The sequence below is a fragment of the Lactuca saligna genome, chromosome 3 (genome assembly GCF_052625555.1).
Source record: "Lactuca saligna cultivar CGN05327 chromosome 3, ASM5262555v1, whole genome shotgun sequence".
NCBI classification, from domain to species: Eukaryota; Viridiplantae; Streptophyta; class Magnoliopsida; order Asterales; family Asteraceae; genus Lactuca; species Lactuca saligna.
The window spans coordinates 120,672,430-120,744,518 of NC_136419.1; positions in this window are offsets into that span (position 1 = coordinate 120,672,430).

Below are 72,089 nucleotides of genomic sequence, written 5' to 3' on the forward strand. Positions count from 1 at the left end.
ATACTTTTCTGTTGTATCCTCGCTTCATCCAGCTATTTATCAACATTCAGTTTCCAGATGCGAGAAAAGAAGGAGAGACTCTCGATATGAAGTCCTTGGGTCCACACATTATGGGTCTAATAAAACAAAATCGTAAAGGCAAGGTTATTTTTCAAGGACTGTATCCTCTACAGAAGTTTGGAAAGTTTACAGAGTTGGATGAACCGACGGAGTCATATGATTCGTCCGAACAAACCTCATCAGAGCAAGCATCTGCAGAAAAATGGACTCCGAATAATGTTGTTAATGATATATCAGAGGATGAAGGAGCTGAAAAGGATAACTCACCAACTCCTGACGCTCAAATTGTCTCAAAACTTGAAAAGGAGTTGAGCCATCATCAAGATGGTGTAGAATTGCATGTCGGTGAAGAAAGAAACGATTCATTCAGTGATCTTGATTTAACAGGTGTTGATCGCGATGACATTGCGGCTTCCTTAGCCAGCAGTGAAAATGTTGTGTCGCATGAAAACCTTGACACGATTTTAAACAATGTCGATGATGTTGTTCTGCGAACAACCGAGACTAGGAAGTCAAGCGAAACGTTTGAAACTCAAACTCCAACATCAAAACAAATGGTGTCTGCTTCAATTCCTATGGAGGCAGTTATGGGATGTTCCCCTTCTATATCCGCTTCTCCTACAACAAAACCATTTATGAGTGTATTTACCCCAGATTCTGACCAACCTCAGTCTAAGAGACAAAGACTAGACATGAGGTAATCTGACCTAATTGCAAGCTTGATTAGCGGTCTTCCTACCCCTCCTGCCACTACTGCTACCACTACACTCACAACCACCAAGATGTTTCCAACAGGTCCGAGTTCAGCATTTACTGTTGGCGATCCCTCTACGCCGCCTGGTTTCTCAGTTCCAAGATACAATCGGGATGCTGCTTCTGAGACGTTGGTGTTGAACATGACTGAAGAACAACTTCTATCACCAGACCCTCGAGGAAAAGGTGTTGCCATTGAAGAAGGTGGTGTTAGGGATGATAATCTCACTCTCTCTGGTTTGCAAAAGGAGATTTCAGTTTTAAGCCAGAAGAATATCGAGTTATATATTCAGGTAGCGGAACTTCGTGATGAGAATGTCAAACTTAGGATTCAAGTCTCTAAGTTGCAATCAGATAAATCTAATCTTGGAGTACAAGTGGCCGAGCTCAAAAAGGATAAAAAGATGAAGACTAAGCAGATTTCCGACTTGCAAGATCATTTCAATATGCTAACTTCAAGCTACTTTGAACTGAAGAAGAAACTTGAAGTAAACCTTGGAGACAAATATCAAACGTCTGTTGAAGAACAGAGGATCAATCTTCACGTGTAATCTATCCCAGTTGACTTACCAGTCGGTCAGTCTTCTGGTACTGGTAATCGTAGAGTTGATGAACCTCATTTGGCTCCACATATTACAGAAATCATTCTTCGTGGTCAAGAAGAAGAAATGAAGAAAGGAGAGTTGTTGTTTAAGAGAAACACTAATCTGAATGCTTCTCGGGGCGAACCGTTAATCACTGTTACTGATCTTGAACTGGTTCGGTTCCGAGATACGTTTGGAGACAGATTGGGAGTTGCTTCTTGGGGACTCCATGAACCCCTTAAGATGTGGATAGTCATTCGCAAGAGCGGTAATTCTGAGTTGTATAAGAATAGCCATGATTTTAGCTCGTTCACGATGGTTGATTTGGCAAAGCTATCTCAAGCTCCCTTCATCAATTTAATGAATAATCCACAAGTTACTTAATTCAAGCACTTCCTTGATGATCAAGTTAAAAAGGGATTTCCTTCTATTCCCACTGTAGAATCTGTCATATTTGAACATTCAGGTCTTTTGGAACCATCCACTGACAAGTCGTTGCAGATAGTGATGTGGCCCGCAACGAAACAAGTCAAGCAGTTTCTGGTGCTTCAAGGCTTTTCAGATGGGTCTCTTAGTTCATTGGAATGTTGGGTTTTTGATGAAACTACTTCTGGTGCCATCATTAAGCCTAAAGATGGTTGCATCATGCTCTATGATCGCAGAGACTAGTTACAGTTCAGGAAATGGGATATTCACTATCTCAGCAACTTTCAGATTAAGGTTGTTAAAGATATATATGAAGAAGATGCTAAAGTGTACACGATAATGGTGGCTGAGATTTGGAGCAAGCGTATGTGGAATGGAGCCATGGGACAAATGGACGTTATGATTGTCAACAAGGGGTGACCTTGGGCTAGTCCAAACCAAGGGGGAGATTGAAGGGCCCTAGAATAATGGTTTGGTCTAGGTATAAGAGTCATTGATAGGGGTGTGTGTATAAAACATGTTTTTGTTCGTGTTTGCGGTTGTAATAGAGTTTACGGCTGTAAACTCCTTACGCCCGTAAACTGCTCAAGGTCATAAGGCCTATAAATAGGGTGTTGTGTCAGATGTTTAGGTTGTTGATGCCTTTCATATTTTCTAGTTCCACCAAGTTGTATCTGACGTTTTAAGGCTATAAAGCGTATGCAACCTTGGTTTGTTATTTCATTGCTTATTATTTCGTATTGTGTGGTTGTTATTTGCTTTTGATCATTGGTAGATCTGATTTTTGACTTTACATTTACACTTTTGTGATGGTAGTGAATTATAAACATCATTGTACTTGAATTACATAACTTTTGGGATTTTTAAACTTTTAAATGAATGTTTGGGACCAAACTCTACAATTTTTTTTTAAAAAAAAAAATTAAAATGATTCTAACAAAATTATCATCTCTTCTAGCTTGTATAGAGGGTGTTTTAGTTGGTTTTAAAGCTTGACTTCAAGTGAACTAAGTACTAGCATTAGCCCTTACACATAAACTATAGGTACCCTAGTGTACTTGGAAACTTTTAAGGTAGTTCACCTTGATTGGGAAAATGAGATGTAACGCCCGTAGATCAGGGCTAGTCAATTTACAAACAATAAGCATCAAAAATGACTTTTTGATAGAAGATTATTTAGGATGAATAATCCTAAATAAGTTGTAGTATATGTTACAAGGTTTCTGTGCATATAAAGAACGCCAAAATCCGAGTTATAATGAAGAAGTTATGACTTGTTAAAGTTTCGCGACAGAACCGGCACCACGCCGAATGACGTAAAAAGTGAATTTACGTTAGAGTGATATTTAGCCTTAGCGATCTAAACGAGAATCAAATATCTCGTTGTTAGTAGCGAAACGACGAAAAGTTAGGCAAGAACGGACGTCGGACGAAGAAGTTATGAATTTATAACGAAATTTTCTGTCCCGACCTATTAAAAATAAATAATAATAATAAAAGTCAAAATTAGCCGACGGAATCTAAACGAAAGTTGTAGAGCGTAGTCTCACCTTCGCGTGGATATAAAGAACTTCGAAAACGGAGTTCGTATGAAGGAGATATGAATTTCCGAAGTTTATTAGATAATTAATATTTTAAAATTAATTATTAAACCCCGGCATTATCCGAAGAGGAGTCAGCGGTCCGATCCGAAGTACGCCCCGCGTACAGCAAATATGTCGACACTTGCACTCGAGGACTTCGGATGATGAAAGAAGTGACGATTTTGGACCAGTACGCCCCGCGTACTGGCGTACGCCTCGCGTACTCCGAGGCTCCAACCTCCTATAAATAGGATGCGAGGGCAGCCGACTTCTTTGCTATTTTTCTCCATTCACTCTCCCGTTTTGCATGCCAGAAATACCCCAAAGCCCCGGTAATATTCCCAAGTCCCGAAGCAAGTTCCGAGATCCTGAAGATCCGAGAGGTGCGGTTTCTGAGCCGAAGCTCTGCCCGCGAGAAGTTCGATTTTTGTGGAGATCTTCCAGATCTACCGAAGAATACTACTTCTGCAAGTCGTAGTGTTGTCCGATCATCTTCTGATCAAGTGAGTGTATACTACCTTTCATAAACACGATAATAATACAAGTATGGTTTGAGTGTATTAAGTTTATTGTTGTTTATATGTGTGAGTGTTTAGTTACTTTCTTCTAACACATAAATATGACGTATTTGCTATGAGATACGTGCTATGTGTTTATATTTTATTCGTCTATTTGAGATGGGCATGGAAATTGGAGTTTTATACAGGTGTTAAATGATTTAAACTGTGTAAGTATTTATATCTACAAAATTGTTGGGTAGAACATAGGTAGATGGAATAGTTGGTGACTATGGAGTTAGCGCCTATTGTATAAACCTTGGCGACGATGTGACTTCGTGCCTATTTGAGTAAACCTTGGCGACTATGGAGTTAGCGCACGTTGAGTAAACCTTGGCGACTATGGAGTTAGCGCACGTTTAGTAAACTTTGGCAACTATGGAGTTAGCGCTTGTTGAGTAAACATTGGCGACTATGGAGTTAGCGCTTGTTAAGTGAACCTTGGTGACTATGGAGTTAGCGCCAGATAACTATGGATTTAGTACTTGATAAATAAATCTTTGGCAACAATGGAATTCGTGCCAAATTCCTTACGAATAAATGAATGAAGGATAGTTGGTTCTTAGGGTAAAACCTTAACAAGATAATGGGGATGGGTAATTGGGTTGATTGTTTGCTGATTACATATAATAATTATATTATTGTGGGTTGAAAACCCTATATGCTCACCAGGCTCCCAAGCCTGACCCACTCAGTTTTCTTTTCATTACAGGTAATGGCACAAGGGTATAAGTTTGTGGACTTGACGAGAGATTTTGGATTATAGATCAGTAGTTGAATAACTATTGTAAGGTCTATTTTATTATGTTTATGCTTTTGGTCTGTATCGAACATGACATCCCAAGGTTTTATTATTTAATGAAAATACATTCTTTTCGAGAAATGTTTTGATAAATGGTTATCATATTTTATTCTAGGAACAAATTCCGCAACTCTTTTAATCAAAAGATTACTCTGATTTTATAAAACAAAGCATAAACAAATCGGTCTTTTCTGGCCGTGAAATTGGGGATGTCACAGTTGGTATCAGAGCATTAGTTTAAGCGAACTAGGAATATGGATTTATTTCTAGACTTAAACTTAGAGTTCTAAGCAATGATTGTGAGTTGGGTGCGTCCATTATATTTTAGGTAGTACACCTAAATTGACACAGGCACTATTTTATTTTAGGAAAATTGCCTAAAATGCTATTATGTGATAATTGTTATATGTTTGCCATATATGATGTTAATTGTTCGGATCTATGGTCTGTTGCCGACCGGATCTGGAAACCTTATGTGTTTAGGATTCTAAGCGTGCATCTACGATATTAGAACTAACATGTAAACGTTTCGGAGTGATAAGGATGATTTGAATATCTATCAATACTAAGGATCTAATTTCACCTTATTCGGTGTATAGATCAAAAATGGTGAGAACGTGGAGTGGAGTTGGAAATGCTGATGAAAACAGGAATCAAATACCAGTAATTGAACAAATACCTGTTGTAGCAGCAGTGCCTGAACCAATGACAATGGTCGGAGATCAAGTAATGATCCAGGCAATTTTGAATAAACAGATGGAAGAAACCAGACGTCTGATCAGGCAGAATCACGAGGAATTGTCAATTCAAGTTGAAGAGCCCGAAGTAAATGGAGGGCAGTCTGAAGGAGGAAACTACAGTGGGACCGTTGGTCAAGCCAACCCACCAATAGTTCGCCAAAACAACTAGGATAGAGGAAATGATGGACGTGGATGAAAGTACAAGGATTTCATGCATCCAAACCACCATGTCTTTCTGGGAGCCCGGCACCGGTGCAAGTCATGGACTGGATCTCCGAAATGGAGACAATGTTTGAAAGTTGCGAGTGTAGAAACAGACAGAAGACCGCTCTTGCAATCCCTCTGTTAAAATCTGGAGTATTGAGCTGGTGGAAGTTACTGGCTGGTTCGATGCCCAAGGAGGAAGCTAGCAAGATGTCTTGGGAAGAATTTGTGGTGCAACTGAAATTGAAATACTGCTCTGAGTAAGATCTTCTGGAAACCAACAATGAGTTCCAGAATCTAAAGAAAGGAAAATTGAGCGTAACTGAATACGCTACGAGCTTTACGGAGAAGATGAAGTTTATTCCACACCTAATTCCAACTGAGCTTTCCAAGGTCAACAAGTTTGCCAATGGATTACTAGCGAACTTTGGTCCGATAGTCAATCAAGCAACCACTTTGAAGGCCGCCATCTGGGCAGCCAAGAATGTTGAGACCCAAATAAAAGAAAAGGGTCTGGAAAGAGCTGAAGTTCGAGAGAAAAGGAAGCATGAAGGATCTTCAATAATCGACAAAGAAAGTAAATTCTCGAAATCTGGGGGAAGAGATGAAGCAAAGTGGTGTGAGAAGTGTAAGAAGAAACACTTCGGGAAATGTAGCGAGGAGATGACTTGATACAAATGTGGGAAGACAGGGCACTACGCCAACAAGTGCACACCTATCAAGAAGGTGTGCTATAGGTGTAACGAAGAAGGTCATATTTCTAAAGACTGCCCACAGCAAAACACGCCTCCACAGCCAAGGGCATTCAACATGTTCCTCAACGAAGCAGAAAAGGATGGGAGTATTAAAAGATGAAGACTTCATATTAATATATAAGTCTGTATCAGGAAGCATATCCTATTAGAGGCATAGTATAGGGTGAACTTGAATTTTTGTGTAATAGTTTCAAGATTTAATATAAACCCTGGTTTTGTTGTCTGATGTGTTGAATGATTATATGATTTATGTATGGTGACTTGGTTAACTGCGAGACAATACTTGGGACGAGTATGAGTAGGTGTGAATGGTAGTAGAGATCTATACTACCGGAAGCACAGGACTCACGCTTGGATCAGGGGAAGTCACAAGGTTATCGAGAAGCTAGTAATTGATTTTGTTTTATTCAAGTTTGTCATTTCCCTTGTTTCGGTAATGACTAGTAGGATGATGGTTATTTCGACCCTAGTGGTCATATTAATTGAGTCCGAACGCGATGAGAGGTCATCGGGGCACGATCCATCGGTTAGTTACGATAGATATATGAATGTATTTATCCTTAGAAGAAGAAGGAGTCCACAATAAGGATTTATTTTGTAACTTAAAGATGTCGATCTAAAGTCCAACGTAGTACGAAGAGCAGATGCAGGGTTGAGCATCAAGGTTATTACTTAGAATGGAGAGATAACTTATGGAGTCAGTATACAAATCCTATTTCGTTGACGATTCCAGGACGTAATCATCCTAAGGGGGAGATAATTGTAACGCCCGTAGATCAGGGCTAGTCAATTTAGAAACAATAAGCGTCAAAAATTACTTTTTGATAGAAGATTATTTAGGATGAATAATCCTAACTAAGTTGTAGTATACGTTACAAGGTTTCTGTGCATATAAAGAATGCCAAAATCCGAGTTCTAACGAAGAAGTTATGACTTGTTAAAGTTTCGCGACAGAACCGGCACCACGCTGAATGACGTAAAAAGTGAATTTACGTTAGAGTGATATTTAGCCTTAGCGATCTAAACGAGAATCGAAGATCTCGTTGTTAGTAGCGAAACGACGAAAAGTTAGGCAAGAACGGACGTCGGAAGAAGAAGTTATGAATTTATAACGAAATTTTCTGTCCCGACCTATTAAAAATAAATAATAAAAATAAAATTCAAAATTAGCCGATGGAATCTAAACGAAAGTTGTAGAGCGTAGTCTCACCTTCGCGTGGATATAAAGAACTTCGAAAATGGAGTTCGTATGAAGGAGATATGAATTTCCGAAGTTTATTAGATAATTAATAATTTAAAATTAATTATTAAACCCCGGTATTATCCGAAGAGGAGTCAGCGGTCCGATCCGAAGTACGCCCCGCGTACAGCGAATATGTCGACACTCGCACTCGAGGACTTCGGATGACGAACGCAGTGACGATTTTGGACCAGTACGCCTCGCGTACTCCGAGGCTCCAGCCTCCTATAAATAGGATGCGAGGGCAGCCGACTTCTTTGCTATTTTTCTCCATTCTCTCTCCTGTTTTGCATCGTTTTGCGTGCCAGACTGATGTTAGACCACTACGAGTTTGTGGTGATGCCCTTCGGGCTCACCAATGCTCCTGCTACGTTCATAAACCTCATGAACCGCATGTGTAGACTGATGTTAGACCAGTTTGTGATAGTGTTTATTGATGATATATTGGTTTACTCCAAGATGCAAGAGGAGCACGAAGACCATCTGCGAGAGGTTCTGCAGACTTTGAGGAGGGAGAACTTGTATGCTAAGTTCTCCAAGTGTGAGTTCTGGTTGCGCGAGGTGCAGTTCCTTGGGCATCTCGTCAACCAGAACGGGATCTCAGTGGACCCGACCAAAGTGGTGGCCGTGATGAGATGGGAGGTTCCGAAGTCTCCATCCGAGATTCGGAGTTTCCTAGGATTAGCCGGCTACTATCGGAGATTCATCCAGGACTTCTCAAAGATAGTCGTACCCCTGACCAGGCTAACGAGGAAGGTAGTGGTCTTTCATTGGGGGCTTGAGCAGCAGGACGCGTTCGAGACACTGAGACAGAGATTGTGCGAGGCGCCAATCTTAGCTCTGCCAGAGGGCATGCAGGATTTTGCTGTGTACTGCGATGCGTCCATCTCAAGTTTGGGCGCAATATTGATGCACAGAGGGCATGTCATCGCCTACGCATCGAGGCAGCTAAAGACTCACGAGGCGAACTACCCGACGCATGATTTGGAGTTGGGGGCTGTTGTATTCGCCCTCAAGATTTCGCATCATTACCTCTATCGGGTTCATTGTACCAGCTACATGGACCATAAGAGTTTGAGGTACCTCATGGATCAGTCGAATCTAATCATGAGGCAGCATCGATGGATGGACGTGGTAAAGGATTACGATTTCGAGATCCTTTATCACCCGGGTAGGGCCAATATGTTGGCCGACGCACTTAGCCGCAAGGCAGCACCGATCAGGGATATCTGCCTGAGGATGACAGTGGTGACTCCGCTGTTGGAGCGGATTCGGGAGGCCCAGCAGGAGGCCATGAAAGAGGAACATTGGAAGAGCGAGCGGATTATGGGGTAGGTTTCCTCCTTCAAGTATGACAGCCGAGGATTAGTGACACTACACCGTAGGGTGTTGGTGCCATACCACGGGGGTGTGCACGAGGTTATGATGGAGGAGGCGCAAAAATCTCGGTTCTCCATTCACCCCGGGGTGACGAAGATGTATAGGGATCTTCGTCTGGACTATTGGTGGCCCTGCATGAAGCGGGATGTGGCATGGTTCATGGATGACCTGCAGAAAGGTCAAGGCTGAGCATCAGAGACCTCACGGCAAGATGCAACCGTTGGATATTCCGCTATGGAAATGGGAAGACATCACAATGGATTTTATCACTAAGCTTCCCAGAACCGTGCGGGGAGTGGATTCAATCTGGGTCATCGTCAATTGATTGACCAAGAGCGCCCATTTTATCTCGATTCAGTAGAGCATCTCGGTCGAGAAGTTGGCCGACATCTATATCTGGGAGGTGGTGGCGCGGCACGGTGTGCCAGTTTCTATGATTTCAGACAGGGATGTGCGGTTCACTTCTAGGTTTTGAAGGAAGTTTCATGATGAGTTGGGTACTCGTCTGCATTTTAGCACTACCTTTCACCCGCAGATGGATGGTCAGAGAGAGCGGACCATCCAGACCCTGGAGGATATGCTGCGAGCATGTGTATTAGACTTTGAAGGTAGTTGGGATACCTACCTTCCATTGGTAGAGTTCTCCTATAACAATAGTTATCATGCGAGCATTGATCATCCTCCCTTCGAGGTGCTATATGGATGGAAGTGAAGGACCCCAACATGTTGGGGCGAGGTTGGCCAGAGGGTATTGGGAGCACTGAGGTAGTACTCAAGACGATAGAGAAGATTCAGCAGGTCCGGAGCAGGCTTCGGACTGCTTAGAGTTGGCAGAAAAGCTATGCCAATAAGCACCGATCAGACCTGTAGTTCCAGGTCGGGGATATGGTTCTCCTGAAGGTGTCACCATGGAAAGGCGTTATCCAATTTAGGAAGCGGGGAAAGCTGGGCCCCAGGTACATTGGACCGTTTAGGGTTATAGCCCGGGTGAGCAAGGTGGCGTATAGGCTGGATTTGCCAGCCGAACTCAGTCAGATACACATCACTTTCCATGTTTCCCAGCTACAAAAGTGCCTAGTGAACGCCTTAGCAGTGGTACCCTTGGAGGACATTCAGGTTGATGACAACCTGAAATACTTTGAGCAACCGGTTGCAATCCTCGACCAGAAGTCGAAGGATTTGAGGAACAAAATAGTGGAACTCGTGAAGGTGCAATGGCAGCATCGGAAGGGGTCGGAGTGGACTTGGGATCCGGCAGACGAGATGATGGAACATTACCCCGAGCTGTTTCAGGATCGAGCAGCAAACTTCGAGGATGAAGTCTAAAATAAGTAGGGGAGATTTGTAGCACCTGGTTCTTGGTATGTATTCTTTTATTAATATTTTTTCATATTGGCCTTGGACTCGGCGAGTTGAAGGACCAACTCGCCGAGTAGAAGCAGGGTGAGATGCGGGGTTTAAGCAATGGACTCAATGAGTCGGGTCTCGGATTCCACAAGTAGGCCCTGTTTGGACAAAAACCCTAACCCGAGGTTTGCACCGTATTTAAACACCTTAACTCGGCCTCCTTCGTCCCATTTACTCCCAGAAGACCCCCATAGCAAACCCTAGCCGTTATTGAAGAAATATAAGGCAATTGGACTGATTTTGGAGCTTTTGTGACCCAAGGAAGGAAGGAAAAGCTTGAAGGATCAAGAGGAGGCTAGAAGGATCTGATTTTGAGCATCATTTGCAGTCTACAAAAGGTATAAAGTCTATACCTTTTTTGTTCTTTTGATAGATCCCATTTTGTGGAGTTTTAGGGATTTTCTAAGCCATTTTGGTCACCAACCATGATTCCAAGCATGGTTAGGGGTTGGTGTTTCAGATCTAGTCCCTTAGAGGGATTACAAGGCAGAAAGGAGTGGCTCTTGGACTCAAAGAAGGCCCCATGCACTGTAAGAGATTGTTTTTGGACCTTTTGAGCTCAAAGTCCCATGCAAGCACATAAAGGTTGTAACTTTACGTGCTAGATCGATTGTAGAAGCATAGATCTATCCTTTGATCAAGGGTTGTACATCAGAAATCGAAGATTTAGTGAAAGGATGTGACCAACTCGACGAGTCCATTCTTGGAATCGGCGAGTCCAAGGTTCCTGTCCCATATCAGTTGAGGGTCATAAGGACCCAGTGAGTGTGGAAAGCTTTTAAGGGGTCCTGAGGAGTGACCCAATGTTTTGGACTAAGCCATTGTTCTAGAAGTTCATGGGACTCGGTGAGTGCATCAGCAGACTCGGCGAGTCCAAGGCAAACTTCTTAAGGATGAAGATGAACTCGATGAGTTGTTCATACAACTCGGCGAGTCAAGGACATGACCTGTGTATCAGTCAAAGATGAACTCGACGAGTTGTTCATACAACTCGGCCAGTCGGGTGAGGATTCAGTCGATGTCCATTTAGAAGGAAAACTCGTCGAGTCATCACCTAACTCGAAGAGTAGAGACGGATATAAGGAAAAATCGAAGGATAGGGACTTGGGGCGTTGGCGAGCCAACTCGGCGAGTCAGGTCAACTAGAAGTTGACTTTGACTTTTATTTGGTCAGCGTTAAAATGGTCATTTTACCCTAAGAACAGTTAGCAGTGTATGACTAAGTGTTTTGTGGGAATTATAGCCGGAGGATTTCGGGAGCAACATCGGCAGCAATCAGAGGATTCCCGCATAGATCAGCAACTACTACGAGGTGAGTTACCTTCCAATAGCAGTGAGTCTACGGCCACAAGTAGGAGTTGTATGATTACATGCCGGCCCACCAGTAGGAGTTGTATGATTAGATGATTGTCTTTGTGATATCATCTAGGTTTGCTACTACATGATATTTTATACGCTGGCATGATATGTTATATGTGATAGTAGTAGAGTTCGGTTGTTAGGATCGAAGGGTAGGTCAGACACCCCGGATATGTCTGATAATATGTGATGATATGTTTACATGTTGGCATGATATGTTATATGTGACAGCGGTAGTAGCAGGGGAATAGTCCCCAAGTTCGGTTGTTAGGATTGAAGGGTAGGTCAGACACCCCAGACATGTCTGATAGTATGTTTATGTTATGATATATGTGATAGTAGCAGTAAGGGGTGGAATAGTCCCCGAGGGTCGGTTGTTAGGACCGACGGGTAGGTTAGCACCCCAGAATGGCTTGACATGGGTAGGACGGCACCCCAGAATGACTGCATGGGTGGGACGGCACCCCAGAATGGCCGCATGGGTAGGATGGCACCCCAGAATGGTTGCATGGGTAGGTCGGCACCCTAGAATGGCCGTACTGGGAAGGTCGGGCACCCCAAAATTGTCCGACAGTATGTATGCTATGTGATTGCATCGTATGTTGTACGATGGGGGAACTCACTAAGCTTCGTGCTTACGGTTTACATTTTTTGTTTCAGGTACCTCTTCAGCCAAGGGGAACGAGTTGGCTCGGTAGCGGCACATCATACACACGCTCTTTGTTTTCCGCATTATGAGTTATTCTAGGATTTGTACTCTGACATTATTATGTTTTTACGATTTGGTTTTTAGATACGAGACATGCTTTAATTAAATGATATGATCGGTTGATATTTTGATACAAATGTTGTGCAAATCTCTTAATCAAAAATGAAAGTTTTGGTCATGAAAATTGAGTCGTTACATCTAGTGAAACATCACCATATATACATTATATTTGATGTTTTTGACGCATTTCAGGTCTATATCTGGAGTGTGCGGTTCATTTTATGGCGGTCATTATTGGTTCCACCACCATATCAGATATGTTCCACCACCTGCTCCAACATGTGGCAATATCTACAATATCTGTCACCATTAATTTCCATATCTACAAGCACTAATCGATATCTACGTATTCTACTATCACCGACATCCAAATATGCTAGCTTTGGTCCATATCCATTTTTTTCCATCATATCCGTCCAAAACTATGAGCTCCGGTCTAGATCTATGTTTTCCTCTATTTTCGATCTCTAGATTTATGTTTTCTCCTACAAGGATCTTTAACCTAAATAATATGAACAACTATAAGAGGGATCAAGAAATACAAACCTTTAGCAAAACCAATTTTATTGAAGAACCTTTGATGATGATTTTGAAATCTCCAATCCAATGAAGAATAACTATAGTAGACTAGATTACCACTAATGGTTTACAAGCAATAATTCAAAACAATTAAATGTTAGAAGAGTAACCCTTAGAACAATAGAGTTCGACCAAGTAATTAATCAAGAGAGAAGAGAAAGTCTTAGTCTATCAAGTAGAGGAGAGTAACATGATTTCATGAGGAACCAGAGAGATGTATTTATAGTTTCTGGTTGTTTAAAAAGAAAGTTGATTTGAATTACCACAACTAGATAAAGATAATAATTAAATAATCCATTTTATCTAAAATTCAAATATTGTCTTAAGCTGATATTTGTCCACCCTCTCAGGGATCTAGAACCTTCTATTAATCTACTATTGAATATTTATCATTTAGTCCCTGTATTTTGAATTAATTCCAAAACTAGTTTCTTATTAATTTATCATCTCATGAGCATTTAATAAACTATTTATATATATCTCTCATAACATTCTAATACTATTTTCATCAACGAGGGAAACATAAAAAGGACCTTGGTACTAATAAAAATTCTTATCAATTAGTTATTACAATGGGCACTATTCTAACAGTCCCCCACTTTGACAAGTCATCAACTACTATTGGTCATAAGGTTCCCACTTAATCGACAAAGTGTGCTTCTTTGCAACCGGAAAACTTTGAATCATATTCTTATAGACAACCCTTAGATAAGTGATCAACTAATCCTTTGTTCTACAAGATATTATATGAACCTTGAAGTGGGTTAGATTTGATTACAAACACAATTATTTTACAAAAAACAGTTAAGAACATAAGATGTTAATCTGGTTGGCTTGTATTTTTTCTAAAAAGAGTAAAAATTATCGAGAGTGTTTTACAATCAGAAGTGCTCAAAAGTTACCCTCTACTCTAGTAGTTACCCAATTTATAGGGTACAATAGACTTGGGAAAAAAATACAAGGACTAAATGTTCTAGCTTTCAAACTAACAGTGACTTGTAAATACATAGAGAGTCGTAACCATTTGGATTTCGAATCCATACAGACTCTTGACCAATTCGACTCTTCACTAAACATTTCGACTCCTACTATGTCCCCTTTAGTGAGAGAATTCGAAATCACGTGAACAACTTTAAAGTTTGTAGAAGTTCTAGTCGAATCTCCATATACCATAAAATGGTGTTTCAAATATCTGCTTTGTCTTCAACGTTATTCTTTTTTAGATTATTGAGTCGAATAAGGATATTTTTATGTTGAGAGTTTGTGTACCTCTCAAGATCACTTACAGGAAACAAAAATTTCATAATATGCCTATTTCTATTCTTTCCTCGAAACCTAACTCCAAGGCGTTAATGAATTATTTCACCTTCTTCAAATTCATCAATGTTTATCTTTCCCCGTAACAATGACTGAGAAACTTTTGAAGGCTTATTTATGGCAGTTTCAAGGTTAATATCAGTTATTGCCAAGAAATTATACTAATTATCTAGGAAGAATTTGATATGAGCAAAACTAATGATAAAATCATCCTTGTTAGCCTCTGTTATCTTCACCACATCAACAACACTTAAAATCTTTGAAATCGTGATCAAGTCATTCAAGTTCATCAAAGGGATGTCTAATATCAAGAAATCAGAAACTACATTATTTTCCCTTAAGACAACATAACATAATTTTTGAAGAAAACATTTGAACATGTTGTCACGAGTAATGGTCAAAACTTTGACAATATTCACAAGAGACCATACCTCTTCCACATTATTTTGCAAGGACTACGTAAAAATGAATCTTCAATCTCTTGAATTCTGCCTTGTCTTTGAAGTTCTCCATACTCTTAAATTGAGAAGAAGTAAACAATATATATTGATCAGAAAGTCAAGTTGATTAAAATCAGTGTTTTCTATGTCGAAGCTTTTCTTTGACATCTTTCAAAAGTTATAATTCATTCTGATTGAAATAATGTCTTCAGTTGTCTCATAACACTATTGGTTGTTGGGATCACCCTTGTTCAAGCCAGGTGGTTCATTCACCCTTCGCCTTAAGATGTTGTTTATTTGCTTTTGTTTCTCGATTGTCGTAGCCAATTGCCTTTTCTTTTCATCTTCTGGTAATTCAACAGATATCATTTTCCCATTATCACTTAGATCATAATTAGAATTTTATTTGATAGGGATGGAACATGAAGCCCCAACACCCTCGTTTATTTAGATTCCTTTCGTTACCGCTCTTGTTGTTGTTGATGTCAAAGTTATTGGCTTCATTTAAATAGTTGTTGGCATTTGAGTACTTATGAACTTTCGCACAACAATTCCTAAGTTATCTCCTATCTCTTTCAATGAACCAACACCTCCTTCTCCCTTATCTCCCCCTTGCAACATATGCATAAAGTAAGGATCATTTGTTGGAAGTTGAACAACTAGCCGTCCGATTGGATCTATTTTAGCCTTAATATTGGTTTTGATGTTAGAGACCATTTGAGAGATTGGTTCTATATAGATTGATGAGTGAACATATAACATGGTCTTGATCTCAGATAATAACTCTTCGAATTTAGTAAAAACTTGAGCAACCTCTTTCACCTTGGCTTGAAGGCCAATGGTGCAATGTTTGTTAAATGAAGAAATGTCTTCAATCAAACGAGTTGATGCTTTAGTGGCTACATCAATCTTCTTATGTAGGGTCGACGTGCTTTCACTAAAACCTTAAACCCTAGATTCTAACAGCTTTCAAATGCCAGCAATCTGCGACGACAAACATTCTTTCATTTCTTCAATTTGTTTTGTGAAAATTTCATGTCATTCTGTCGAAACATCACGAAGTTGAGAAATTTCACCAAAAAGAATGTGTGAGTGATTGCGAATCCGGTCATCATGTCGCCTTTCAAATCCATCAATAAGTGATTGAAAGAGAAATTCTTAGCTTTGAGAAGAGAATCCACATAGACTTCATACGCATAATGTGTGTTTTCTGTATTAGCCAAAAATTGTAAAATAGAATTCATCTTGGAGTTTAAAATTTGAACTTGTTTCCTGACATTATCATTTCATCAAGGATATTCTCCTCTTCTTGATCAAACTGAAGTTCAACAAAGGACAATATGATATTCTCATCATCATCTTAATTGTGTCGTTGTGACCTCTCTATAGATTTTGATGAAAAGAGAGTTATAATTGGTTCTGGTATAATACCAAAAAAAATTGTGAAATTGTTGATGTTGGAACTGTAGAAGAAATGGTTGATGAAATTGGTAGTAAGGCTAATGAAGTTTTGATTGTGGATGATTCGAGTGTGGATGTAGTAATGGTATAAATGTTTATGGTAGAAGTTTCAATAGTAGATGTGACAAAGGATTCATTGTTATGTATCCCTTCATCCATGTTGACATGTGTGCCCTTATCAGATAAGTGCACAGGGATATCTGCAGTTCGAACCTCCTCCATATTGGACTCAGTAGTCGAAACCCCGGATGGTGTAAACAAAGGGTTCTCAGGGATGGATGTTAGAAATTGATCACTCGAATTGATGTTTGTATATTTATTAGATATGTTTACATTGATATCATGATTTCATGTTACCTCAAACTTCAACATGATAGGAGAATCCCTTCGAGGTGATCCATAAATAGAATATTCTATGTGAATGTTTGACCTTTCACTGTCATTGTCACAATCTGTTTCGATGGTCACATTCTCAACTTGAACTGGAACCTTGCCTTTCTTCTTTTGTAGCTTTTGGGACAAATCCATAGCTTAACGCTTCTTCAAAGCTGATGAAATGGGAACTGAAACTTCACGAAACAAAACTCCCTTTCTGTTAAATTGAGGCTTTCCTTTGAGAAGAAATAGGATTTGAAGATTCAACATATAATGCCTCAACTCTTTCAACTACTGGTTCTTGTACATGTTGCTTGATCAGTGAATCAGAGGGCTTCTTTGTTTGTTTGAGAAGCCCCGATTTGGACGAGATGATTTCTTTTGAAATTTCCTCCTCGACAGTTGATGGTTTTTTAGTTTACTTCTTCTTCTTTGGAGATTTATAAGATTTAGAAGGCTCTTCAGCCCCTTTTGTGGTAGAACTCCAGTCTGTGTAGAAGAGTCGCAGCCAAGTATAATACAAGAAATGGATTTTTGGGATCAACAAGCTTAAGCATTGCATTAGGAATGTGAGAATTAGTTTAAAACACGGTTGGATCAACTGAATCTTTAGGGCAACCATAGTCGGAAACTCAGTGGTTTCAACATCAGAAGGAACCAAAATATCCTCTTATCAGTAAACATCTTGAAAAATATGGCCCAAAAAATGTACAATCAAAACACCATTAGCAATATTGGTGTGTGTAATTATAGTTCTAATTCCTCCCAGAGATGTGTGGCATAATCCACATCGAGACCATAATACATTCCTACGATGACTGAATATATTTTAAGCTTGGCTTGGTCAGGCCTAGAGCCTCTTCCAGTTAAGCTACGTAACACAATTCCAAATAGAAAACGCCATAAGCAAGGAAGACTTGACCTCTTAAAGTGACTTATCCTAGTAAGAATTGGTTGATGCCCTATATCATTGAGGATATGAAGCACTTGATCAATCAAAACTTCATAAAAGGTACATGATGTTGGTAACTTCTGTATGTGGGCAAATTGCTTTCGAATAAGCTTCTTGGTCTTGAATTTGTCAGCTGAAATGTGACCAACTTAGTTGTTTTGTTGAAGACAGTAATGGAACCAACAACAGAAAGCCAATCCATCGGGATTGAGAATAAAGAACATAGTGCAGTTGTAACACCGAGTTGTTTAGGGTTTGAACAAGAATCTATAATGGCTCTAGATATTGATCAATCAATGGAACCAGACAAATATTGGTGGTTTGAATTTTCATCATTGGTTGTGAAAACTCCTCTTCGTTTGTTGTTGTAGTAAGAATTGGTTGATACCCTATTTCATTGAGCATATGAAGCACTTGATCAGTTGAAACTTCATAAAAGGTACATGATACTGGCAACTTCTCTATGTGGGAAAATTACTTCCGAATAAGCTTCTTGGTCTTTGAATTCGTCAATTGAAACATGACCACCTTAGTTGTTTTATTGAAGAGAACAGTGGAACCAACAAGAGAAAGCCATTCCATCGGGACTAAGAATAAAGAATATAATGCAGTTGATAACACCAAGTTGTTTAGGTTTGAACAAGCATTTGTAATGGCTCTGGATATTGACCAATCGATTGAACCAAACGAAGATTGGTGGCTTGAATTTTCATCATTGGTTGTGAAAATTCCTCTTCGTTTGTTGTTGTAGCATCAGTAGTGGGATGAGGAGCAGCCATTACAGAGTATGCAGTCGTAATTGAAAACGGTGAACAATTTGGGGGGCGGGGGGGGGGGGGGGGGTTTGGAAATTTGATCTAAGAGCCTAAAGTTTTATAATGAAATTATCAACTTCCTTTTATAATTGATCGTATTTTTGAATTTGAACCGATATCTAATAATACACTGCCACGTATTATGTTAGTTACTTAACCGACACCATAAAAACCTCCATTTAAAAAGAGTAATCATCACATTTTCCTTGAATCCCATGAAAATCCTAAACCGTCATGTCCATCAGATCTTTCGTTGTTCCCCAACTGTATAAGAACCGTTACATTTTTCGAACTGCAACCAGGTACACCTTGTAATTTCGACACCAAGATACGATCATTCCTTTAACATGGAGGCAAGGCTCATTAGCTTTTGGGATATGGAAGAGAAACCTTATGTCAGTCTTTGCAAAATCTAAGTTTTGAGTTGGTAGTACCCAAAACCTCATGGATTTTAGTGCATATGTGCTCCGAAGAATAAGAGAGAAGCAATTAAAACAATGTGGAGATAGTGATATGACATTTATTTTGATATGAAAGAAGAATGATCCCATGCAAAGATCTCTTCATTCGACATCAAGAGAGATGAGAATTGCTTGTGTGGTATCCCGTGAATTACAATCGAATACTTATTGATGAGCATCGAAGGGAATTTTTTTCATTGGTTTTGAAGGTAGCTTGAATTTTGCATAACATCACATCTTAACATAAGTGTAATCCAGTTATGCAAAATTACTTGGATGAACAGTGTAGTCAAGAACAAGTATTGTTGGATATGATTTTAAGTGACGAAAGTTCAAAAAGATATTCAGACCAAAATCTCATTCGAAAGAATTAAGTACTAGATCCTTTTGGGAAAAATGTCGTGGTGTTATAACATTTTATTAAGATTACACAACACGAATGAGATGAGATTTGGAATATCAAAATGGTACTAAAAAAAGTGTTTTGTTTAAATCTTGAACAGAAAAGTTCACTATCAATTCATTGATAGCTGTGTTTTTTGGGTTTCGTCATCATCACGGAAGAATGACCTAAGATCATAAACACATACTTTTGTCCTATCTACATTCTGGTTGGTTTCGACCATATATATTTAGGATATGCAGTGTAGAGTGTGATCGTGCAAGAAATTTTGGTGAAAAAGATTGGGTATAAGAACTCATTGTACCTTTGTGAAGAATGTAGACATTGCATAAATCTCTTTACTCAATATGAGAAAAGATAGGTAGCTATTCGGCTAATGTGAGCCTAGCCTGTTTGGGAATAAATTTTCGTAGTGACAGTCTCATTAAGGCTTTGAACACATAGAGTCTCTGAGGCTTGAGGAAAACATGCGACAATATGCTTCTAGGGACACTTCACAAGTACATCCGTTTGAATTAATATATATCCCCTTAATGGATATGTTAGTTTAGCATGCTTCATAGCATAGAATTGTTATAATGAGACTTCACATGTTAGCCAATAATATGAAAGAAAAAACACAACTAAGAAAATATTTTTGGATTTTTGTTTTTAGAAATCAAGTACAAAAATAAGAATATCTTTTTGGATTTTGGTTTTTAGAAATCAAACACAAAAATAAGAAAATCTTTTTGGATTTTTGTTTTTAGAAATCAAACACCAAAATAAGAAAATCTTTATGGATTTTTGTTTTTAGAAATCAAACAAACAAAAATAAATGAACTATTAAATATTATCAAGATACATTCAACCCATTGTCTAGCAATCATCAATCATGGGTTGTACATTGAACAACTTCAATCAAAATTGAATTACGTTCAAAATGGTTCAGGTACAAGTTGAATGCGAATGCTGTCGAACATTGAAACTGAACAGTAACCTATGAATAGAACACTAACAGTCGAAATCTAGTTAAAACGCACAAATAAAATACCTACTAATCGAAAGCAATGAAAATAATCAAAATTAAGGTAAAAACAAAACTTTATGTCAAATTCACGAAGAACATGCAACACAGCTTGCTTCCATCATTCTCAATCTAGTCAAAATCCTTAAGAATGATTTTTCATCTAAAGGTTTTATGACGATATCTGCAAGTTGATCTGTAGTTTTGACAAAGTGAAATTCAATGTTTGCATCTTCAACATGGTTTTTTATGAAAGGATATTGAAGAGTAATATCTTTGGTTTGCGAGTGTTGGACTGGATTATGACAAACGCAAATGGTACTTTGTGGATCATAATACAAATATATTTTATTCATAATTATAGCATAGTCTTGCAATTGGATTTGGATCCAAATCACTTATGATATGCACGCAACAACATCGACATACTCAGCTTCAACAGTCGAAATTGAAAGACAAGTTTTATTTTTCGATTGCCTGCTCACAAGCTTCCCATCCAATTATTGACATCCTCTCGTTATGCTCTTTCAATCAAGTTGACATCCACCCAGATCTGCATCATAGAATGCCTAAATAAAAAATCATGTCTTCGAAGGATACCATAGCCCAGTGAAATTGTTCCTTTGAGGTATTGAAATATATTGTTAACTGCATTGAGATGGGGTTCTCTTGGGTTCGATTGATAAGTGGCACAATTACATACAACAAACATAATATCAGGTCAACTTACAGTTAAATTCAAATGCAAACCAATCATGCTTCTATACGTCGTTAAGTCCACAAAAGGCTTATTCAACGAAGGACTTAAGTGCATGCCAACAGTCATAGGTAGTTTAACTTTCATGTTATTCGTCATGCCAAACTTTTCAAGCAGATTGCGCGTATATTTCTCTTGATTGATAAAAATGCCTTCCGTGCTTTGACGAATATGGAAACCTAAAATTTATTGATTTTACCCAACATACTTATTTTGAATTGACTTTTCATGAGTTCCTCAAATTCCTTAGATAATAAAGGATCATTCGAACCAAAATAATGTCATCAACATAAATTTGAACGAGCATCAGGTGGTCCCCTACTTTCTTCTGAAATAAAGTAGTAATAACTAATCCTTATTTAAATTTAGCGATTTTCAAAAAAAAATTATTAAAGTTACATACTAGGCACGAGGTGCTTGTTTCAACCCATATACTACCTTATCTAAAATACAACAGTGATTAGGATACTTATCGTTAACGAAACCATGTGGTTGTTCGCATATACCATTTCCACCATAACACAATTAAGGAATGCACATTTAACTTCCATATGGTATACTTCGAAAGCCTTATGAGCTTCATAAGCAAGAAAAATTTATACCGCCTCGAGTCTTGTGATAGGGGAAAAGGTTTCGTCATAATCAAGACCATCTTGTTGAGAATAACCTTTTATGACTCGTCTCGCTTTGTTTCGAATAACATCGCCTTCTTTATCAGTTTTAATTTTAAAAATCCATTTTAGACCAATTAACGAGACATACTTAGGTTTAGGAATCAACCTCCAAACCTTATTTCGTTCAAACTCAACAAGTTTAGATTGCATTGCAACAACGCAATCAGAGTGTTCTAATGCAATGTTTTATGTTTTTGGTTCTCGTTTAGAAATGAACACATTAAACATACAGTATTCTTGATGACCATTCAACACTTTATTTCTGGCTCGAATATGGGCTCGAGTCAACAGACCATAATTTGTATCACTAAGAATTTGTCCCATTGGATAATCTCTCGTCCACTTGTCCATTGATGGATATGCAGGATCAAAGGCTAAAGGCACATCTTTGAAGTTGTCATCCGCTTAAGAAACTTCTCCTACAATCAAGATATTGTAGGTTATGTCATGAAAATCATTATTTTGATCACTTCTATTATCAAAATTCGATCCACAAGGCTCCCCCTTGACCAATGGAGTTTAGATGTGATGCTCCCCCTCAACATCAGCATGGTTAGACACACTCAAACTCAAGTGCTCCCCCTCCACTTGTTCATCATTCGAAACCCAAACTTCAACATTTACCCTTGAAGTTGATGAATAATTTTATAATTTTCTTCCCTTGTGACAATCGAATCATTTCACTGTCTCGATGCTTCAGGAACATGATTATCATCATCATGATTTTCTGCATCAATGGCCCTATCAAGAATTCCAAAAGTCAAACCGAGATCAATATCATAAGAATTCATGATTTCAGATTCAACATTTATTTTAGCCATAATAGGTTTTCGAATGATAGACTTTTTGACACTTTTGACGTAATAGTTGTGAAGCCTAATGCTTTGGATCTAAGTTTTGGATCTAATTTTTCTCTAATTATACATGCAACAAAAATTATCCAATGCATGAAGCCTACAACCAGCGTACAATTTGATATTTGATTCATAAAATACTAGTTAGAAAATTACCTCCTTTTTGTAGATTGTTGTATTTTGGCCTTTAAGAAGTTAGCACCCCAAGTGTGATGCCTCAAACGATTCACAACACAGCATGAACAAATTAAGGAACTTGAAAGAGAGAGATTATAGATCACAAAAATCGGTTATAATTCTTCCTAGAGGACTTAGGTCAACCGATTTTGGCTAAGGGGTAACATATATATATATATATATATATATATATATATATATATATATATATATATATATATATATATATAATATAGGATTCCAAGGGTCATGTGTAAACTCTAATCCATACACATAGGCTTATGATCCATAACTCATGTGGATTAACTCTTTATGTATTCTTACATAAACTTAGTCCACTATGGATCAAAAGCCCAAAACATATGTATCACTAATTTACATAATTAGTCCTTGTTAATTTAATTAGTCTCTTTTGATCACTAAATTAATTCCAAATAAATTCTTGATCAATACTAATTAAATATTATGATTTCTCAATTAATATATTATACTTATAATATATTAGTAAATCATAAATAACCTCTTACTCAAATATCGATCCTATCAAATTGTCCTAGTGATATGCAACCTGAAATGGACCATGCTACTCTCGGGTCAAGTATATACCAATTATAGTTATGGGCTTAAACACCTAATCCAACAGTCTCCCACTTGGATAAGTCTAATAAGTATTATTGCAAGTACGACTCTAAAATCCCGACCAGCAATCGTAGCACTTAAAAGTCGCTGTCAAACTCTGACCTAGTCAATGATTCGTCCTTTAGATAAGGGATCATATATTACATCATTCTAGATATCGTATTGTCACACCCCCGAACCAGATAGTGGAAACGCCCGGAGGATTGGTGTGACTTTCAACATTGTAGTATCATTACAGAGTAAATAATTGAAACATAACATCATCATCATCACACATGTAATATAACAACATTCATAGTTTACATTGAGTATTGTAATTGAATATTACATGCCAAATAGTTGAAGTATGATGAAAGAAAATACAACTAATCATCCGTTAGTTTGTTCAGCTCCACCTACTTCAATGGTTTCCTGAGAATACAAGTTAATTTATAAAGGTCAACATAAAAATGTTGGTGAGTTCATAAGCATGTTTCTGAAAATGATTTGTATAACTTTGAAACCACCAGAAAATCCAATATATTCTTAAAATTGTTTAATATGCTTGTGTCAGATCTTGTATTAATGCTTGTATGTTATTATTTATTAGCATAAAAGGGGTAAAGAGAATGTAAAGAGAATGTCTCCAGACAACCCGATGTTATCTGTAAAAGAGAATGTTGCCATACCAACCTCCGAGGTTGAGTACCAGTGAGAATGTAAAGAGAATGACTCTGGACAACCCGATGTTGTCTGTAAAAGAAAATGTTGCCATACCAACCCCCGAGGTTGAGTACCAGTGAGAGTATGTTCCCGTAAATTTATAATTTTAATTCCTCTAGGTGAGCCATCATAACCATACTGAATAATGACAATTTCGCCTGTCTTGGCGTTGTAGGATGCCGACGGAAAATAGAATAAGGTTTTGTCACCCTAGACAGATTTAGTGTAACTGTAGTGAACATCTCAGTTGTGAGGTGTCATCCCCGTATAGATCTATACACCAATCCCCGCTCTCCCTCCAAGAGACTCTGGTTATAACTACAAGCTACGATCCTACACTTAATAGGTATCAACTGATAAAACTCACTGGATCCTTAATCGAATTTACGCGAAGAAAAAGTATAAACACATTTTAGGCTTAATGAACCATGTAAGTGAACCACTAAGGCATCACTAAACATGTAAATCATTTTGAGGCCCAATTAGAATGAGATTATATAACATGGTCCCGAAATATATATGAAAGAACAACTAAGGCCCATTTCATATGTAAGGTATTTACATGCCCAAATAGTACACAGATAGTATCCAATATCCGTCGCACATGTTAATGGGCTAATGAGGCCCAATAAACATATAAGTAGTATACAGGACCTATCAAACATATAAATGGGCCACTAAGTGAACCACTAAGGCATCACTAATCATGTAAATCATTTTGAGGCCCAATTAGAATGAGATTATATAACATGGGCCCGAAATATATATGAAAGAACAACTAAGGCCCATTTCATATGTAAGGTATTTACATGCCCAAATAGTACACAAATAGTATACAATATCCGTCGCACATGTTAATGGGTTAATGAGGCCCAATAAACATATAAGTAGTATACAGGACCTATCAAACATATAAATGGGCCACTAAGGCCCAATAATCTAGAAAATGATCAAATTAATCCGTTTGTTAGTTTATCGTTGGTTTTGGTTCAAGTATTCACAAAAATAGTATAAAAGCCTACTTTTTGTAAAAATGATGCTCTTGGCACAATAAGCCAAGAATTTACAATTAAGGCCCAATTTTTGTAAGTATAACACTTGTGTCTCCATTTTGTTCAAAACTTGTGTTGATGACATGTTTGTGGTAAAGATAACATTTTAAACCCATTTTTGTCAAAATATCATTTTTTGCTTGATTTTTGTGAAAACACACATTTTTCTGGTTTTTGGGTATATCTGACCTAGTTGTTGGAAAATTCGTAGAAAAATCATCGTAATTCAAAATTTGGATCCGTAAATTCTAGAAGCTTGGAAATTTTGTATACTTTGTTCAAAATGTTTCTCATAATTTTTAATTGCTTCTAACAAGTGTTAAATTGCTCACCTTCACAAACTGGTCCGAAATTATTTCAAATCTGATAGGCAGTTTTATAAAATTCGCCAAAAATTGTAGAAAAATCGTATGAACATGTGAGAGTAGTCATTTCAAAGGTATAAACCTGAAGTTTTTCATGTAAAACATTTTTGAAAAATATTATCATTTAGGTGGTCAAAACAGTTCTAGACTGGACCAAAACTTTTCTGTGAAAGGCTGGTTTTTGAGTTTAGTTTATAGATCTTGGAACACAACACTAATTCTTACTATTTTAAGTGTATAATTCCCAGATCTACTAGTTTACATGTATTATATGTGATATAACACACTTTTCTCAAGGTTTTCATGTAGATCTAAGTGATCAACTTCATTTTCTTAACATATTCTTAGGTTTATGAAGTAAACAACACATATCCACCAAATAAATCATGAAAAAACATACATATTCATGCATACACACATAGATCTACACAACACAACTTGTATTCTCCCCCAAAACAAAGTAAAAATCGAAATAGAGGGTATGAACTCACCTTGGTGTGATGGATCGGTTTTGATAAAGTGGAAGAAGATTCTTGATCCTAGCAAGCTTTCTTGAGTAGATCTTCAACTTAGATGGTTCTAATAGCATGATCCACAAAATATGGGTGTAAGAGGAGATTTTTGAAGAGATCAAGAAGTTAATCCATGGATCTAAGGAAGACTTCCCCAAGATTGATGCTCTTTAGTGAAGATATTCTTGAAACACCTAGAGATCTCGAAAATTTGGATGGAAGGAAGGAAGATTTTCTTGAGTATTTTGAGAGAGTTTTCTTGAAAGATTTTTGAGAGAATGAGGGTGGTTTGAGGTGTTTTGGCTGAGAATAAGAAGAAGGGAGGAGAGACGGAGTGAGGTGATGTGCATGGATATCCTCCATGCAATAAAGATGTGCCAATCTCTCATAATTCCTCTAATTTCCTTTTATTTTTCTTTTCTTTTCTTCTTGGGGCCGAGAATTGGGCTTAAGACGAATGAAATTGAATTAGTTTAGCCCACTTTTGGCTTTGCTTAATTTTTTGAACCCCAATAAATATGTTTCGGCCCATTGGACCCCTATGTACATTTACCGCCCAGTTTGACCTAAAAGAATGGATTTATAGTCTTTTCGAGTTAATTGGATTAGTTATGGCCCAATAAGGCCCATTAGGGTTAGAATGAATCATTCTAGGCCTAAAAGGTCCAAAATGTTATAGATTTGTGAATTGGGTCCAATAAGAGGTTCCTAGTCCATAAAGAACTTGAACCGGAATTTCTAAGGTTTCCAACCCTTAGTTGAACATATGAGATGTATTTGAACGAGAATAGAGTATAGTATTCACTTAGAGTACAGGCTTTTATAATGGATGATGTTTACATTGGAATAGAATTTCTTAGCAAAATGTCATTTGTGACACGTATGTACTAAGACATGGATTATAATCATTCTCTTTGTCCATCTGTTGTTTCCTGATTTCCAATTTAAGACAACCGACTAATTGAACAAATCAAATCAGTCCAGGCTTCGCCAAGCGCGTAGTGTTGTCATCTCTAAATCATCGAGGGTTCCACAGATATTGCTTTTATCCCTATAAGGATAAAAGGAATGGATAAAATTCGACTCATATGTTTGCTCTATCTACTCATCAAATCACATACAACAATATGTTTTATAACACCAACTTACTGGTGCGTTTACATATTATGAACGTGCAACCGACTTGCAAACTGCAACTCATATCTCTCCGTTTCAAGAATATAAGATATTATCATCACACAATCACTCATGATAAAATCCATGAATTGATTATATGAGCATGGGTTTAATCCATTACTCGAATCTTACTCCAGAAGTAATCATGAACAATACAACAAACTTGTGCTATGTCTAAAACACCTAGACAATCTACAGTCATATTCATGACAGTCTTACCTAAATACCTATTTCCAAAGTATGATCGACTATGGATAGTTTGAATAATCTTATTATTCTGGAAGTCAAAACATGAAAAGTGAAACACAAGAATAATCGAATCCAATATGGTCTTAGAACTTGTGAATATAAATAAAACACATTTTATTTAATCACCCTATTGATTACACATTATTCATTGTATAATGTTTCAATTAATCAACTTAATACTTGAATTAAAACAATAGTAATTCCATGATCCAAGCATGCACACTATGTTTACCTATGGTCCTTTCTTTGTGAAATAGATCGATTAAAACATTTCAAAAGATGCTCATTTCACAACTCCAAGTCCTTATTGCAATTGTAAGAATACCATATTCTAGTCACTGCTATAATGTGTTAGATTTTAAAGTATCATGCAATGATTCCTTTTGTAATGTTGAAGTACAAATGCCATAAAGACTTTGCCAACGATATTTCAAAGTATTCCTTTGGATATTGTCACGACAACAATTCCGTGGAAGCGAAGTCTCACATTCAAAGTACAGATTCTTAATATCTAACTCCCAATATGGAAACATTTTCATATTTTCCATATGACAATTCATTATTAATAGAATCTTGTCTATTCAAAATAATGTCAATATGGTCCATCCACTACAATACTTCCAATTGCCTACAAGCAACCAGTCTTTGGCGAACCTTAGATTGTTCTTAGCAATTGTTTAACAACTTTAATCATATCCGGTTCTGGTCCTTTTTCCTTCTTAATGCACAAGGCATTTGGAAAATTCAAAACACATAAATATTATAGCATATGCGATCGATCCTATACCCGAAGCATATGCGATATGAATCATAATGTCTCACATAAAGACATGATACTTTACCAGTTTCTTGCTATAATATTTCTATATATAGAATTTATTTATGTTGAACCATTCCAACATAATATATATATATATATATATATATATATATATATATATATATATATATATATATATCCTTGACTAAATTTGATTAAAATCATACAATGTAAGCTTTTATATTAGAAATGAAGTGTGAGTTCCTCTCCCTTATTTATAGCAAAACAACTTTTCAAACTCTACAAATTTGCAAATTGAAACTTTTATTTTCTATAATTAACATTGCTAACTTACAACACTTACCATAATAAACAATTATTTCTTTAACATCATAACACTTATGCTCCCACTACCTTTGACATGTACCCAAAAAACAAGCTGGATTTCTAGAAATCAATACTTGTTGACTTTCTTACCAAAGTTTAGATTTCTGATACAAGATGCTTTGATAAGACTTTATCTAGGCTTCTCAAACTCATACACCTTTCCTTAGATAGCTCACATATGTTTCTAAACAATTTCAGAACTTATAGTAATAAGTCTCGAATGTTTTTTACCATTTTCCATTTCTCAAAATCCAAAATATGAAGAGGGATGTCGTAATCATAATCGAATTTGAGAATGAAAATATCACAAATGCTATCTCCTTAAAATCTACTTAGTGAAATCATTTCCTAACAATCATTTTCATGAAGTGGAGAGAAACCTTTTGACACTTCGATTTTATGGTGTATGTGTTGCTATACATATAAATTTGTCATAACCATAATCACAAGACAATGTTAGTGACAAATCCAAACTCATATGGACTGAACTTGTTCAATCTTAATTTTTTGCCACCTGGCAGCTCAAGGGCTTACCGTTGCTTCCATGTTGTCGAGCAAATCACCCTTACTGATCAATGAATTTTCACTGATCAAGGTGCTTTGCCTTATGCAAATAATTGAGAACTCGTATAACTCACATGCGTAATCGACTTTAACTGGAACAGGCATAGAAACAAGAATATGTCAACACGATAGGTTACAAACCTCAAGTCCTATGCTAGTGATAAACAATAGGTTTACTCTTGATTAGTTCTTAAAGCTTTTCAAGGTCTTTAAGACTCCCACTGACCTCATGACATATAAGATTCCCTTCTCAAGAAACTTTTCTTAACAAACAAATATTCAAGAGTTAGTGCGGATTCTTATCAAGAAAGCACTTCATATAATTGGTCTTAGTTGGTCTCTGTTTTATCCAAAACATCGCAACTACCAATTTCAAATGTGCTACCAACCTACTTAAGATATGTCACTCAAGTCTTAATCTTGGAGAATGGCTCTAAGACTCGATTTTGGAACGAAGTATGACTCACCTTAATTGATTTAACCATTTCAACAATTCCTGCTTCATCTTTTAAGCCATACAAATTCACTAAGGTGTTCTTAGAGGATCAATTTTGATATGTTTTCATAATCATTAAGGTTATCATAAAACACAATACTAAAGTATTCTCCTTTCCTTTCAGATTAGAGAAACTTATATCTTTCTACCGAATTTATTCTTCTTATTCATTCTGATATACATTGAAACTTTTTCAATGATTCAGAATTACACTTAATCTTGTAACTATAACCATATTTACTAACTTTAGTAAATCATGAAGAATAGTCTTATCGCTCTTTGTGGCGAACCTGGACTGGCACATAACAATTTGTACTAGATTCCCTAGTCCTTCACTTGACTCACATATGCATGTGAACAAGGAATTAGTCTTAATTTCCCAAAGACAAACGTTCTTATTCATCATGCAATACATGTTGCATGATTCCAAGTTTCTATCCAAGTGAAACTTTGGTGATGAGAATCTTTCCTTATTTGGTAAATTTACACACTACCACAAACGAAAGAATCAAATCTATATGGCTAAATATAGAAACATGCAAACATCAATTTTCACAAATGTCATTATAAGGAAATATAAGATAAGATAAAATGAATTTTTTATTTATTTATAAAATGTGGAAAAGCTTTTCCTTAAAATGAAATTACAAATGAAAACGATGTTACTACATATTTATAAGCAATCTATCATAACTCCTAAGCAGCAGCTCGAAAATCCGATCATCAAATCAGGCGATGAAAATCCATCTCTTCGCGATAAGATTCAACTTACTCTTCCTTTAAGCTTCCTTTCTTTTCTTCGATCCTACAAAACATCAAAATGCAATTTCATCACATCATGTATTAAGAATCAACAAATAGGAACTTAATAGAGTTAGATAGTGGACTTACCTGAAGCAGAGTCATACATTTTTACTTTACCATCCTTATGGTCCTTCAGGTAGATACAGCAGCTTCGCAACCAATGCCCTTCTCTTGGCAAAAGAAGCAAACAGATTCTTTTGGAATGGTACACGGGGCAATCTTAGACTTAGCCTTTCTCTTTACCATTTGGTCAAATGGACTGACTATGGCCAATCCCTTTCCATTGGGAAGAGAATACTTTTCTGGGCTTCCAATGTTTCCATTTTCAGTGTCCATGGAAGTGTGGGAAGTAGATCTTCCAGTCAAATTTGCTTTACCAGTGCGCCAAAGCATTGTTGATTCAGCAGCAACAAGCAAATATGTTAGATCAATAAGGGTCATGTTGTGATCTCCCATATAGTAGTCCTTAAAGAACCCACTATTTGACTTAGGAAGTGATTGAAGAACCATCTCAACAACCAACTTCCTTGAAACAACAGCATGCAACATTCCCAGCCTGTCAATGTGTGACTTCAACTCCACGACATTTGCACACACAGACCTTCCACCTTGGTGTTTGCTAGCCAATAGGGCCTTGAGTAACCTTGAACTTTTCAAGTCTTTGAAATTGTGGGCCAGGGAGAATTTATTGGAGGAGGTGGAGGAAGCAAAGTTCCACTACAGCACGAGGAAGGAATTAATATTCCACCTTGATCGTCTTGTGGAATACCATCTTTATAAGGAAATCTATATCCAAAAGATTCGGGAATACAATAGTTGTCAGAACTAGACATCTACAAGGGAGAAATTTAAGTTGGTTGATTTAAGTCCATAATATAACACCCAAATGAAATATTAAGGCTAGGACCCAACACAATATTTTACAATTCGGAAGAGGGATGTCGTAATCCAAGTGTAAAACATTTGAAGATACATAAATGTCGATTAACCAATTTCCACCATGAAAAACCAAATTGATTATTAAGTTTTAAATGAATTGAAATTCCTAGATTTTTTTGAGGTTTCATTGAACTTTTCAATGGCATGTTTAATCTCAATTATGCCCTTAAAGTTTGTGATTGGGATACTGAGGGTCACAAACAAGGCGTGAATAACCGTGCAAATTAACTTGATACTCTCGAATTCATTTACCACCTAATCAATGTGTTGGCTAACCACACATGCACCATTGATCTATAACAAACTACGAGCTACCCTTTTTCACCCTTACTAGTCCAATTTAGTGTGTTAGTTAACCACACACGCTCCACTAACAACTTGGCAAGGTGCAAAGTGCAATTTCATGGGTTAGGATCAAATTCACATTTTTCCTAATGTAACTAAGATTGGAAATTTATAAGCGTTTAGTTAATTTATAATTCATTATACTTTTAATGAGGGTTTAGTTTCCTCTCCTATCCGCTCAGCTAACGACCCTCCACCAGTCAAGGAAGCAGTGGGTGAGAGTGGACACTCATTAAACCACCATTTTATAGAAAATAACATTATACCCCCTTATAAACCGACTTTATGAAGGAGGCCTACTAACGGTAAGACTGACCTTTTATTTATACATATATAATATATTAAACTTTTAATTATATATAGTATAAGGGTTAAGTTTAAACTTTTAAAATACCTGATGGTTTAATCTATTAATCAATTATACTTTTAATTTAATTAAACTTAAACCATCTTATTATGGATTTATTAATCTCTTTTATTTAAACATCTTAACCAGTTTAATAAAGTCTATAAGGTGTAATTTGAACTATTCAAAAAACATCAAGGTTTTAAATATAAAAATTCAACATTAAAAACTATTTAATTAATTTTTAAGTTATGAACCCAAGAGTTGCACCTTTTAATTAAAAGAGGTTTTAGAAATCAATGTTTCATAATTTCATACTTTTTAAATACTAAAACTTGAGGGCACATTTTGTAACTCTTTAAAGACCTTTGAGTTCCAAACTTGATGGCAAGATTTGTAACTCCATAAAAAACTTTTGAGTTCCAAAACTTAATGGCAAGTTTTGTTACTCCTAAGAACAATTAGATCAAATTTTAAAACCAACAAAATAATCATAATTTTATCATTTACAAATTGAACTTAATGCAAATCTTAAAACAAGATACTACAAATCAAAATATTACAAACAATTAGCTTATCATATAATTAAACTACTAATAATTTCATGATATGACAATTTATCTTTGAATTGGATGAGGATAATAATTACCATATCATAAAAATAAGATTTTATGATACAAAAATGTTTAAGGTAATGATCCAAATCCAATTCTAGACAAAAAAAAAAAAAACGAAAATCTGTCGACAGACTGTTGAAATCGTCGAGTCAGATATTAGAATCGTCGAGTTCTAGATGAACTTGTCGAGTTCATGAGTGCACTCGCCAAGTTCACCGTCGCAGAGAGCAGAACTTCATTTTTCCAGCTTTGCACAATTCATAAATGCAACTATATAACAGAAAACTATCCATGACTCTGATACCACTGTTGGGTTTTATGTATTGCAACAATCCTGTTGTAACTCCCAAAAAAATTCAAACCAATTTAAACTTTTTATACATATCAAGTTCATCAAAAACATTGCAACTTCGTTTTCAAAACATTAGTTATCAGAGTTTTTCCCAGAAACATAAATATAATTGGAGGAGCTGTACGATCACGCCTGAAACAATAAACTGATGAACCTGAAACAATAAACTGAAATTGTAAGCCCAAAAGCTTAGTGGGTTACCCTTAAAATAAAGATACACATACAATTCACATAGCAATATCAACATTAGCATATCATATCAATAAAACAGAACAACACATAACGGGTCCTCAGTTCTACAGACCGGAATACCCCTGGGCCCACAATGTGAGTCTGGAATGCCTGCCGAGCCCTCAGCTCACATCTGGATTGCCACCAAGCCCTCAGTACCAATCTGGAATACCTTTCGGGCCCTCAGCTCGTATCTGGAATGCTCCTGAGTCCTCAGTATGAGTATGGAATGCCTACCGGGCCCTCAGCTCATATCTTGCATACTTTCGAGTCATCAGTATGAGTCTGGAATGCCTACCGGGCCCTCAGCTCATATCTGGAATACTCTAGGGTTTGTTGGTTACCGCATGGAGCAGTACAACCTCAACCCAACCCACATAACATATAATCATAACTACAGGGCATGTAATAATCATATAACATTACATGTAGTCCTATAGGTCTACCTAACTGGCACAACCACTAACATGCAACACTAACTCATACTCAACATTTAACACTACTAGGATAACATATCCAATGGGTTGGCCTTGGTGCCTTAGACACCTTTAGTATAGTGAGGATAACTCACCTCGAAGATATCAGCTCAGTAAATAATCAAAGCTCTCCGATCACTTGTCAAATACTCCACCACCTATTATCATAATATGACATGCTCATAAGTCCTTCACCTTATAAGGTGCTCCATAAACCACTAGTCAACCCCTAGTCATAGTCAAAGTCCCTAATCAGGGTCAACAGTCCATGTTAACCTGAACTTGCCAAGTACACTTGGGTACTCGTCGAGTTCTCTGAAGCACATCCCAACTCGCCGAGTCATCAGAGTGACTCGTCGAGTTCCTTCGAATCGTCGATTAATCCTTAAGGTCACTCATTGAGTTACCTTCTTGAACTCGATGGGCATACACGCAAACGTGTCCTAGTTAAAACTCATCCGACTTGCCTAGTTGTTCTTCAACTCGTCGAGTCTCAGTGGCAATCTCCATCGGACTCGCCGAGTTGTTCTTCCAACTCGTCGAGTTCACGACCATCTTCAAGTGACTCGCCGAGTCAACTGTGCGACTCACCGAGTTCATTTAGTCATTTTATCATGCAGACGAATTTTAAGCCATGGTAAGGCCCCAAATCGCAAAATCCAACCTCCTTAGGCCTGCTTATCACGTAAAGTTACAAACTTTACATGCATGCAAGGTTCCAATGACTCAAAAAGCCAAAACTATGCTTGAGATGGGGTTTTACACATAGGGAGGGGCTCAAACTTGCCAAAACTAATAACTTTATGGTCCCTTAATTCTCAGAGAGTTTAGATCTGAAGTTACAACTTCAGATCATGGATCATACCCTAGAAATGACTTTATAAACCAACCAAGAACCCTAATCTCCAACCAAGGAGGTCTAGAACGATATAGAAATGGAATAATAGTTGGATACCTTCCCAAGAGATGATAAATGGAATAGATCTGGATTTCCCCCAAGGTCCTTGCTTCCACCACTTGCTTCCCAACCTCTTTTCACCGAAATCCCTTCCAAGGCTTCAAACGCACAATGCACAAACACGTATTAGGTTTTGATAAGAGACTGCAAAGAGGCTGAAAGAAGCTTGTGTTCCCTTAAATAGGGTGCACAACCATGGGGTTTAGGGTTTTAGCTGCCAGCTCCTACTCGCCGAGTCCCAATATGGACTCGTCGAGTAGGTCACTTAATCATGCGATCCTTCCCGTTGCTACTCGATGAGTAGATCCACCGACCCGCCGAGTGGGGCTTAAGCCTAAAACTCGCATTAAGATAATACCAGAGAATTTAGGGCATTACAACTCTCCCCCACTTGAACTAGACTTCGCCCTTGAAGTCCGCTGGAATTAACAATGCTGGGTAATGCTCGCGCATCTCCGCCTCCGGTTCCGATGTCCACTCGGATCCCTTTCGATGTTCCCACTGTACCTTCACTAAAGGTATTTCCTTGTTCCGCAGAATCTTCGTCTTCCTTTCCAAAATGGCCACAGACCTCTCCACATAATTCAGACGCTCATTGACCTGAATGTCATCCAACGATACCACTGCCTCCTGGTCCATAATGCATTTTCATAATTGCGAAGCATGAAATGTGTTGTGGATCCGGTTAAGCTCCTCCGGAAGCTCTAGTCTATAAGCCACCCTGCCAACCCTAGCAATAATCCTGAACGGTCCAATGTAACAGGGACCCAATTTTCATCTCTTCCTGAAGCGGATCACGCCCTTCCAGGGTGAGACCTTCATGAGAACCATGCCACCCACCTGAAATTCCAGCTCAAATAGCCGTCGGTCGGCATATCTTTTCTGCCGACTCTGTGATGTTTACAGTTACTGCCTAACCTGCTGAATCTTCTCTGTAGTCTGCAAGACCACCTCTGTCCGACCCATCACCCTGTGACCCACCTCACCCCAACAAACCGGGGTGCGACACCTCCGCCCGTACAACAACTCTAATGGAGGGGCACCAAGACTAGAATGATAGTTATTGTTGTAGGCGAACTCTGCAAGCGGTAGGTGAGAATCACAACTCCCACCAAAGTTGATTACACATGCTCTCAGCATGTCCTCGAGGGTCTGAATAGTACGCTCGCTCTGGCCGTCTGTCTGCGGGTGGAAAGCTGTGCTGAAATGCAATTGTGTGCCTAGCTCCTCATGAAAATTTTTCCAAAAGCGGGAGGTAAACCTGCCATCCCGATCAGAGATAGTGGAAACGGGAATCCCAAGGCCAGACACGATCTCGCAAACAGAAACCTCAGCCAGTTTCTCAGCCGACGAACTCTCCCGTATGGCCAAGAAATGGGCACTCTTGGTCAATCGTTCCATGATGACCCAAATGGCATCAAATCCCTTCGCCGTCTTTAGCGGATTTGTGATAAAGTCCATCATGATCTGCTCCCATTTCCACATGGGAATCTCCAGGGGCTGCAGCTTGCCATGCGGCCGCTGATGCTCGGCCTTGACCATCCTACAGGTCAAGCACCTCTCGACGTACCAAGCAATTTCGCGCTTCATACACGGCCACCAATAGTTCAAACTCAAATCCCGGTACATCTTGGTGGCCCCCGGATGAATAGAGAAGTGAGACTTATGGGCCTCCTCCATAACCATCTACCTAACCCCTCCAGACATCGGGACCCAAACCCGACTGCATCGGGTCAGTAATCCCCGACTGTCCTGCACGAACCTGGTGTTCTCACCCTTGATCCTCTCCAACTTTAAATTTTTTGGTCGCATGCCCTCTATCTGGGCATCTCTGATCAAACTCATAAGTGGGGAATCCACAGCTATCCTAATACATGTCGCGGGGGTGGAAGACCCAACCGACTTGCGGCTCAAAGCATCCGCAACCACATTCGCTTTACCAGGGTGGTAAAGGATCTCGTAATCGTAGTCCTTGACTACGTCCAGCCACCTGCACTGCCTAATATTCAGTTTCGGCTGATCCATGATATGTCTCAAGCTCTTGTGATTCGTACTAATGGTACAGTGGACCCTATAAAGGTAATGTCTCCATATCTTGAGGGCGAACACCACCACCCCCAGCTCCAGGTCATGCGTACGGTATCTCGTCTCATGCGGCTTTAGCTGCCGCAATGCGTAGGCTATCACCCATCCTCTCTGCATGAGGACCGCCCCTAGACCTGTGACGGATGCATCACAGAATACCACAAAATCTTCCACCCCCTCCAGGAGTGTCAAGACTGGTGCTTCACACAAACACTGACGGAGGGTCTCAAACGCCCTCTGCTGCTCGGGGCCCAACCAGAAATCCACCCCTTTCCTCATCAGGCGAGTGAGGGGTACTGCAATGTTGGAGAAATCCCGGATGAATCTCCGGTAGTATCCTGGTAATCCCAGAAAGTTCCTAACATCTGAGGGAGACTTCGGAACCTCCCACTCCGTAACCACCTCGATTTTTCCCGGATCGACCAAAATCCCCTCCTGGTTAACGAGATGCCCAAGGAACTAGACCTCTCGTAACCAGAACTCACACTTTAAGTACTTGCCATACAACCGTTCCCGCCTCAGGACTCCCAGCAGCTCTCGCAGATGCTCCTCATGCTGCTCTAGGGTCTTGGAAGACACCGAGATATCATCTATAAACACTATGACCGAGCGGTCAAGCATCGGTCTGCAGACCCGATTCATCAATTCCGTAAATACTGCTGGCGCATTGTTGAGCCCAAACGGCATCACCACAAACTCGTAATGTCCATAGCGAGTTTGAAAAGCGGTATTCTCCACATCTTCCTCTCTGAACCTGACCTTGTGATACCCAGATCTCAAATCTGTCTTGGAAAACCAAGATGCGCCTTGCAACTGATCGAAGAGATCGTCTATCCTCGGGAGTGGGTAACGTTTCTTTACCATTAGCTTGTTCAACTCTCGGTAATCAATGCACATCCGGTGCGAACTGTCCTTCTTCCTAACAAAGAGAATCAGCACTCCCCATAGAGAACTGTTAGGCCGGATGAACTGCATTTCTGGTGGCGCTAACCGGTACGGCGCCTTACCGATAGGGCCGCACCTGGCACCAGGTCGATCCTGAACTCGACCTGCCTCTCCGGAGGTATCCTTGGCAACTCCTCCAGAAACACATCTGCAAACTCCCTGACCACTGGTACATCGGAAACCAATTTCTAGTCCTCGACTCGTGTATCTACTACATACGCTAGGTAACTCGTACACCCATGTTGAATATACTGTTGAGCCCTGGCAGCTGAACAAAAACCTGAGCCTACTTTGGTGCCCTCCCCATATATAATCAGTTCTCCCCCACTTGGGGTTCGAACTACCACTCGCTGGCCCTTGCAATCAATCATAGCATCGAACTTACTCAGCCAATCCATGCCCACAATCACACACACCTCCCCCATGGGAATCCGGATTAAGTCTATCGGGAAAGACACCCCGAAAATCTCCAAGTCACATCCTCGATAAACTGAAGAAGCAGAAACCCCGTGTTTGTTGGAAATAGATAAGCATAACGGACACTCCAACTCGCCTTCAGGCGTATTGAACTCCCTACTAAAAGACAAAGACATGAAAGATCGACTCGCCCCTGAGTCAAATAAGACAAAAGTGGGCAAAGAGTTCACCAAAAACGTACCTAATCACAGGTACAATACATAAGCATATAACAGATAAATAAAACAAGATGAGGATAGAAACATACCAGCAACCACATCTGGTGCTTCTTTGGCCTCCTCCGCCGTAAGCTAGAAAGCAAAGCGCTGAGCCTTCGGAGGCTCTGTCCTGACTGGTCTCCCATCTGTGATCCTCAAGGTAGTCGGTGCTACAGCCTGCACCGGCTTGGCAGCAAGCAGTGGACAGTTGGCCTTCATGTGGCCGACCTGGTTGCAGTGATAACATAGCCTCATACCCTGGACTGGGACAGCCTGGCAACAATCCTTCACGTAATGCCCCTCCTTGCCACACTTGTGGCACCCACTACAAGCCTGACATACACCAGAATGTCCCTTGCCACACTTCGCACAAGTGCAACCCTGTTGACCCCCGGTCCTAGCATCAGCAGTCTTAGGCCGCTTCGGCGCTAGCTGTGACAGTACCGGGGCTAGCCCTGCTCCCTTAGCTGCAGCTCAATCTCCAACTACTGCCGTCTGGCAGCCTCCTGCAACTCCAGAAGAGTATCACATCGTTGGGTAGCTAAAAACTTTCGGATATCAGTCTTGAGCATACTCAGATAACGGGTCATCTGAGATTGCTCGGAAGCAAACTCTGGGCAGAACATCGCCCTCTCAGTGAACATACGGGTGATCTCCGTCACCGACTCTCCATCCTGCCTCAAACTCAAAAACTCTTGTGCCAATCGTTCCCGCTCGACCCTCGGACTGTAACGAGCACGAAAAATATCCATGAACTGCTCCCAAGCATCAGCAGCTCTCTGGTCATCAGTGTAAGCCCCAGTCGCCAGTCTCCACCAGTCCTTGGCTCCGGACCTAAGCAAGTTCAGAGCACACCTGACCTTTTGGTCGGTACGACACGAGCAGGTGAAGAAACACCCCTCCACATCTGAAATCCATCTCATAGCCTTGATGGGATCCTGTATCCCATCAAAAGTAGGGGGCTTCGTGTTGTCGAAGTCCCGGTACTGAAAACCCCTACCAACCCCTCCCCCTGTTGTAGATACAACTGATGCAGCTACTGCAACAACTATCTTTGCGAGGACTGTGTAGCGCTCATCAAAATACTCCACCATGGCGATCTTAATCGACCCGAACATCTCTGGCAACTCAGTCTGGAACAACGTAGCAACCTCGTCGTGCAGGATCGCTCGGATCCATCATCCATCTCATCTGGCCGATCGTCTCGGGTGGTATCAGCTCCCCCTGACCACCCTCTCCTGATCCTGATCCTGATCCCGAACCGGATCCAGTCACAAAGCACCTGATTACCAGGCATCAGATAACTCATACAAATAACTGGGGACCAACCCCCGACAAAACCCTAGGGTGTGATTTCCTTGTGACGCGTATGGTTCCTGTGCTTTCAGTAGTATGGGCCCATACTACCTTCCACACCTATCCATATTTCTCCCAAGTATCAGCACAAAGCCCTGACGACACACATAATCACATCGAGCACTCAAACTTCACCCCTAGAAGAAGGCTAAGTACCTCGAAGTCAGTAGACACCTCCCAAACAACCTATCCATTCGTGAAAATTCCACCATCCCTACAGCCTGGACCCTATAGACTTTCGAATATTCAATCCTACCCTAAGCTCCCAATCAAACAAGAACAGAACATAAGGCCAAATCAAACATTCTCAGGCTATAAGATCTTAGTTACGTATAACCGTGATGCCTATACTAGATAACTACAGTAATGATGTCAATTTCACATAAGAGAAACCCAAGGCTAGCAGGCATCATGTAATCAGGCAATTCTACCATGCAATTCCTAAAGATCCCTAGCCTAGTACTAGCATGTTGTTCTATCATATCTCATAGTCAAATAACTATATCGTATTTTGGGGTCTACTTACTGGCTCCGGGTGATCGTACACTTCGCATCCTCACTTAATTATTTTGAAAACCATTTTGAAAATCTTACCTTGATTTGAGACTGTATTCACACAAATGTTGCTCCAATTCACTCAAACCAAGGATCTGATACCAACTTGTAACATCCAAAAAAATTCAAACCAATTTAAACTTTTTATACATATCAAGTTCATCAAAAACATTACAGCTTCGGTTTCAAAACATTAGTCATCAGAGTTTTTCCCAGAAACATAAATATAATAGGAGGAGCTGTACGATCACGCCTTCGCCTTGCCGTGATCCTCTGATATACCTGAAACAATAAACTGAAACTGTAAGCCCAAAAGCTTAGTGAGTGACCCTCAAAATACCAACACACATACAATTCACATATCAATATCAACATTAGCATATCATATCAATAAAATAGAACAGCACATAACGGGTCCTCAGCTCTACAGACTGGAATACCCCTGGGCCCACAATGTGAGTCTGGAATATCTGCCAAGCCCTCAGCTCACATCTGGATTGCCACCAAGCCCTCAGTACCAGTCTGGAATCCCTTCCGGGCCCTCAGCTCGTATCTGGAATGCTCCTGAGTCCTCAGTATGAGTATGGAATGCCTACTGGGCCCTCAGCTCATATCTGGCATACTCGTGAGTCATCAATATGAGTCTGGAATGCCTACCGGGCCCTCAGCTCATATCTGGAATGCTCTAGGGTTTGTTGGTTACCGCATGGAGCAGTACAACCTCAACCCAACCCACATAACATATAATCATAACTACTGGGCATGCAATAATCATATAACATTACAAGTAGTCCTATAGGTCTACCTAACTGGCATAACCACTAGCATGCAACACTAACTCATACTCAACATTTAACACTACTAGGATAACATATCTAATGGGTCGGCCTTGGTGCCTTAGACCCCTTTAGTATAGTGAGGATAACTTACCTCGAAGATGTCAGCTCAGTAAATAATCAAAACTCTTCGATCACTTGTCAAAGACTCCACCACCTATTATCATAATATGACATGCTCATAAGTCCTTCACCTTATAAGGTGCACCATAAACCACTAGTCAACCCCTGGTCATAGTCAAAGTCCCTAATCAGGGTCAACAGTCCATGTTGACCTTAACTCGTCGAGTACACTTGGGTACTCGTCGAGTTCTCTGAAGCACATCCCAACTTGCCGAGTCATCAGAGTGACTCGTCGAGTTCCTTCGAATCGTCGATTAATCCTTAAGGTCACTCATTGAGTTACCTTCTTGAACTCGACGGGCATACACGCAAACGTTTCCTAGTTAAAACTCATCCGACTTGCCTAGTTGTTCTTCAACTCGTCGAGTCTCAGGGCAATGTCCATCGGACTCGCCGAGTTGTTCTTCTAACTCGTCGAGTTCACGACCATCTTCAAGTGACTCGTCGAGTCAACTGTGCGACTCGCCGAGTTCATTTAGTCATTTTATCGTGCAAACGACTTTTAAGCGACGGTAAGGCCCCAAATCGCAAATCCAACCTCCTTAGGCCTGCTTATCACGTAAAGTTACAAACTTTACGTGCATGCAAGGCTCCAATGACTCAAAAAGCCAAAACTATGCTTGAGATGGGGTTTTACACATAGGGAGGGGCTCAAACTTGCCAAAACTAATAACTTTATGGTCCCTTAATTCTCAGAGAGTTTAGATCTAAAGTTACAACTTCAGATCTTGGCTCATACCCTAGAAATGACTTTATAACCCAACCAAGAACCCTAATCTCCAACCAAGGAGGTCTAGAACGATATTGAAAGGGAATAATAGTTGGATACCTTCCCAAGAGATGATAAATGGAATAGATCCGGATTTCCCCCAAGCTCCTTGCTTCCACCAGTTGCTTCCCAAGCTCTTTTCACTGAAATCCCTTCCAAGGCTTCAAACGCACAATACACACACACACACATGTATTAGGGTTTGATAAGAGACTGCAAAGAGGCTGAAAGAGGCTTGTGTTCCCTTAAATAGGGTGCACAACCCCGGGGTTTAGGGTTTTAGCTGCCAGCTCCTACTCGTCGAGTCCCAATATGGACTCGTCGAGTAGGTCACTTAATCATGCGATCCTTCCCGCTGCTGCTCGACGAGTAGATCCACCGACTCGCCGAGTACGGCTTAACCCTAAAACTCGCATTTAGACAATACCTGAGAATTTGGGGTGTTACACCTATGGTGCACATACAATCCTAATGCTTTGGAGCTAAGTTTTCTCTAGTTATGCATGAAAAAAATTTATCCAAAGCATGAAGCCAACAACTAGCATACAATTTGATATTTGAATCATAAAATACTAGTTATAAAATTACCTCCTTTTCGCAGCTTGTTGTATTTAGGCCTTTAAGAACTTAGCACCCCAAGTATGATGTCTCAAACGGTTCACAACACACCATGAACAAATAAAGGAACTTGAGAGAGAGTATGGAGCACAAAAAATCGGTTATAGTTCTTCCTAGAAGACTTAGGTCAACCGATTTTGGCTAAGGGGTAACATATATATAATGTAGGATTCCAATGGTCATGTGTAAACCATAATCCATACACATAGGCTTATGATCATAACTCGAAAGAAATGTTCTAGCAAGATCCTGGAATGCTATACACCTCAAATCATACTACATGTAAGTAGGGTCCGTTAATCGTCAACAAAACTAAGGTACACATGTCCCTTACCTTGAACTTTTCATCATTACTTTCTCCTCAGTTATATTTCTAACTTAAGTATCGTAGGGGCATTAGTTAGACTAACGCCCAACCCTAGCTAACATTTGCTATACAAAACAGTGTACGGTTAAGGATCTCCATAAGCTATGATCCTGAAATGTAAGGATCCTCAAGATTGAAGATCTTGAAACATAATGATCTTAACACGCGAAGATCTCAACATCTTAACACTTAGGAAAGTCCATTATATCAACAGTGTAGTCTTTAAACTACCATATACACAAGCTAGAGTCTGATCATCTCTCCTATGTTTAAGGGTCACTACAAGAAAAAGTTAAACATAGCTACGGAAAAATTCCATAGCTAAAACATGATATTTCATAGCTAAACATTAATAGAGACGGAATTTGCTACAAAACCATTCTATAGTAAAATTTTGCGTTACTAGAGGGTAGTTACGGAATCTGTAGCACGTTTGCTATGGAATTTGCGATAAATTATTCCATAAAAAATTAACCATAGGCTAAATCCATAGCAAATTTGTAACAAATTAACTACAAAAATTATGTCGTAGGTAGTCCGTAGCAAATAAACTACAAATTAAACCGTAACAAATTCACCAATATTCCGTAACAAAATAACTACGTACTAATTTTGCATATATTATATAGCAAAATGCCTACAAATTATTTTCGTATATAGCAAAATGACAACAAATTATTTTTGTAGCAAATGTCATATTGTCCGGTTTCATGACACCTCATAGCAAAAAAAAAATGACGAAATAGATTCCATAACAAAACTCATAGTAATTTAACTATAAATAATTTCGTAGGAAAAATTGGTGGCGAGGACAGATTTATTTGGAAAATACATTCAAAATTAACTCCAAATTATTTTACGGAACTGTTTGCTTAATAAAATCAACAATATGGAAATGCAATAAAGAATAATAAATATTACATAACTCTAAAAAAGAATTACGTCATCCAAACATATTTCATTTTCTCGAAATTGTTAAATGCCAATAAACCTTACTAAAAAATGAAAAAAAAAAAAAAACAAAAAAACAAAAAAAACAAAAAAAATTGTTCAATGGCTACAAAGAAAACTATGTAACTAGCCATGACTAATTGAGTTTCTCTTCGGTTGGGATGTTGTGTTTGAGACTTCTTGATAACGTGGTTAAAAGATCTCCTCAGCTTAGTAACTTTGGAAGAATGAAGCTGGAACAAACCAAAATAAAAATTACAGTAAAATTAGATCAATTATGAAAAAGAAAACTCACAAATTTAATTACTACATTCACCAATGTCTCGAACTGTTACCCTAAAAACTACTTGAAGGAGGCACAAATGTTTTTAGCAAGTATTGTGTGCCTAAATGCACAAATGAGAACTCAAGAAATAATTAAATCACTAATAAATAATAAAAGGGTATAAGAGTAATCTACACTATAATTAATTATGGTAAAAGAAAACAAAATCAATCAATATCCCCCTAATTTAGGTTATCAGTTTCATATAACACCACCACCGATTCCCCCTACTTCTCTAAAAATCATCGTTCTAAACACAACTCCAAACCCCATGATTTCCAGTCAAGCATCCACACGCAACATGATCTGAAACACGCTTCTATTCGTGAAATACAAGCCTGTCGAAATACAAGCCTTGAACTCGTCACCGTGCTCTGGTGATAACAGAAACACCACGAGCCTCAAGAGGTCGTCGATGGCCTTGCCGGTCGAAACACGAGTGTGAAGGGGGTGGCGGTTCACGTCTTCAACAACAGCTTCGTAACAACGGTGGTGGAGGCAAAAGGTTATGGGAGCTCAGCGTCGACAAGAGATCCAAAAACAAAGAAGAAATACTCTCCAGATCGGTACCATACTTTTGATACAGGGGAATTCAAGATGATGTCCGGAAATTACACGACCATTGACAACAAGAATGTTTTTGGATCTGTTCTTGTAAAACTTCTTCTCCTCTTCTTCAATTGCGTTTTCATCACCTCGATACTAGATCTGAACCCTAATTTATTCGTTGGTAGCTGGATTATATTGTAAGCATTAAGTAATTTGGTTCTTGGTTGTTGCAGATTCAACTCTCCAAACCTTTCCCCCATCTGGAACACAAGGCAAGATCTCAGGCACTTCTTGACCTCCCCGCGATGCCGATGGTGTGTGTTTAAATTCTTGAAGCATCTTATTAGTTTTCAACTATCTACTGCAATTTAGTAACTTCAGTTAATTGATCTCATTTAGTTCAGCTACATAGTTAAATCCATATAAACTTCATCAGTTTTAGGGCTTAGATTACTAGCATTTTAAGTTTCTTCTGGATTTGAATGCATCATGACTTAGTTAACCTATCTAAAACCTCAGCCAACTGGAAAACAAGACTCATGTTATTTTAATCCTCTAAGCAAACTACCAACTAATGAACAACTATCAGTTAGACTTATTAGAGATGTAATCTTTGTTATATTTTCTCTTCATATACATTCTCAAAGGCTATGATGCATGGAAACTTCTCTAAGGTTGCCGTTTCCGTTTCCGAAACTCCATGGAAACGGATACTCCATGGAAACTCCTTAGAAACGTTTCCTGGAAGTATCGGATATCATGGAAACGTTTCTACGAAGTTTCCTTAAAGTTTCGATGAAGTTTCCTAATTGTTTCTATTTTATTTTAAGGTTTACATGGGCTTTTTAAGTTTAAATCCAAAAAAGACTAATGGGCTGCTGTTTTTAAGGCTCAAAACGTATTTGGTATTCCCTTAAGTCCCTAACTGATCGTCAATCAAAGTCTCCCCTATCGTGAGTCATCTCCTGTCTTCTCGATCAAAGACGATCAGTCGATCACAATTCACTAGGATCGTCAATCATCATTCATCACCATTCTTGATTCTCTTAATTCCTAATCACATCATCGATTATGGCTTCTCAAGAAACACAAGGATCATCAACTACATCAATAGATTAACCTCCATTGCGGGACTTGACATCAATATATATATATATATACACACACACACACACACAATTTATATTGACGTATCTCTGCCGTATCCGTATCTTGATTTTTTGGGTTTTGTCGTTTCCCGTTTCCGTTCCGTATCCGTTTCCCATTGCCGTGTCCGTTTCCATGCAACTTAGCTCAAAGGTAGTATCTGGTTCATCAGAAGCACAACAAAGTAGTGGTTGGTTCAAGGTATTCACAGTTGCTGCTTACCAACCTTACTTTGATATTGACATATCCGATGTTTTAGAAAGAATCAAAGATTCCCTCTTTCCCTTTGGAGGAAGCTTCAATGAAAAAACCGCTAGCAACCCAGACTTGTAAGCTTAAAACTGGAGGGAAGATCATCGGGTTCAAGTCACGTGCTCCTATCTACCTTGGCTTTAGAATTCTTCTTCAAATTAAATCCGGTAATTACCATTCTCTATTATATCGTTTCCGATAGAATATGTTACAAATTCTTTAAGAATATTCAAAACCATTCTGCAAGAATAGTTTATTCTGTAAGAATATTTATTGTTGTATTCTATTATAATGCATTGAATTGTTTAATTTTTGAAAATTGATTATCTTTTCTTTTTGGATTTAGGTTTTGAAGAGGCTAACATTGATGTGGAAAAGGAAGAAAACATATAGAACGAGAGTATATTATACCAGAATATGTTATGCTACAATGTATATAGTGTTGCTTAAAAATAATATTCTTTCAGAATAGATTATGTTTTTGTTAGATTTTGATGTTTTTTTTAATTGTTTTTTTTTAGAATGTTGTTATTATTCAATAAATCACAATCATACAATGTAATTATTGTTATATTATTAGTTCAAGAATTGATTTGTGTATTTTTTCAAAATGTATTTTTAATAGTTTATGATTGGCATTCTGTCATTCTGACAGAATAAAATCGAAAAATATATTTACTAGTTTATGGTTCGCATTCTATCATTCTGACAGAATAAAATCGAATTTTTAAATTTGAACTAATTTAAAATATTCAAAATTTTAAAAAATAAATGAATTAATCATCCCTAAAATCCGAAAATTTCCTTTTTTTAATATAGGTTAATTGACTAAAATGCCCTTATGTTGAAATTTGTGTGATTATACGGTACATGCTATCATATTCTATTATTATAGACCCTCAGATCATGACCTTTGATTATATTCTATCCGATGGTCCAGATCTGTGAATTCTGGCACACAATAGTTAGTAAAAACAAAATAATCTAACCATATATATATATATATATATATATATATATATATATATATATATATATATATATATATATATATATATCTTGGAAAAGTGAATATACCCTTAAAGGTATATAAGCTTACGTACCTGAAGATACCATAATACGTTGTTTTGTTTGATATATTCGTTTTAATGTTCTTTAACTTCAACCTATAATTTTAGTTACTTTCAAGATTTTCTAAATTTCACGATTATCTTTCGCTTACATCACATCTTTTTGCCGAACAACTACTAGGTTATATATATTGTAGTTGAAAATGAAAATTATGTAAGAGTAAGATAAATGTGTAATTTATAAAACTCATGAATGCAAATCAAGTTAGAAGTTAAATTATAAGAACATTGGACAATTACAACGTATTATATGATAAAAAAACGACATAGTATAGCGTATTTGGGTACCTATGCTTATATACCCTTAAGGGTATATATATATATATATATATATATATATATATATATATATATATATGTGTGTGTGTGTGTGTGTGTGTGTGTGTGTGAGCGTAGAAACATCAGATTAAATAATTAAACTGTTTGAGGTACAAGACTACGAAAATTATCTACTGCAAAAAATACACACATCACAAAGAACCTTGATCGCCTGATAAGCACTACCTAACTGTTAATCATAGCAAAAAAATGTAAAAATAAATTACCTATTAGATTTTAATGTTCTTAAAAGCAGCAGCCTTACTCTTTATGAATGCTCAAAGACTTGAACACCTTGGCTGAAATAAATTAAGAAACATCAAAACTAATTTACGAATAAATTAGAAAAAAAATAAACAACTCCAAGCAAACTGTCAGAGGAATGCGTTTGTGTGTATGTTTGTGGAAAAAGGGAAAGATGGGTAAATGGAAATGGTTGAAGGTATATGGAGAGGTTAGGTGGTCGTGGGTAGAGGGTTTACCGGGGAATACATGGAAGGGTGAATAAATCATGGAAGGTAGCCATATATTTGGTGATTTAAATTTAACATTGATTAAGTACATTAAATTGTTTTTATACCAACTTATCTTACGCTCAAAACTAGATATGCATCATTGATTATTTTATTTTATTTTATTTTTTTGTACCCGATAGTTTGAATATTCAATTTAGTAATTGTTACAAATGACTATTAAGTTTTTTGTACTTATTTTTGTTACAAATGACTATTAGCATTTATTTTCACTTGACTAAAGTTTGTTCGATCCCAAATACATGGTATCAGGATTGGATAACTAGCCTATAATAGTTTTTCTTCGATGAAAATAGCTAAAGACATTGCATACATAGCAAATATTGTAACAAGATAGGTAAGGACTTTGATTCCATAGTAATTGAAGTAGTAAAATAGGATTTGTAGGAATTTTTTTTGGAAAATAGCAATGGATTTCGATTCTGTAATAAATTTTGTAGTAAAATAGCTACAAACGGTGATCTATAGTAAATTTCATAGAAAACTTTGCTACGGATTTTGATTTTGTTGCAAATGTCGTTGCAAGATAGCTATAGACCATTTCTGTAGCAAAATAACTACCGATTTTGTTTCGTAGCAAATTTGTCACACCCCAAAACCTGAACGGCTGAATCGTTCGGGGGTGGAGGATGTCATGTACAGTATCACAACAGTGAATAGTAGTAAACAAGCAACAACATAATCCATTGCATTAATAATATAATTTCATACATGTGTGTTCTGTCAAAGTTATAGACACCAAAAATTTACATATCAAAATAAAAGATGAGTCTTGAACGAACTCCATCTTCTCGAAAGCTCGGCACATGTACCTGCCTAGTGGTGACCTGAGAATACAAGTTATTTTGAAAACGAGTATCAGCTTTAAAGTTGGTGAGCTCATAAGTATATTAGTGTTTGTGTTTGTATGAAAGCATTTGTAAGATGTTTGTAAGATCTAATGTATAAGTTTTGTAAAGTTTGTATTTGTTTGAACTATCCTAGAAAACCTTATGTTTCCTACTAAAAGTAGCCTTCTACCAAGGCATCTAGTAACTGTGTGTGTGTCTTGCAAGAGTGTGTATTTTCCTAAATCTGACTATCATTAACCAAAAATATAGCTTCTACATTACCGTGCATCGTGTGAATGTTCACGAAGTGAATGTAATGGGAAAATGAAATAGTACTATGGTGTAGTGACGAACTACAACCGTACTAAATACCTTAAGACTATTGTAATTTTGTAAGTACTATAATATTTGTAATAAGTGACTACTTCTGTACTAATATTGCCTTATTTGAGGGATAAGACATAATGTGATGGCTTGACCCCAGGCTAGATGCTCCCCTGTCAAAGGAATTTTAGGACCCATACACGAACCCTGCATATCTGCAAGCCGTGAATATCCACATTACTATGATCACTTATACCTAATATAACTATCACAATGCATTGTGATTCATTGGTATAGTTAGATCCTGAAATCGTTCCATGCTATAGCACCTAGTGATGTATGTTCTATTATCGTATATGTAAACGCACTCATGTAAATGTATCTATGTAAACGTACTCGTGTAAGAGTAATCATGTAATAGTGTAGTAGTGTACTGTAATGTTCTGCGTGTGCTAGCTGTACCGTGTGTTATCTCTATCTAGCATGTATGTTTGTTTCTCATCACTATGTACTATGTTTGTTTCTCTTCACTATGTATTATATTTCTTTCTCATCACTATGTATTATGTTTGTTTCTCATCACTATGTATTATGTTTGTTTCTCATCACTATGTATTATGTTTGTTTCTCATCACTATGTATTAAGTTTGTTTCTCATCACTATGTTATGACTCATGTATGAACTGATTCTTTGTATGATTCATTGTTCTAGTATTAGTATTAGTAAAACCCTAAACTACGACTATTGTAGTTTACTAGTAATATAACTTGTATGTATGAACATGGGAGTATACCCTTGCTAACCAAGGGTACTGAATGAACTGGAAGAACCTTTATGACTATATATGTACACATGATATATAACTAATATTTAAACGACCTTCGGACGGGTACCCGATATCCCACCAGACCACATCTCAAGCGCGAAAATGAAATAGGGCGGATAGGCCTTCCTAATCTAAAAGTATAAAAGAAATTTCATAAAAGCATTTGATATGTAAAAGAGTTTTTAAGAAAATTTGAAGTAAAACGGTTTAGTAAAATAGTTTGAAAGTAAGAATTCACTTGTCGATAGTTATTAATCACATGTGATTGAGATAATAACTATCGTAACTTTACTTGTATTCCCCCCCCCCCCATAAAAGTATTTATAAACATTTGAAAACATTTAAAAGGTTAATTTAGGGGTATGAACTCACCTGTAGTGTGTGGATTGGATTGAGGTGTCGGGTACGATGCTAGGTGACAAGTGGAGACTTGTACACACACAACGAGCCTAGTTATCATATAATCAATATATATAACTAATTAAGCACTTTATCTCTAGTAATATAAGTTAAGACACTCTAGAACATGGTAACACTTTGATTTAATTGTTTAAAGATCACAAGGGTTGCATCTAAGTGTTTGTAGGAAAGGGCTAGTGTGTTTGGGGTTCGAGGAACACTCCTAAAATGAGTTTACTCCCTAAAGACCAACACCTCTTGAGTTTACGGTCGTAAACTCTTGACTTTACGGCAGTAAACTCCTAACCTTTTGACCATTTGTTGCTTTGAAGACTTCTAAGCCAATCCAAGCATTCCTACTTCATGATTAAGCCTTAGGAAGTGTTGTGTGGCATCAAAACACTCCTAAATGGTGTTTACGCTCTAAGGACCATTTCTCCACGAGTTTACTACCTTAAACTCATGAGTTTACTACCTTAAACTCATAAGTTTATGGTATTTGGGTTTTTTTTCAAGTCCTTAGCTCAATCATAGCAATAGTCTAGGCTAGATTTAGACATAAGGAATAACCATGGGACTTTTATGGGACATTTATACACTTTTTGGGGTATTTACGGTTTTGGGAGATCCCCAAACCGTAAACACATAAAAATGTAAGGTTTTGGTGCTTTTTGTGTGATAAACTTACCAAGGATGAATCTAGACAAGTCCTTAAGGCATTGTGAAGCATCTAGGCACCCTGTGGCACCACTTTGCACTTTATTTGGTGTTTACGATTTTGGGAGCCTCCCAAAACCGTGAACACCTTGTTCTTGGTGTTCTTGGGACATTTCCTTGGTATTAATATCTATAGTAAGCTTTAAATGACTCATGGATTGAAGTACTTATTTTGTGGAAGCTTGTAATGAACTAAAAGTCCAAGAACACTAGTTTGTGTTCTTGGTGTTTTGGAAAACTAGTCAAAACACATAAATGGATGGATTGAAGGATGTATAATCACTAGATTTTATGTTATATCAACTAATCAAGTCGAGAAACACTTACGTTTTCGGGAAATCGAGCGAAAACCGGGATGATACTTGAGAGAGTTTGGAGTTTACTCTTTTATGGTGGAAATGAGAAGTGTGGTAATTTGGGGAGTAAACTCATGTTTAAGCATGAGTTTACGTTTTTGGGAAGATTTTGGCCGTGAACTTCTAGGACACGAGGTGTTTGCGGCTTTGAAATTTCAAGACTCGAGACGGCACTTCCTTTCACCCGTTCGTTTAAAGAATAATATTAAAATAATCAAACGAACTTTAAATTTGCTAAAATTAAGTAATAATGTAATTGACTTATAAATCGAAGTAATTGACTTTTAGGATTTGACCGAATGAAAATTTCGAGTTGTCACAAAATTTTGTAGCAAAACAACGATGAACTTTGATTCATTGTAACTTCTGTAGCAAAATAGCTATGGATCATGATTCTGTAAAAAAATTCCATTGCAAACTATCTACAGACTTTGGTTTTGTAGCAAAGTTTGGTAGCTATTCAAATATTAGCTACAAAATGCAATTTCGTAGCAAATTTTGTAGCAAAATCACGACGACTAGCCTTTCTGTAGTATATTATGTAGTAGAATAACTACAGATTCCACTTCCGTAGCAAATTTTCGTAGTTATTTAGACTTTTCTTGTAGTGGGTACGTAATCCCCTCTAAGGTTTAAAGAGCACATTACCTCTTTCACAAAAACTAAGGTTTATACACCTCGCTTGGACGCACAATATCTAACTATGGGATATGAATAAGGGGATCATTTCACGATTCAGTGGCTTGGCAACCCTCTTATCTTAGAACATTAGTGGAGATCCTTAAGGTTTATAACATTCTCATGTTATCCAAAAATTAGGATGCTACCCTAGTGATTACTTAAGGCTTATAACATTCTCATGTCATCCAAAAATCGGGATCTTACCCCAGTGATTACTTAAGGTTTATAACATCTTCATGTTATCATACGTTAGGAATTTGGCGCAAAAAATACACTCGAATCATAACATTTTTATGTTATCATAAGGATCTTTCTAATAAATTATATCACAAGTTGGGATCCTCCCTAGCATATAACATTAACGTGATAGACGAGAATTTTATCAAAATCTATAGCCTAAAAAGATTATCATAAAGAGGAATTTACCTTGTATGATCTAGGATCCTTATCTTTAAGGATCCTCGTCCCTATTGATCCTTATCGTCAAGGATCCTCATCGCTACTTATTGGTAAGGAGCCTCATTACCAAAAGACAACAGTAAACCAAAGTCCTTTCCTAAGTTGAGATTTATCCTCAGTAAATTCTAAGATTGAAAGACTTATGAAGTTGAAGGAAAAACTCGAAGACAATCATGTTCCATCTTTCCATGTTCTTAACTTTGAATCTTTTTTTAGGTAAAATTAAGGATCTTAAACTTTTCAGGATCCTAAACCAAATGATGATTTATAAACTTTCATCACTTCAGATTCATTTACTATTTTAAATTGATATCTTTAAAGAATTTTAAAGCATTTGGATTTACCAAAATTATTTCTTAACCAATTCTTTTATTATTTGAAACTCTTAAGGGTTACATGTCAGTCATCAAACTTCTTTAATTTACTTAACAAAGTTAGTTCTTATTATTTTTAGTTGTTTATCTAGTTCAATCCTTGTCGAATCATTTTATCTAAAGAACTTTATCTTGAAATTATTCACTGTTTTTAGGATCCTAACTATGCAATGATCTTATTATCATATTGAGCAGCTAAAGAAAGCAGAGAAAGATAAAGGAAAGATTAACAATTGTATTCAAAATAAAAGGCATACAGCCCTATAGGATTCAAATGGTTACATCAATAAAAAACGCTACCCTAATCACCAAAAAGGCCTAGACCTTAACCTGGTTATTATCGGCCTTCTTCTTCTCCCCCTAGGTCAGCCACAATACAGGATACTGGATGGCAGGAGCAGGCTTGGCAGTCAATTTGGCTAGTGCCTCGGGCCAACCGTCCACGTCCTAGGAACCTGCATTTTCAAGATCCTCCGCAAGACGGATCTTGGCCTCCCAAACGGCCACTTCAGCACTGAGCTTCACATTGGATATCACTTCTTCCATCTCGTGTATGTGTTCCTCCTCTCTCATCCTTCGCCTTTTTGATCAGCTCCATTATCCTCAGAAGATCCTCGTTGGTTGCATTCCACATCTTTTATTGTCCCTGAAGGGCCTGTTCATCCCTCTCCGCCCAGATCCTTAAATCAGCTGAAACATGATCAGAGACATATGATAAAGATATAATGAGTCAGCAAAAAACAAAATGAAAAATGAAGCGAGAATGGAGTCAACAATTATAGATTAGGAGAAAGAGACCAACTTATGGAGTGCATCCTCAGCTCCAAGGCTCTCTAAAGATAAACTTATTTACTCATCGGTTTTTCTTTTCCGAGATCCCGAAGTCTTTACTGTCAAGTACACAGTTGATCTTTTAGGAGGAACAGAAGATGAACTCTTTTCCTTCTTCACCACTAGTTAGTCCTTCGACATGGCTATATCAAGATAATCAAGAGTAAAGGGAGCACTGGAGCGAGTGGCTTTGGATCCTACACACACACACACACACACACACACATATATATATATATATATATATATATATAGAATAGGATCATTAAGATCTTCACTACAAACAGGAGAAAACCAAGGATCCTTACCAGTCGACATGAGGTCAGTGGCGGAGGATCCTTCCTGTAGGATGGTTTGATCGAATCGGAGGATCTCTTAACTTCAGATAAATCCAAGAACTTATCAATCTTCTCTTTAGAATCCTCGGTAACGGGAACAAGTTCCTCAAATTTGAAAGCTGTAAAGAAGCAAAAAAATAAGAATAAGATTTCAGGATCACAAGGAAAAGTATTGAAATCCTACCCTTCTTAACCCAATCTGTGGGTAAGAGATCCCCACGGGGAATAGAGTCATGTCTCACGAAGAAGTATCTTTTTTTTTCCAAGCTCCATCGTTGTGCTTGGTTTTCAAGACTAGAGGATATCTCTGGGTTTTGACCTTGAGGAGGAAACAGGAATTCCCAAAGGTTGTGATATCGTACACGCAAGCAAATTCTGAAAGGCCTATATCACTGCATTTTGATTGATTTACCTGGTCGATCGAATGTATGATCCTCTGGACGATTTTCATGGCCTAGACGTACAAAATCCCGGTCAACTTGAAGAATTTAGGGACTATCCTAGGGAAAGGATATCTCAAACCCAAAGAGAAAGGGTACTAAGGATAACATATCCAGGTGCGAGAAAGAAAGTTGGGCTGAATAAGGGGATCAAAGGGCCTGGAAATAGCTTTGGAGGGAAAGGCTCCATTAAGTCTTAGAAACTTAATGTCATCATCCTCAAGGGAACACGTCACCTCATAAGATATGATCCCTCGATCGGCGAAGTCATCGTCAAGAAGGCCAACATGTTTTTTTTTTGGGAGATAGCCATTTTTCGAACCATGGCGAAAAAAGCAAAAGCGTGGGAGTGAAAGAAATAGTTACCTTCTAATCACCAACAATCGTGAAATAGCATGAGAAACGAAAAGAAAAATGAATAAGATATTGAGGAACTAGTCGCTTCTATTTATATAGAACGATTGAAAGTGATTTGACTATTAATGGCTAGTAAACTATCCGTTGGATTTTAAATTACATAGTCGTTAACAAATTAAACTGGAAATTACTCTCTTTTCTCCTTTTATCTATTTATTTAATTTATTCCCATAATATTTACGAAACTAATTCTTATATTTTCAGGAATAACTTGGGGGAAAGTGTTAGGGCCATGATCCTTAAAATATTCAGGATCCTAAAATGTCTAGGGTCCTCAGCTACTTCACGATCCCGGCTATTACTATTATTATTTTTACTAATTTTTATAACGGTCATACTTTTTCATTACTAATACATGTACAGAAATAGTCAAGGGAAGACCAATTCTCAACAAAGAATCATCTCGACTATAACACTTTAAATTTTCAAATAGAATTTTCATTTTTAAAACCACATAAAAAAAGTCTCACATTCCTCATAACCCAAATGTATAAGTTTTTCAAAACACAAGATAACAAAATGTTTGATAATATCCCAAAATCCTCAAAACATAGTCACAAACTGGTGGGTACAATCATGTCGGCACCTTCCTATGATCCTGAGATGTACCTGAAACATATTTTACCCAAACACTATAAGCACGAAGCTTAGTGAGTTCCCCAATATACCACACATAAATAATTAGCCTCACATGGCTATATATCACTATGGACCCTCCGGTCGTGTGTCTCAGTGAAGACCCTCCGGTCTCACAGCTTTGGTTGGACCCTCTAGTCCTGTATCTCAGTGAAAACCCTCCGGTCTCACAAGGACAGAATAATTCAATAAGGCACAGAATAATATACATCATTAATCACAAATATAAGAGAAAGTCGTCTTACCATTAGTAGGCCTCATTCACAAAGTCGGTCTATAAGGGGGTATAAGGTTACTGCCTATAAAATGACAGTTTAATGTGTGTCCACTCTCACCCACCGCTTCCTTGACTGGTGGATGGTCGTTAGCCGAACGGGTAGCACAATGACTGTCATTCTCCCTTCATTAAAAGTATTAATGATAAATATAAAGTAACTAAATGTTCTTTTAAAATTCCAAATCTTAGTTACTTTACGAAAATGTGAATAAGGTACTAATACATGAAATTACAATTTGCACTTTGTTTAAGTCGATTAGTGGAGCGTGTGTGGTTAACTGGCACACTAACTCGTATTTAACAAGGTAGGTAAATGGTAACTTAATGTTTATCATAGTATCGATGGAGCATGTGTGGTTAACCGGCACATCGATTGAGGGGTAAACACTCAAGAGTACCAAGTAATTTGCATGGTTACTTCACACCTTGTTTTGTGATCCTCGACATCCCAGTCACAAAACCTAAAGGGCACACTCGAGATTGAAACATTCCATTGAATAGTTCAATGAATCTCAAAGGATCTAGGAGTTTGAAATCCAAGTAAAACCTAATTAAATTATTTCGTTTGTATGGTGGAAATTGTTGAATTGTCATTCACCTACCTTCAAAAATTCTATAGCTTGGATTACGGCATCCCTGTTCCAAGTTATAAAATATTGTGTTGGGTTGTAGCCTTAATATTTCATATTGGGTGTTATATTAAGGACTCTAAATCAACTATCTTGAATATCTCCCAAAAAATGTCTAGTTTAGACATCTATGATCTTCCCAAATCTCTTGGAACTTCACTTCCTCCACCTCCTCCAATTATCCTCCCTAACCCACAAGTTCAAGGTCACTCAAGCCCTATTGGCAAGCAAATTTTATGTGTGCTCACATCTTGGAGATAAAGTCTCATATTGACAAGCCGGGAGAGTTGGGTGTCAAACTCTTGAGAAAGTTGGGTCTTCAATCACTTTCTATGTCACATAGTGAGTTCCTTTGGGACTACTATAGAACAAACTATGAGATGACCCTTAATGATCTTATCTATTTTCTTGGTGCTTCTAAATCAGAAATGATTAGGAGGACTAGTAAAGCAAATTTGATTACAAGATCAATTTCCAAAACTTCCATGGACATTGACAATGGTACATGGTAAGGGGCATTGGTTGTGAAGCTGCCAAATTATCCTGAAAAATCATAAGGCTGGTAAAGTCAATAAGTTTGACTCTACTTCAGGTAAATTCCACTATCTAACTCGATTAAGTTTCTATTCTGAGATTCATGTTATGTGATGTGATTGGGTCACATGTTAATGTTTTAAGAATCAAAGGAAAAATGAAGGAAACTTAAAGAAAGAGTATGATGAATCTGATCGCGAAGATGGATTTCTATCGCTTGATAGAAGATCAGATTCTTGAGCTACTCTTACGAGTTATGATAGATTGCTAGGAAACATGTAATAGCATAGTTTTCATTTAAAGTTGCTTTGTAAGGAAAAGTTTTTTCCGCATTTTATAAATAAATAAAAAGTTTGTCTTACTTTATTTTATATCTCCTTGCAATGGCATTTATGAAAACTTGATGTTTGTATGTTTCTATCAATATTGAAAATATGAATTTGATTCTTTCATTTGTGGTGGTGTCGAAATTTACCAAATAAGGAAAGATTTTCATCATCTAAGTTTTCAGTTGAATAGAAACTTGGAATCATACAAGTTGTACAGTATAATGAATGAGAACTTTCAGGTTTGGAAAATTAAGACTAGTTCCTTGTTCACATGTATATGTGAGTCAAGTGAAGGGCTAAGGGATCGAGTACACATTCTTGTGCACTGATCAAGTCCACCACAAAATATCTATAAGACTATTCATCATGATTTACTAAAGTTTAGTAAATATGGTTACACTTACAAGATTAAGTGTAATTCTGATACATTGGAAAAAAAATTGATGTATGGCAGAACAAATGAGAAGAATCAAATTAGATAGAAGGATAAAAGTTTCTCAAATATAAAAAGATGGTAGAGTACTTTAGTATCATGTTATATGATCATCTTAATGATTAAGATACCTTATCACAATTCATCCTCTAAGTTCATTCTAATACCTAAGAAGAGGAGCTCTGAATTGTTGAAGTGGTCAAATCAAGAAGATGATTCATACCTCGTTCCAAAAACAATTCTTAGAGTTATACTCCAAGATTGTAACTTGAGTGACATATCTTAAAGGAATGTTTATTAACACTAGTCAAATGTAAGAGTAAAGTGTGTCCTACTCTTGTACATTTGAAATTGGTAAGTTGTAATGTTTTAGATAAAACAAAGACCAACTAAGGCCAATTGTGTAAAGTGTTTGTCTTGATAAAGAATCTGCACTATCTTTTGAATATTTGGCTAGATAGTATTATATGTCAAGAGGATAGTGGGAGTCTTAAATATCCTGAAAAGAATTTCAAGATCTAATCAAGAATAAAAACCTGTAGTTTAACACTAACACACGACGTGAGGTTTATAACTTATCGTGTTGACATATTTCTATTTATGTGCCCATTCTAGTTAAAGTTGGATTTAAATATGAGTTCTTAGAGTTCTCAATTGGTTGCATAACAACTTGGAAGCTATGTCAGACCCTTGAGCTGCCAGGTGGCAAGAAATTAAGATTGAGTTCAGTCCATATGAGTTTGGATTTGTCATTATCCTTGTCTTGTGACTATGGTTTTGACAATTCACATGGATAAGAACACATACACCACAAAATCTAAGGGTCATAAGGTTTCTCTCCGATCAATGAAAATGATGGTGAGGACACACTTCCACCAAGTAGATTTGAAGCAAATAGCAAAGATCTAAACAATTGAGACTATGATTACGACATCCCTTTCATAGTTCTAAAATTTTTTAGACACACATGTGACCTATCTAAGATAAGGTGTATGATTTTTATAAAGTCTTATCAAAGCAATCTCGTCTTAGAAATCTGAACTTTGGTAGGAAAGTCAGTAAAGTATTGATTTCTAGAAGTCTAGCTGATTTCTAAGTACACGTCAAAGCTAGTGGGAGCATATGTGTTATGCTAATAATCATCATGTTGGTAGGAGCATGATAATTATTATAAGTAATGCAAGATAGCAATGTTAATTATAGAAAACAAAAGTTTCAATTCACGGAGTTGAAGGGGTTTAAAAAGTTATTTTGCTATAATTAAGGGAGAGGAAATTATACTTCATTTCAATTCTAAAAGCTTAGATTGAGATTTTAATAATATTTAGTCAAGAATATATATATATATATATATATATATATATATATATATATATATATATATATATATATATATATATATATATATGAATTTTATGTTGGTTTGGTTCAACTTAACAAAATTCTATATATTGTGTTCTTAAAATTCGATTATGATTACGACATCCCTCTTCATAGTCAAATTTTGAAAACATGCCAAATAAAAAAATATTGTAGCAAAAGACTGGTCTAGAATCATGACTTTATGTGAGACATCATGAATCGTGTCCCATTTGCTTTGGGTATAGGATCGATTGCATGTGCTATAATATTCATAAGAAGGGAAAAGGTCTACAATTGGATATGACTAAAATGATTAAGCAATTGTCGAGGACAATCTAAGGTTTACCAAAGATTGGTTGCTCATGGACGGTTGGAAGTATAGTGTTAATTTTTGGAAGGACCATATTGACATATTCTGAAAAAAGGCAACTCTTGTTCAGAAGTGATAGTCAAAATGGGAATATGGAAATGATTCTATAGGTGGAAATTGTTGAATTTGTGTAAGATTAGGAAAACTTAATGCAAGAAGGATGTTTCCATGGATTTGATCTCCATTGGAATACTCTGTAATGTCTGTTGACAAGTCTTTGTGACTTTGTGCATAATCATTACAAGAGGATCGTTGCATATAAGTTTAAAATCTAACAGATTTCGATAAATGATAGGAATTTGGAATTCTTACATTTTCGATAAGGATTTAGGAGTGTGAAAAGAGAATCATTGAAATTATGTTAAATCGATCTAGTTCACAAAGTAAGGATCATAGATAAACATAGAGTGTATACTTAGTGTATGGAAAATATATTGTTTAGAAAAACATAGTGTACATGCTTGGAGCATGGGACAACTAGTGTTCTTTAATTCAAGTATAAAGTTGATAATTTGAAACAGTATGAAATGAATGATGGGTAATCAATATGGTGATAAATAAAAGATGTTTTATTTATATTCATAAGTTCTAAGACCATATTGGATTCGATAATTCTTGTGTTTCACTTTGCATGTTTTGACTTCCACAATAAACAAGGTCATTCTTCCCAAATGACTAAGTTATTCAAACCATCCACAGTCGGTCATATGTTGGAAGTATATATAGATCAACACTGTCATGGGTTGGCTTGTAGAGGTCTAAGATGTTGGACAAAGTGGTGCTACAACACTCATGAGTGCTCATAAGTTTTGAGTATTGTATTTAACCCACGCTCATTGGAATCACCTTATGGATTTTATCACGAATGATCATGAGATGATACTATCTTATATTCTTCAAACCTAGAGATATGAGTTGTTACTATGAGTTGGTTATACATTGATTGCACGAAACTGCATTGGTAACTCGATGTTATAAAACGTGCCTTTGTGTATGATTCAACAAGTAGTATAACAAGCCATATGAGTTGAAGTTTATCCATTCCTTGTACCTTCGGGATAAAAGAGATATATGTGGGCCCCTCGATGATTTAATGATGATACATATGACTGCTTGGCAAAGCCAGGACTGATTTGATTTGTTCAATCAGTTAGTCAACATGAATCGGCAATATGGAAACAACAAATGGACAGAGAGAATGATTAATAATCCATGTTTCATTCCATATGATATCTAGAATGGAGGAATATATGATCCTTTATCTAATGGACAAGTCATTGACAAGATCAGAGTTCAGTTATCACGTCAGAGTTCGACAGACTCTTTTGAGAGCTACGATTGCTAGTCGGGTTTTGAAGTCATACTCAATAATAGTTTAGACTTATCCAAGTGGTAGACTGTTGGATTAGTATCTAAGTCCATAACTATAACTGGTACGTACTTGACCCGACTCAGCATGGTCCATTTGGTTTGCATGGCATCATGCATTTGGATAGATTAAAAATGAGAGAAATAACACTAAAGGTTTATTAATATATTATAAGTTCTAATATATTAATAAGATTATTTAATTAGTATTGATCAAGAATTAATTAAATGATAAAAATAAGACTAATTAAATATATGGGTTGATTGTGTAAATCATCCATAATTTTATAGTGGGCTAAGACTTCATGGATTATCAAGTTGGGCTAAAACCCATAGGATGCTCCATGGTGTATTTGAACCCATGGATCCAAGGAAATCAAAAGCCATGAAAATTAGGGTTTACTCTAATGGTGACACTATATAAAGATCATATTCTTAGGGAAAAATCGGCCACTATGTATGATACAAAAGGGCTAGCCGGTTTTCATGAAGTGTATCATTTCTCTCTAAGTTATTCCATGTGCATTTGATGTTGTGTGAACCATTTGAGGTGTCACACTTGGGGCACTAGGCACTCAAGCTTCATGAAGACAAGTTACAACAAAGAGGTATGCATTCTAACTTGTTATATTACTATGTATCAATGTTTTGGTATGCGAGTTAGGATAATACCTTGGATATTCATATTTACATGTATAATAGAGAAAACATAGATCCAAGGTATTTAGGGTTGCATGTACACTTAGAAGTGTTAGAATGCTCAAAACCCAACATCGTGCATCGGATAGATAGCATCATGGGGCTTTAGCTGTCTCGAGGCATAAGCTATCACATGACCCCGCTGCATCAACACTGCTCCCATGCCTATGATCGAAGTATCACAGCACACTACGAAGTCATCTACTCCCTCTGCCAGAGTGAGAATCGGTTCCTCACACAACCGTTGTCTGAGTGTGTCAAAGGTTGGCTGCTGCTCAGGTCACCAGTGAAAAACCACCGACTTCTTGGTCAGTCAGGTCAACAAAACTGCAATCTTGGAGAAGCCTTTGATAAATCTCCTGTAATACTTTGCCAGACCAAGGAAACTCCGAATCTCAGTTGGAGACCTCGGAATCTCCCACTGCATTACAACCTCTATCTTGTCCGGATCTACCAAAATACCCTTTTGGTTGACAAGATGCCCAAGAAACTGCACCTCGCACAACCAGAACTCACACTTGGAGAACTTTGCAAAAAGTCTCTCCCTCCTCAGTGTCTCCAGCACCTCTCTTAGGTGCTCCTTATGTTGCTCCAGAGTCTTGGAGTAAACCAAGATGTCATCAATGAATACTATTACAGACCCATCCAACATCGGTCTACACATGCGGTTCATGAGGTCCATGAACGCGGATGGAGCATTAGTGAGCTCAAACAGCATCACCACAAACTCATAATGACCATAGCGAGTCCTAAAAGTGGTCTTCTACACATCATCATCCCTGAATCGCATCTGGTGATACCCTGAACATAAATCAATCTTGGAGAACCAAGATGCTCCCTACAACTGGTGAAATAAATCATCTATCCTCGGAAGTGGGTAAGGGTTCTTCACTGTTACCTTGTTCAGCTCCCGATGGTCTATGCACATGCAATGTGACCCATCATTCTTCTTCACAAACAGGATCGAGGATCCCATGGGGAAATGATTGGCCTAATAAAACCCTTATCTAGCAGCTCTTGCAGTTGTGTAGACAACTCCTGCATATCAAGAGGATCAAGTTGATATGGTGCCTTGGCTGTCGGAGCCGCACTAGGGACTAGGTCGATCCTAAACTCAAACTGCCTCTCCGGAGGTATCCCAAGTAAATCCTCTGGGAATACGTCCGATACTCTTACATTACTGGTACATCATCAAGTGTCGCCTTACCTTTATCACGGGTATCCATGACATAGGCGGTATATCCTGCACCACCCTGCTGAAAGTGGCGCCTTGCCCTCATTGCTTAACATAACATCGGTCCTCTCTGTGGCCTCTCACCCTGGATCACTAACTCTCCCTCACTAGGAGTACAAACCGTCACTAACTACTGCTCGCACTCGATAACTGCCCCATTGGGGCTCAACTAGTCCATACTAACTATAACCATTTTCCCTTGCAGGGGAATAGGAACCAAATCCACTGAAAGTTGCTCACCAAATAATCATAGCGTACATCCTCTATGAACCCTCGCGACCCTAACGGTCCTGTCATCACCTATCTTAACATCAAGTGGGAAATCCAGCTCCCCCGAAGCTCTACTAAATCGCTTGCTAAGTACGAGCGACAAAAAAGATTAGGTAGCCCCCAAATCAAACAATACCATAGCTGATATTCTGTTCACTAAGAACGATCCTATAAACAAACACACAAACATTAGTAATAATAAAAAATAATAAAGAGATAATGGAGAAGATACAAATCCGTAACCACATCAAGAGCTGCTTGTGCCTCCTCTGCTGTCAACGGGAAGGCTTTTCTCTTCGCCACTGGCACCTCATCCCGACCCTGACGGTCGTCTGTAATCCTCAAAATGGCAGGCGCGGGTGCCACCGCCTGTCATGCTGATGCTAGGCTCGGATAGTAGGACTTCTTGTGTCCCCTCTGGTTGCACTGAAAGCAAATCTGGTCAGATGTTGTAGTAGTGGTGGTGGTAGCAGTGCAATCCCTGCTCATATGGCCAGTTTGGCTGCATTTGAAGCAGCCAGAACTACCTACCTTTCACACCCGTGCAACTTGCCGCATTTTCCACAACGGTTACAGCTCTGCTAGCCCCTAGACCTGTGATCAAACACCTTGGCCTTTTTTCCCAAACACGCCGTGCTAGACGCCACCTCTAGCTTCCTCTTCCTCTCCATCTCTAAATCGATCTCTCTCTCATGAGCCCTAGAAATCATGTCCTCCAGTTTCTTACAGCTGAAGGAGCTCACAAACTGTCTAATAATCACTTGTCAGCATCTTGTGGTATCGATCCTTCTTCATCTCCTCGTCCGCTACATACTGCAAAAACAAGGGCTCTCTCCCTGAACCTGGCGGTGATCTCCTCCATTGTCTTTGTAGTCTGCTGGAGGTCCTGAAACTCTCTAGCAATCTGCTGCACCTCAATAACAGGTGAGAACTCAGCCTTGAACCCGGTCGTGCAATCAGTCCAGGTCATCGCAGCCAATACTGTATCATCACCAATGGCTTGGCCGACCTCCTCCCACCAGTCACGTGCCTTGTCCTTAAGAAGACGGGATGTTAGTCTAACCTTTTCCCCCTCAGGACATCTGCTGGTGCAGAATACGTTGGCGACATCAGCCAACCACCTAGTACTCACAATGGGGTCCCGAGTCCCATGGTAGTCGGGAGCTCCACATGCTCTGAACTCTCTGAAGGTGAGCGTACGTGACCCCATCATGGACAACACCTCAGTGCGGAAAGCACTAAATCTCTCTTCCATAAACTCCAGAATACCATCCTTGATCGAACCGAAGATCACAAGAGTCTGCTAAAGAATACTGTGCATGATCTCTAAGAAGATGAACTCCCTAGTCTGCTCATCTAGTTGTTCGGCTCCAGAGCCTGAGCCTGATCCCTCACCGACACCTGAACTACCAAATGCTGGTCTAGGACGTAAAACCACCATTATGGAAAAAACACATCATAACAAACATCGGAATGCTAACATAACTCGAGGGATCACATACACTACAAGTTCCCTAGTCTGATCTCAGCCTTCCTTGATTCGAGTACGGATCCTATGCTTTCAGTAGTACGAGCCCATACTACCTTCCACATTTATCCGTAATTTCCTCAAGAACTTCCTTGACTCCACCAAGTCCTTACTAATGCTACTGCTCTATGCTAGTCTCATCCTAGGCTTGCCCAAGGGTAATCACCATCCCACTATCCATCATTAGTTGCATAAGAAGTCCCTGCTTTCTTCCCCTAACTAGCTCGCGAATACTATTATATATCACTCAAACTAGATAATTCTTCGAATGAAAGGTTCTACCCTACAATGGTTAGACTCAAAAAAGAGCTTCGAAATAAGGCTAAACCTAACCTTCGGAAATTATTTAGTCCTTGCAATATGTAACTTAACATATTTGTTTACTAGTTAGTAAAAGATATCCAGATCTCCTAAAAGCACAAAGCAAGAAGCATTAAAGTATTGAGTACACATAATCAATTATATACTACTCAGGCTATCATATTGATTAATTTATACTAGCATGCAGTTCTTATAAAGCTGATACACATATAACAAGCATATAAGGCATCCTTTCTAGATCCTTAGTCCTAATCTAGCATGCAGTTTTCATAAAGCTGATACACATATCATAACATAAACTTGTATGGGTAATTTGGGAGTACTTACTTAAGCTCGGCTGATTGCATGCACCACACCCTTTTCTCTTTTCAAAGTTCTTTTCTTTATACTTTTTCTAAAATTCTTTTCTTTTCTCAAAAATCCTTTTATAAAAATGGTTGTTCTTTTGAAAATTCTATACCAATTCCTTAGTTTGAGTTCAGACACCCCCGAAAGTGTGCCAGAATCTCTCAAATTAAGGCTCTGATACCAACTTGAAAATCCTAAAAATATAGTCCAAACTTTTCGTTTTTAAATCATTAATAAAACCATAAATCATCCATAAAGAAAATCGAGAACTATGTATCTCAAAACCTCATGTCAAATATTGTATCAAAATCAAATAAGAAAACATCATAGTCTAAGACAATCCTAAGCTGAAACTGTGGAGTGTGCCATGCGATCATCCCGAGCCCTTCCCCTTGCTAGTGGAAGTACCTGAAACTAAAACTGAAAATTGTAAGCCTGAAGCTTACTTAGCTTCCCCAAACTACCACATACCATATAATAACACATAATAACATATACTGGGCCTCGCCCACTGCATTGGACTAATCCGGCATCGGGCCCTGCCCAACATCGGACCGAAGTCCGGAATACATAGCATAACAAAAAACTCATAACAAATAAGCATATAACATAAAAACATAATAGACTTCATCAGGCTTCCCCAGCATCGGACCGAAGTTTGGTACACATAACACATAAGATAATTCTGCATCGGGCTTACCCCGTCATCGCGCTTGCCCTGGAATACATAACACATAACATGAATGAATCACAAAGACATAAAGCATGCATATACTCTTCTCAGTGCATCAGGATAACCCTGGCATCAGGCCTAAGCCTGACATATACTAACATACATAAACGGGCCGGCATTGGCGCCTTTGACTCGTTCCTATTGGAGGAAAACCCACCTTGTAAGACTAATTGCTGAAACTCGAGTGAAGAATCTCTTACTACTGCTCTGGCAACTCCCCGGCTATCAAATAGATAATACACTTAACCAAAATCTGATAATCCTTGACCATTTTACCATTGGTCAAGGTCAACATCCAGGTCAAAGTCAAAGTCAATGTCAACTCTCAGTCAACCCCAACTCATCGAGTTATCTCCCAACTCGGCGAGTTCATTCACTACTCATCCTCGTAGTCAGCTAAATCAACTTGTCGAGTCCCTTCCCAGACTCGTCGAGTGCTTCCTGTCATAGCATTGGGACATATCGACACCAACTCGTCGAGTCATTCCTTTGACTCCTCGAGTTCTTCAGCTTCCGAGTTCTAATCTTTTCCAACTCACTGAGTCATCTCCTAAACTCAATGGTTTCACTCACAACTAGAAAAGTGGTTAGGGTTCTCGACCCGACTCACCGAGTCCAAGAACAAATCATTGAGTCCTCCATGTGACATATCCATTTCGTCGATTCTAATCCATTCCAATGCTTCTAACTCATAGATTTGAACATAGACTAGCATTACACATAAAGTTGCTAACTTTATGTGTAACAACCATAAAATTCAAGCTAATTTAAACTTTTCAAAAACAACCCAATTTCAAAAATGTATTACAAAAAGGTTTTCAATACATTTATTATCAGAGTATTTTTCCGAGAACCACATCATAAACACATAAAACATGAAGACCGGTACGATCACACCTTTGCCTTGCCACAGTCTCCTGAAGTACCTAAAACATTTTAAACGACAACTGTAAGCCCAAAAGCTTAGTGAGATACCCCCAAAATACCAACCACATATACCATACACATAACATGCCATATCATAACAGAACATAGAACAGCCATGCACTTCGGGTCTACTGTGTGACTGGTCCGCCGCATCGGGCCTTCAGTCCACCTGGTCCACCATCCAAGTCTAGCCGTATCCATCGAGTCTGCAGTGTGGTTGGTCCGCCCGTACCGGGCCTTCAACCCACCTGGTCCACTCTCTGAGTCTACAGTATGACTGTTTTGCCCGCACCGGTCCTTCAGTTCGCCTGGTCCACTCTTCGAGCCTCGGCACATCTGGTCCACCCTCGTGGGGCCTACAGCCTATCCGGACCGTTCGCTGGGCCTTCGGAATATCCGGTCCGCCCTGGGTATGTTGGCCTACAGCACAAAGTAGGATCCGCCTCAACGCAACCCCAATCATCCAACCATGTGCACATAAACATATAACCACTTAACAATTAATCACCAGTCAACCGCTCTAGCATATCACATACATAGCATACTCTAAACAGGATGCAAACATAAAGGGCCAACCTTAGTGCCTTAGACCCTGTCGATATAGTGAGGATAACTCACCTCGCAATTGCCAAAACTCTGAACTGAAAATCAGACTCCCGAATCACCGACTCACCAAAATTCCCGAACTAGCCAACATAGCATAAATAACCATTAGATCAATCACATTATCCTTCCAAGGGTAAATTGACCAATTTCCCTTTACTCAATCTGGTCCAAGACTAAGGCCCATAATCAATATGAAAGGCCTAACACTAGGTAAGCTCTCAAGCCCAATAATGCCCCATTAATGGCCCAGCTTGCTACATTGGGTCCAATCCCTTAATGGGACTCATCCTAAGCCTACAATATATTCCTTGGTCCATATAATATGATTTCTGATGGCCCACTAAGGCCCAAATACCAAAACATGCCCCCAAACCGCAGCCCCAAAAAAAATCATGATCCATACAAACAGATTACACGGGGCGTACTTCAACGTACGCTTAGCGTACCAGCTCTATGACGAGTATGCTGGGCGTACCTGCACGTACGCTCAGCCTAATGCTCTGCTAAGTCATTTCCTCGTTAAGTGCTTATTACTCCATTTCAAGGGCTACAAACTAAGATCCAGGTGTTATTTCACGACTTAAACCATAAAGTCAATCACTTGGTGACTTAATATGGCTCAAACCAACTCAAACTTCCAAAATGATCTTCTACATCCAAGAAGAGGACTAGATCTCATGCATGGGCTTAATAGAACCCCAAAGGTTGGAACTTTACTGCTTATGGGACTCATGTGATTCTAAGGGAGGCAACTTGATGGGTTTTGAGCATTCTAACACTTCCTAAGTGTACATGCAACCCTAATAACCTTGGATCTATGTTTGTCTAATTATCATGCAAAGTTGAATTCCAAGGTTATATTCCTATCTAGCATACATGGGGAACAATTTTAACTTAAAGTATAGATAGAATAACTTACCTTGTTGTTGTTTGTGTTCCTTGAAACCTTGTGAGCCTAGCACCCCAAGTGTGATGCCTCAAATGCTTCACACAACACCAAATGCTCTTGGAAGAACTTATGAGAGTATACACACTTCTCAAAATCGGCCAAGCCCTCTTGTTTCTTAGTGTAGTCGATTTTAGGTGGAGAACATGTTACTTATATAGTGTTGACACATCTAGGGTTAAACCCTAATGTGTCATGACTCTTCATTTCCATGACCCATGGGTTTGTAACTCCCATGGAGCATCCATGGAGCATCCTATGGGTGGAACCCAACTTGATAGTCCATGGAGCCTTTTAGCCCACTATACAAGATATGGATGATTTACATAATCAACCCATATATTTAATTAGTTATCTTTTGATCACATAATTAATTCTGAATTAATTCTTGATCAAACTAATCAAATAATATTATTAATATATTAGAACTTATAATATATTAACAATCTCCAAGTGTTATTTCTCTCATTTAGTCTATCCAATTGCATGGTGCCATGCAACCCAAATGGACCATGCCGGGTCGGGTCAAGTACATACCAGAAATAGTTATGGACTTAGACACCTTATCCAACACAACCATGGTCATAGAAACGAGCGTAACCCTCCAAGACCCAAAATTGGGACCAAAAAGGTCCATAAACTTGAACTAGAGGATATCTAAGAGATTAATCATCAAGCTCAAGACTTTTTACCTTGCAGAGGTCTAAAATGAAGCACTTAACCCAGATCTCCAAGCTCTAGCTTCAAAGGTTCCTTCTTTCCAACCTTCTTCTCCTTGCTTCCAATCTTTAACCTACCAAAATGGGTTCTACAAGGTCAAACACACCCAACAATGGAGGTGGGAAGGCTCTCTAGGGTTTCTGAGGGTAAGAGAGTGTTTATGGAGGCTAGGGTGAGAAGCATTATGTTTCTTTTATAGTGCTTAACCCAAAAATTAGGGTTTTGAGACTCTGAGCGTACGTTGGGCGTACTCCTTGTACGTTGGGCGTACGCCTTGAACACCCGCGTCCAACTTGCCCCATTACGCTGGGCATAACCCAGCTTACGCTGGGCGTACCCACGCGTGTCCCATCTTGCATGCAAGGTCTTTTTCTTCACATTTTCCATTATGGGCCATAAATGTCAATATCTTTAACGCATTATAACTTCTTCATTCTAGATCCGATTCCGTTGAACTTTATAACCACGGAAAGGTGGCGAGAAGATCTTCGCTTCTAGCAGCACACCCCGATCCGAAACCTTGCCGAATAATAACCCATCGCTCATGAAAGAACGAAACGCAACATACACAACAAAACAACCCCTGCATTGCAGATTCCGATTTACCCATCAACTCAGGTTCTTGCAACCCTACTACTGCATCTTCTCTATCATGATCTCTAGGCTCTTGGCCTCCGACCGAAATCTTTTATACCATCTTCAGCATCGGTCCAAACTACTCCCGAGTTTGTTAACATGTTGTCTCACCTTCCTCTGTTCCAAATCTACACTCTGGAGCAACCAACCTCCTCTTTTTCCAAGGAGACTGAAAATATTTCTGAGCATGACTCAAAATTGCCACTACCTCGATGAGTAGTCAACCCATAGATGCGTCCGTGTATCTGGTACAATCCAGTGCATCATACTAATGAATGAAGCACGACGGTCATCCATTTACTCCACTTCCTCCCCTAACGGAGGACCCACGCTCCTTCCGGAGCTACAAACCTTTTCCTTTCCAGGAAATCCACCCGACAACTCTTACGCACCTACGCGTGCCACTAAGCTAAACTCTACTCTACACTATCCATGTAGCAATAGTTATTCCCAAACTTCACCTACTCTGATTTTACCCGCAAGGACTCTCGAGTCCATGCACTGCCTTCCACTAACATGATCAAAACTTGGGGCCAAACCATATCAATTTTTGATGTGTGTAAAACCAACTAGTTTTAATCCTACTAACTTAGACACAAAATAAACACACGAAAGGCAGTGTACCTATCGATTAGTAATATAGTTCAAGCAAGTAGGGTATCGAACACAGGGAACGGTAAACAATTAAAATAAATGCTAATATTATCTAAATAAAACAAATAACAAAAAGGGGGTTTTCTCTAGTTTTACAAGACTAGAAACTTAAACAATTAACTAAAACTTAAAGGAAGAAACTAAGAGCTAAGAAAATAAAAATCAACTAAATTCAATAATAAAGAGGACTTCTGTTTAGGTTCGACTCATTTGTTCTCATGGATGATTTCAATGTATCGGATTAATTCTTCATTAGCTACCAACTAAGATGATTAGTTCCACTTTCGCTATTACTAATCCTTAGGAAACAAATTAACTCAAGCAGTGGCCAGTTGTCTAAATTAACAAATTTCCTAGTTATTGATTTGGGTTAAATAAGACTTGTAATGGTTAATTAAATTGGCCCTTCAATTAACCTCTTGCTGATGTTCATCAAACAATCTCACACATTAACTTACCTATCTTCTAGTTAATTCTAGTTTCACATTCGTTATTCCTAGACATACAACTATGTGGTCACAATAAATCATATGAAATTAATAACTAAGAGATGTTCATACAACTTAATTACTAATTTATTAATAGAAGAATAGTTATTATTAACACATAAGGTTCTTTAACAAGCTTAATAAAACATAATCACCAATTAAAATTAATCCTAATCAAATAATCAATCCATGTTCACAAATTCATCTACCTAAACAGAAGTTATGAGTTTTTAGCTCATGATTACAGCAGAAACAAGCACAAAAACGAAATCAATTGGTAAAAACATAGTTCAAACAAGAGATTAGGTAAGAGTAAACTTGATTTTGACTTGATTCTCCTTAAAATTGAATGTAGGGTTGATTCACTTGCTTCCCACGCTCCAACAACACCTTTAGTCGACAATTGGCCTCCAAGGGTTCATCTCTCTCCTAGGGTATCGATCTGAAAGTCCCTTTATATAGATTTTCACAAAACAGGGGCTACTCGGCGAGTCCATTGACCTACTCGGCGAGTCCATCACTTAAAACCCGTGTGCGGCAAGTCAGCGCGTCCAGAATCGCGAAACTTCTGACCAACTCGGCGAGTAATCGGCCCTACTCGCCGAGTACGTTTGGAATCAGCATTTTCTTAAAACACGAAAGTCGTCCGAAATTGT